Source organism: Camellia sinensis, chromosome 5 (genome assembly GCF_055761805.1).
Source record: "Camellia sinensis isolate YWXY chromosome 5, ASM5576180v1, whole genome shotgun sequence".
In the NCBI taxonomy this organism is placed as follows: domain Eukaryota; kingdom Viridiplantae; phylum Streptophyta; class Magnoliopsida; order Ericales; family Theaceae; genus Camellia; species Camellia sinensis.
Window position 1 is genome coordinate 181,685,472 of NC_138965.1, and position 57,158 is coordinate 181,742,629.

Here is a 57,158-nt window from a genome sequence, read left to right on the forward strand (position 1 = left end):
GTTGGGACTTACCCTGGTCATGGACTTCACTCCGGATTTCACCAACCGGGTGTCTGGCACGTGGTCGCTGCCAACCACGTCGCTCGGTAGAAGGAGTGCTTTTAAAAGGTCAAAGGCGAGCAGATGTTCTTTGTCGCCCTTGACGGAAGCGATTGCTGGGATGTCTTTACCTTGATGTTTGAGTTGGGGCCTCCATGCTGGTGTTAGGTCGATGGTGATGGCAGGTTGCTCGGTGCTGAGCTCGGTCACCAGCTCGGCAGAAGGGTCCACACGTGGTCTTTTGCCAGCACGGCGTGTCTCTCCTCTGGCTTGACCAACTGCCGGAGAAGCCAAGGCAACCACAGCCCCATTGGATTGACTGGCAGCAGTTGGGCGGGTTTGGATGCTCGGGATCTCGGTGGAAGTTACGGTGAGTAGGTTCTTGATGCGGCTTCTCTTTGCCATCTCTTCCGCCTTGGTTAACCGGATTAGGGGCATGTCTGGTAGTGCTGGGTCTGGAGGAGGTGATGGAGCACGGAGAAAGTCTGTGACTTTACTCCGGCGTGGAGCAGAGTACCGATAGGTTGGGTTATAGCCGAGCAGCTCGTTACAATCCCGGTTGTTATAACGGAGCACGGCCCTGATGGCTTCTTCGTTGGGATAGTGGTAGTTGGCTTGTAAGGTTTGGATTGCTGCAAAGGAAAGAAGAGAAATGTTAAAATACAGAATATGGAACAAAGGCAATTGACCGAGCAAGTTGGCACGACTTACATGTGGAATCGAAATTCTTACTGATGAACCAGCCCGGTACGTCGGCCGTTTCATAGTTGCCAGACACCCAGAAAAAGTCGTCATCGTGTAAGTCCTTGTCTGGGGTGCCGGTCACTATCTTTTCTTTGCCCGGTCGAATTTTTAAGTAATAGACGAGGCCGTCGCCCGTGTGCCCAAGTGTGTACTGTCGCAGTATCTCGGCTAAACCTAAGTTGGTCCCTAGCTGGTTATTTAGCTCGTGAATGCCATTGATTATTCGGTAGGTGTTGGTTGATACTTGTATGGGTGCTAGCCCGGTACGGCGCAGGAATTCGGTCAGCAGAGGTTTGACCGGGAAATGGAGGCCTCCTTCAACAATGGAAAGAACGGTGAAGGGGCACTGGTCTAATCTGCCCCAAGGGGTTGTCTCGATCTCGGCGAGCTCTAGGTGAACATTTGCCGGGATGCCGTAGTCTTCCCGGAATACGGCCAAGGCAGTCGGGGTGTCGACAAGGAAGCGGAAGCGCCCCATGTGTAGCCGGCTGGTTTAGCTCGACTAGGTGGTTTGGCATAGACTGGTGTCTTGATGGTTGCTCGGTCTTTGAGAGCCTCAATATTTGGTCAGTGGTCCCCTTAGACTCTGTAGGAAAAGGATGGCAATGGTAAGTGTGAGCGCGGTCGCGCAAAACGAACTTGACTTTAGCTCGGTTATGAAGAGTGCCAACCACCTCGGTCTTGAAGGCAAACCAAGGAGCTCGGCCACTCAGGCGGACCAGATGTTAGCCCGGTCGAGCGTCTAGGCTCCCTGTCTACCTCGGTTTCTGCTAAAGGTTTTGGTAAACTAGTGAATTGCTCGGTCTTATTGTATTTTGGGATCAAAAAGCGACCTGGAGCCCGGTCCGCCCCAGTTCTTCGCGTATTCATATGTTCATCACTGGGATTGAAGAACAACGAAGAGAATAGGGGCGAATATGGGTTTTGGGGGGGGCTATGTCCTAAAACCTACGGATTTGGTGCCCTAAAAGGAGAAATATCAAATGAAATGACAATAAGAAGAGTTGAAGGACTTACCAGTTAAGGGCAGTGGCTCATTCTTCGAACATAAACTTTGAAATGGCAAGGAAGGAATGGCACGAGCTCTAGAACGTCAAAGAGAAAGGAAAGGCAAGAAGAGTGGAATGAAGGAGGCTAGACATGCTTATGAGGTTGAAAAGCCGCCAAAATTTGAATGAGATGGGACAGTTAGCTGCTCGAGGCCAATCAACACGCTACACGTGTCCCCCCATTAATGCAGCGTCAGAGTGAAGAGACAGGAAGGTCAGATGAGGCGTCGACCGAGCAAGTCAAGAGACAGGAAGGTCAGACGAGGCGTCGACCGAGCAAGACAAGGAACCGAGCGCGGAAATTAGCCCAGTTTGCCTCTTGCAAATTGTGAACCGAGGAAGAGTTTATCCCAGTCGGAATAGGTAATCCCGGTCATGTTAGCGCGGACGGAATTAAGGGGCAATTGAGAGGGAGAAGTATGATCTGGATTGGGCCATGGTAATACCGGACATATTGTGGGCCGAACACATTTGGGTAGTGGTATCCTGGGTCCACCCAGAAGCAATTTTTACTCGGTAATGGCAAGGGTGTGTGGAACCGAGCTACTTGACCTTGTTGGCACGGAGGCCAGTCAAGTAAGGGTTCCACGGTTTATGCAGTGCGCGATTGGAAAGAATGTTCATGCCTGAAGCTCGGCATGAATGTTCATGCCTGAAGCTCGGTAGGAAGGCCTTTGGTTGACCGGTATGACCAATCTCAAGCTTGGCTTCGCCGGAATGCAGTCGAGCATGGCTGGAAAGGAGCTCGGTTATTGGAGCACTTGGGAATGAAGTGCAGCATGGTCGTTTACAGCCGAGATGCTGCAGCTTGGCTGCCGAGCTCCCAGTAGAGTGGGTTGGCAGTTGGGTTAGGTGATGTTCAGCAAGATTTGTGCTGACAGATGGGATAGCAGCACCACGTGTCGAGAGATCACTGAGAGTAGGTTTGGGGCGCAGAAGGTATATAAGCATGTCTATGCCCTCCATATCGGGGATGACATTCCAGTGAGGTAAACACTAAACACCACTCCAGTCCTCTCTCTCTCCATCCCTGTGTGTGTGGCTAACTTGATCGTCGGAGCGGTTTTCCGGCCACACACCGCCGAGTAGCTCACCGCCGTTGTGCTCACAGGTCGATCAGACAGACTGGAGCTTGGAAGAAAGGAGTGCGGGCTTGCCTGAATATTTGCTCCCCATACAACAATAAATCACAGAAATATGGAAGATTCACATAGAAATCCCAGTCAATCCAATTCTTTAATGATTGATCAAATTAAAAATAAAATAAAATAATTTAGTTTCGTTAGCATATAATGGAGGTGTTTGGTGTGGATTATAGAGGTGATTATAGTTTATTTTAATTTGAAAATCTATGTCAGACTGTTTGGTGCAGCTTCTGTTTATAGCTTTTTAAGCAGAAATAATTTAAATAAACTGAGAAAAATTGCTTATTTAAAAGCTAAGAAAGAGGTACATTCAGGGGCGGAGTCACTAAGGGTATAGGGGGTCACATGCTTTCCCTGGCATTTCAACTTTTTTTTTTTTGGTTGATACTAACACACAGTACAGCTTCAAACCAAACACTGCTCATTATAAAAAAAAAAAATATAAAGAAAATATTTTAAATGAAAAAATTTATAAAAATATTATTTAAAGTGAAATGTCAATGACATTTTTAAAATTATGAGAACAATAATGGTTATTTTGATTGAAAATAAAGAGACTATGATAAATCATATTATTATTTATGAAAATTTCAATATAATGGTGATATTTATCATTATTGACATACAAACATAATTAATTTCAATGAAGATATGAAATTTATTGGATTGTTAGTTACATTTGACATGTGGAGTTTATCCTCCATCTGTTTCTTTCCATTCATAATTAAAATGACCACTATATAAATTATAATCAAGCAACACATATTCAATTATAAAAAAAAAATTAAAAAAAAATTACAATAAGTCAGAACTAATATCAGAATGAGTCATAACTAATTATTACTTAATATATAGTCAAAACCAAAATAACAACCACAAGAAGTTATAACTAAATTATATCTAGCACTATAATGTGTTATAACTAAAGATCACAAAAATTATAATTGTGACACATGATAGACACTTTTTTGTGGTATGTTTTATAGAATTTCTCTACTAAAATATATCATTTATATTTCAACTTATCTTCTTTTTAAATTTTCCAATCCACCTATAAAATAGTTACTCTCCAATATTTGTATACAATTTAATCTCAAATACTTTAATTTAAAATTCACATTTATTCAAATGAACTCTTAACATTTAAGTTTTGTAATATCTCATTGTTGTTTATTATAACGAAAAAAAAAAATTAATGTTGTCATTAATTTGTGCCCCTCTACACTGAATTCCTAATTACGCCACTCGATACATTTAATTTCTACTTTTTTATTATTAACTTTTAACTTATAATAAGTTGTATCAAACGGCACCAATATCCTTAGAAATTGCTAAGGGTATAATTTAAGTTATTGGATGGCATTGGATTAAGTTTTTAATTGATTTGGATTTACATTGATCAGTATCCTATTTTGGGTTAATTACACCAAGCATTTTTGAAAAGAGAGAGATCTGATTCAGTTACAACTCTCAATCAATCTGTACACATTCAAAAGCTTCATATACGCATATTTCGCTCTTCTCTCCCTCTCCTTTCAAAATCTGCCTGCCTCCCCTTTCTCTTCATTGTTGCATTGTTTGATTCAATTCATTGACAAACCAATCCAAAAAACAAAATGGGTTTTCCAAAACTATTCCATCGAAAGAAGAAACTAGCCTCTGCATCAATGACCCCATCCCTCTTGGGCTCACGATCCAACTCTCTCAACTCTCGCGCCCAGATCGAAGAAGAACTCAAGCAAGTCTTCAAAAAATTCGACGTCAATGGCGACGGAAAGATCTCATCCTCCGAACTCGGCTCCATCCTCGGCAGCCTTGGCCACACCGCCACGGATGAGGAACTCCAGACGATGATCAAGGAGGTCGACGCCGACGGCGATGGATGCATCGATCTCGACGAGTTCATCGAGCTCAACACCAAAGACATCGATTCCGATGAGGTTTTGGAGAATCTCAAAGAGGCTTTTTCTGTGTTTGATATCGATAAGAACGGATCCATCTCTGCCGAGGAATTGATGAATGTGCTTCAGAGCCTCGGCGAGGAATGCTCCATCGGTGAGTGTAGGAAGATGATCAGTGGAGTCGATTGTGATGGCGATGGAACCATCAGTTTTGACGAGTTTAAGGTTATGATGATCAAAGGATCTCGTTTCGATGCCATGGAAGGACAGAGAACAAATAGTGTTAAGATCGATTGATCGGAGAAACAGATATCATCATCATCATCAAGTACATGTTTCATTGATTTTATTCTTCTTCTTCTTCTTCTTCTTCTTATTATTATTATTACTATTGTTTCTCGCTTATTTGAGTTATATATAAATTTTCTTTTCTTTTCTTTTGCTTTTGGTTTTCTTGAGATGGAAAATTGTTGGAATGCAGGGATTTGGAGCAAGTGCAAATACATGAATGGTCTCTGCATTTTCATTCATTTATGGAATTTATTATTCCTTTTAATTTTCAATGTTTTCTTTTCTTTCCATGTGGTTTGGTTTGTCAATTAGTATGGTGTTTTGAAAAGATGATTAAAAATTAATTTTTTATTTTTTTAATTTTTTTTTTTTACTCAAAATAAATTAAAAGTTAATTTTTGACTTCTTTTGATTTATTGCCAAAATAGCCCATGCTTTATTGTCTAATTTGTATTTTATTTTTATTTTGAATAATTAATTGCTTAGAAAGATTGATTGGTCCCTAAGAAAATTTATTACAAAGTCATGAATTATGATTTAGGTAATGTTTGATAGAGGTTTTTAAATATAATTTGGGAATAAGAGTTGAATTTTGAGTTTGTAAGTTTTGAAATTATGATTTGAGTGTGAAAAATTTGTTTGGTGAATGAGTTTTGAAAAGAGTTTTGGATTGAGTAGGAAATTTTTGATTTGACATATGATATTTAATACAAAAACTTACAATTCATAACCAAACATACAACTCAAAATTATATTCAAAACTCATAAAAATATAAAAAATAACAGGTGTCAATTGTTTTAAAAAATGTACAGGTCAATTGGCCGGACATTTGGGAGGACGATCGGCCAGACGTGGTTAGCCCAAATTTTCCAGCCTTCGACAGAGTTTTTAAAAGTAGATGTGAAATTAGTTTTTGAAAAGGACAACCAAACATCACACATAAATTAAGAGGTAAAAATATATTTTCAAAACTCTTCTAAACATAGCCTTAGTTTTTTTTTCCTAATTAAGAAAAAATCGAATCGTGTCAACGATGTATGTGGTTATCAATTTCCTATTTAGGATAGAATATTGGAATGGTTGACAATAGAAAGAATTATAGAACAATACAAAGTTTTATTTTTTTAAGTTGCATGAGGAAGACCACTTGGAAGTCGAACAATCTGGAAAGCTTTTTGAATTGGGAGAATGTTTCTCTTGGTCATGCGAACTTGACTGCCTTGAGTTTCGTTCATGCCTTGTGAGATTTATTATAAGTTTTGTTTTGATAATTTAAATTATATTTTATAAGATAATATTATTTATAAAAGATTTAATTTGATTAATAATTATAAATTTTTTTATGGTGTCTGTGGATAATTTATTTTCAAATATATGTTTGTCATTCATTTTTTTAAAGATAAATGTGATAAAATAAAATAATTGTGATTATTTGATATAATTAATTTTTTTCATATATACTGGTTTAAAAAAATGGGAATTAGTTTTTGTTTGTTTTTTAAATTGATTCTTTTTATTTATTTATTTTGTAGGTAGAGAATCTTTAAAAAAAATGATGAAAATTTTAATTTTTTTAATAATAAGATAAAATAAGTTTATTATTTCTAAGTTAAATAACTTTTTTTTTTTTTTTTGATCAGAAAGTTTAATAACTTAAGTTATGATATTTATAATGGTGATGTTTGATATAAATTATACACCTCTCTATTGTATAGATTTGTTTTAAGAGTTTGTGTCCAACTATAAAAGAACAAGTTCTTCATACAATTTGAGATTTAAAAAAACAATTAGTACTTACTCAAAATATATGTAAAAAAAATCTAAATTATCAATGGATCCTACCCGTCTTATTGATAAATTTATTAAGTGATAAATTTATCAGTCATTTTTTATTTTTTTATTTTTATGAATAAAGTTACAATGATAAATTTATCAGTTTGGTTAATATGACCTATCCTACTTTTGGAACTTATTAATTATAGTCTTATTGATAAATTTATCAAGTGATAAATTTGATAAATTTATCAATCTCTTTTATTTTTATAAATAAATTTATAATGATAAATTTATCAGTCAGGATCTATATATAAATAAATTTAATTAGGGTAAATTACAAATACACCCCTTGAGATTTGTTTAAAATACGAATTGTCCCCTGTGATTTGGAAAATTATAAATACCTCTCTGCCATATTTTTTATTTAACAGAATTAATTGAAAATATAAAATTTCTAACTGTTCACCTATACAATAATAAAATTATCTGAATTATTAATTGAAATAAAATTTTAACATTATTAAAAATTGTTAATTAACTTAATAATTTATTAATAAAAGGACCTATTTGTTATGAAATTAGAAACTTTGGAGGCATAATATAATTCTAAAACCACAGAGAATAATTTATAATTTAAGTAAATCTCATAGGGTGTGCTTGTAATTTATCCATTTAATTAATAGAATTAATTGATAAGTTTTCCTTAAAAAAAAAAAAAAAAAAAAAAAAAAAACCTTCTCAACCAACTAGTCAAACCAGGATGAATTTAACTAAAACACTAGTCTTTTGTCTTTAACCTAAATGACAGCTCGAATTCTTTAATCTCATATTTATGATTTTCTAAACCAATGGAATGACACGTCACCCAAATTATTTCATGAGCTTACCAACCGATCAAACAAATCCACAAAACGAGGCACAAAAACCTAAAATAAAAATCATCGTCCCAAATTCACATCAACTCTCAAACTCATGCCAAACTTGGCATGAGACAAAAAAAGATAAAAAATTAAAAAGTCACTATCCTATTTAAGTCATATCATCTTATTTAAGTCACATCACCTCTCTAACACATCACTTCAAATCCAACCTAAACTCAATTCATATTTCATAAAAAGTCAAAAAATACACTTATTTAGTCTTCCCAAACTAGGCCTCAATTTGAAGAAAATCATACACTTCTTCATCCCACTTTCAAACTCTCTAACACTAAAAGATTCTCATTTTTTATTTTAAAAAAAACTTCAATAGGAATATTCATTTATTATTTGTGTATATGGAAAGAAATGACTAACTTATGAAAAGATGTCACGGGATACAGGTATAAAATTATGGTGTGCATTTATGGAGTGTTTTGAGAAATTAGTAAAAAGTTAACTTTTTAGTTTTTTTAAGGAAAATTGACCAGTAAATCCTATTTTATCATCTTGTAGATCATGTGGTCCTAATTGTTTTCTTTTAAACCGTTTAGTCCTTTGGGTTGTTTGTTTACTATTTTACAATTAAAGTGTTAATTTGAGTTTGTAGACCCGCATGTATTTATGGGAAGGGGTGTGTGAGATTCACGTTCCAAAAAAAGGTAATAGTACTCTTTTTCTTTGACGTGGGTTGTGACGTGAATTTGACACTTTTTTTATTTTATTTTTTCCATGATGTGGATTGTGTCACGTTTCAGTTTTACATCAGTTTGAGCCTTTGTTTTCCAATTGCCATTTGTGACGTTTCGACGTGAACCTCACCGATTCCACCGATTCTCGTTCTCAAGCTCACCTATTCTGGTTCTCAATCTCAGCGATTCACAGTTCTGGTTCTCAATATCAATCTCAGTCTTGGTTCCACAGTTCCGGTTGTGCACTGTGGGGTTCGCTCGGTGAGGTTCACATTGAAACACAAACTGGATTAAGGTTCACATCTGAAGAACGACAATCGAAACACAAACTGGATTAAGGTTCACATCGAAACACAATCCGCCGGAAGTATCCATCTGAAGAAAACACAAACTGGAAAAACCAAAATCCAAGTTGGGGGGTCGGACGTGAACCTTACCATTGATGTTTCGACATGAACCAAAATCAAAGTTCCATTTACTCACATCCTTCATCTCACACTAGACACACAACACAATCTCTCTCCCTCTCTCTTATCATGGACGCTCTCACTCTCTTCTGCACCGCCTCTCTCATCGCCGGCGGCTTCTATTGGTCCTTCTTTCGCCGCCCCAAAGAAATCGAAGTCACCGAGAACGTCCCTGCCTTCGTCGACACTTTCTACAACCTCGTCACCAACATCTACGAATGGGGTTGGGGTACCACGTTCCCAGTGAACCACATTCCAGTGAACCACGTTGGATCTATCGACGGAGCAGAGGAGGAGATTGGAAAGATTGGTGGCGGAGGTAGGAGGAGAAGAGAGGGAATTGGAGGGGGAGGTGGTTAGGGTTCAGGCGAGGATGGCGGCGCTGGTGGTGGTGGAGGCGACGAGGACGACGGTGAACGGAGATGCGAATCACGTGGAATTAGTGATCAGGAGGTTGAGATCGGCCATGGAGGAGCTTGTGGAGTGTGATGATAATCTGAGAGTGAAGACAGCGATGATGGTAATGGGGATTTTGAATGACAGATCCGAATTGCCAACGTGGATGAGGAAATGTATCCCACAAAATCCGTCCACACACACACATCCCATATATACACCTGTAGAGAAAAAACAAAATAGGGTTAAATCCGTCCACATACACATCACATAAATTTAAAACGGGACTTGATTGTTCACAAAACATATCAAACAGGACTTGTCAATCTAAGAGAATGAACATGGGCCCAGATGGAGTAATAAATTGGTAAATAGGACTTTTTGATAATTTCCCCTTTTTTTAATTTATTTTGTCTTTTTGTGAATAAAAAGTATGAGAAATGATATGATTTAAAATGAATAAAAAAACTAAAAATTAACCTTTTATCCTCTTTCTAAAAGACCCCTATATCGAAAAGAAGCTCATCACGTGTTGACATGCTATGTAAGAGCATTTCTAATGGTATGCTATATATATATATATATTTGAACTCTTGTTATTGTTATATTTTGTCTTAAAATTGTAAATTTTCACTCTAATGATAAGACATATGACTTGCTATATATTACCTATAAGTCAACATTGTATTAAATATAGCACAAGTTTTACTTATAACTAAAATTTTTGTCTCTCTCTCTTTCTTTTAGGGATTCACATATAGTATTTTGATTTGACATTTTGTGTGAAAAACTTAAAACTTTTACATTGTATCATTGAAGCAAAATTGTTAAAATTAAATATTTCAACACTATTTATTGCTAAATTATAACAATAACTAATGTTTACCTATCCAACCATTAAAGATGCTCTAACATATGGTGAGAGGGATGCTGAAGTCGTTGTTTGACATTGGCTATTTTAGTTAACTTTTTAGAGTTAGGACTTTTTAGCTTGAGATTAAAAAGTTCGTTTAGTTTGATTTTTTTTTGACCTTTTTAATTTTTATAAAAAAATAAAATAAAATGATTATGATTTAAATGTGACATTTTGTATTATTAATTTTTATTTTATCTTTTATGCTTTTTTAGCTCAACTAAATTAGCTAAACCAAGGCTAAATGGGATCTCCTGTGGATATCTACACTTGTTATTTTATAGGAAACTGATTGTTAGTGAGCTGAATTAAAAGGACACATGTCAAGAGCCATGAGACACATAACAACACTTTGTTGGAGGAACTCCCTCCCTCCCGCAATTTCACAAACCAATTAAACCGTTGAGCTTCACAGCCAAATTTGAGCAAAGGTTGTTTTCCCGCCAAATAGTTTTCAAATGTTAAGGCTATTCCGAACAAGTCATGGACATCTCTTTCAAACCCCCCAAATCAAATTCAAAAATCCTAATTTTCTCATACCCATTTCTCATCTTCTCGGAACCCTACTTCTTGATTCGAAGCAAGGTTTTGTATTGAATGATGCTGAGGAGATTCCTTCGACAAAGCCCTTAGAGCAAAGAGATGAATTTGCAAGAGTGAATGTCCAACAGTTTGATCAGAGCAATTCGATGAAGAAATGTAAGATTCAAATTTCGCATCCATGGCCTGAATGGGTGGAATTGATGGAACAATTGTGTAAAAATGGCTACTTTGAAGGAATTGGGAATCCCTACCTGAAAGGTGAATTGGATGTGAAGGATGCAAATCGAATTCGGACTGCTTGTCTTAATTTTGCTCGCGACAGGTTTGATCTTATGAGGTAATGACTGAATAATTTGATGATGTTCGTTTGCTTTATATGTGGTAGCTGTATGAGATTATACTAATTTTGAGCTGTTGGATTGAACAAGAAAAGTGGATATTGATTTGAATTTTGTTTGGGAGCTTAGTTGTTTGTATATAATTTGGTGTTTTTGATTGTGCATATAACCTGTTTGATGTTGGAACTGAGTGAGAGATTTGACTATATGTGGGGTTAACCGTAGAATTGTTTATATTCAAGTAATGCCAATACTTGTCATATGGTATATTTGGTTTGTGATTGTGAGCAACCATTTCTTGTATTCAGTTCTATTAGAACCTCTCCATTCATGTGTTTTGGCAGTTATGAGTGCCTTTTTGCTGAACTTTAAGTCATCTCATATTGGATTCAAATGTAAAAAAGAAAAAGAACCATCGCTTATTGATCACAGCAAAGGACTGTTAATTTCAGTTTTGGGTTAATGTTCAAGAAATCAGCGAAGGACTCGTAAGATTTCCCTTATACCTTGCATAAATGAAATTTCTCTTCGGAATGAAATATTCCATTCATAGTATGCCTTACTTCCAGGTACTTTTCAAGGAAAGATATCCAGCTAATTGTAGGATCTGGATGTCTAGTGATAGATAGGAAAGTTATCAACTCAGGGAAGCGTCTAAGGGCACATATGGGTATTGATGAAGGAAATGTATGTGCTGAATTTTTAACTCATCTTTATGCATTAAAGATCATCTTGCCAAGAGACTAGGCTTTCATCAAATCGATAACAAAATTGACTTTCAATAGGTTTGCAGCTCCTGCATTTTGAGGGGAAAGTGCGATAGGGCATATGTAATGGCACGTGATGGTGAAGATGGGCGGACTGTGGATGTGATGCGCATCTTATTAACATATGGACTTGATCCCGTTACCCATGTGGTTGAGAACAAGCCGTGTCTAAATAACTTTGTTAAGGAATCAGTGAGAAGGTTGCTGAAGGTAATGGTAGATCATAGCATGAAGGAACTGAATTCTGATCCCCCAACTGCCACCATTACCAAATGGGACCCATCTATGCAAGAAAGTTCAGTTCACCAAGTACAAGGTCATATCAGTGTCTCAATGAAGCAAGGCGATTGGATATGCTCCAAGTAAGTCCGTCATATCAATTTTGTTTGGAATATTATTTTGTTATATATGACAGTTAATCAATGTTATAGATTTTGTTTTATTCTTTACTTTTTAGGTGCAAGTTTAACAATTTTGCCCAAAAGACCAAGTGCTTGCATTGTGATGGACTATTCCCAGAAAGACTCAGAAAACTAGGAGAGGATCAAAATCATCTTGCATTAAAGAAGGGAGACTGGATATGTTACAAGTAAATCATTGTTCAGATCATTAACTTTTTGTTCCTTGCATTTTCTTTTACTCATTATTGCTCAAATCTTTAACAGATGCAAATTCTTGAACTTTTCAAAGAATACAAGATGTTTTCAGTGCAATGACAAACCACCAAAGCGGCAACTCAATCATGGGGAGTGGGAATGTGACTCGTGAGTTCTCTACTTTCAAATTTATTGGGACATCTAAGATCAATGTTATTGAAAATGGTATGTCTTATATTTACTAAATTTAGCATGTTACAATTAGATGTTATTGTGCAGGTGCAACTACATCAATTTCAGAAGAAACATAGTATGCATAAAATGTGATCATAGACGGCCAAGAGTGTCATATTCTGGAGGCACTTATGCTCAACCTCAACATTGGGGTTATCATCATCCACAGCCTTTTGATGGGCATGAGAGGCCAAGGAGAGACAAGAGGAGTTAATATGTGGAAGTTCTTGGATGATGAAAACAATTACTGTGATGACTCAAAACTAGCCTAATTTGGTCCATGATTTACAGATTTTCCCGGTGCAGGCCAGAGAAATTTCTCTTGGAATACCCAAACCCTGAAAATATTATGGATCTATTGATGATGATGAAGAGGTGACCGAATGGTTTGGAGTCAGAGATAAATACAACCTGGATCTATTATGGAAGATAGATTGATTATGAGGGTAAAGTGATTGAGAAATGGTTCAACTTATCCAAGAGCCTCTAAAAGGTTCAACTTATCATTTCTTTTTCTTTTTTTTTGTCCATATCTTTTTGTTCTCAACTTGTCATTTTGTCCCCCACTTGTCATTTTGTCCCTTGTGTCCTGCTTGTTTTTCTTGGTAGCCAAGAAAAGAAATGGTAAATTGAAATCCTATGACGGGATGTGTTTTTCTTTTCTTTGCTTCTCCATACCCATGTCAGCCGCCATACAAAATATAGAGACAATGTAATCGTTACTAATTTCTATTTGTAAAAATCATCCAACAAAGCTGCACAAACATTTACGGCATGCTACTACTTGTAATTTGTCAATATTAGTTTTTGTTAGTAAGACCCTTCAAATTGTTTCAATCATGTTGTTTCTTGTGCACTTGACAAATGAGTATTATCACACATATTTCACATTTATTATACATGAAATTGTTCATCCAGTGTGGGCTGAATGTCCATACTAACCTGTAAAGCTCTATGTATATTATAATCTTTCCTCCCTAGGTTAGGAGAGGAAAAAATAAATAAACTGTTGGAGTTAAGAGAGATAAATTTGGTTTCACTTTTCAAGATTTACTTTTTAGAAAATTATAAGTTTTTTTTGTTTTTCGTATGTTTTTGTTTTCATTGAATTTTTTTAATATCTTAAGCAAATTTTTATTTATTTTTAATCTTTAGTTACGTCTAACTTAATGCGCTCAAAAAATATAATATTTGTAAAAAAAATCTTTAAAAAATTTGCTAAATGTCAAAAATATAAAAATCCAGTACATTTTTGTATTCTTGTGTATTTGTTGATTTTTTAAAATATTTTTTTTACAAATTACTTTTTAGATATTTGTAAGTAAGGTGCATCTAAAAAAAATAAAAAAATTGCTTAAAATTTAAAAAATATTCACTAAAAATAAAAATAATAAAAAATAAAAAATTCAATTTTTAAAAATTGAAACTAAACACAATGATATTTTGAAGAATTTTTATCATTATGACTGGGAAGGGGTAAAAAAAACAAACCAGTATTGCTGTGATTTGTTTCTCAGGTTTTAATTGATGTTGGATTTTGTTTATGGATGTTCAAATTAATATGGAAATTTAATTTAAAGATAATGTATTTTACATGCTAGTGTTTAAATTTAAATTTAACTTTTCGGATAGAGATGAAGTGTTAAAGATATCACAAAAATTTTAAATTAAAATTTTCAACATCACATTTTTGTAGATGCAAATTAAGACATTATTTTATTTTATTTTTGAAAGCACTTATCTAGTTGTTTGTTTGTCTATCTATTTATTTATTTATTTTTATCTTTGAATAAATGAAATATGATCTAATAGAATAGAAACTGAGTGTGACATTTTTCAATCTATTTAAAATGTAAAAATTCAAGAATTTTCGGTTGAGATTTTGAAACTATGAGAACTCCAACTCTGAAAATCTCACTTTTGTATATAATATATACTAGTGGTAATCTGTGTTATGCACTGAAAAAATAGACTATGTCTCCGTTTGGCAAGTTGATTTATGGGTTTTTTTGGTTATTTTAGCCACAAAAGACAAAATAGGCTATTTTAGTCACAACAAACAAAACATCACATCCAATCCATAATCATTGCACTCTTCTCTTACAAAAAAATCAAAAAAGCCAAAAAGTCATTCCCAAACCAAGTTTTTTAGCCCAGGCTAAAATAGCCAAAAAAATCAAAAAGCCAAAAAGCCAACCAACTTCCAAGCCTATATACATTTTGCGTAATAAATAAATTATTCTAATTTTAAATTATTTTTAATAGCAGCAAGTCATGATATTAGGTCATCCTGGTAGATGTTAACCATAATTAATCTACAAAATTTCACAATAAAATTTGATATGTATAAAAAATTGTTAATTATAAAGATTATTAGGGATAATAGTATCACAATCACTTGATAACATAAATAACTTATATCAAACTATAGTATCATGAAGAAAACAAAAAATAAGAAACAAAAACAAAGTATTAAAAAAGAGAAATTTTATAAACTCAAAAAAGTTATCATAAATTTACGTAGACTTTTAAATCAATTGTTTATATTACTATTGTGGAACCAAATTATGAATAAATCTTAATTTTTAATTATAATTTTTAAGTAGTTTTAAAAAAAAATTAATCTAAGTTTGTTACCCTACTCATAAAAAAACACTTCTAAAATAAATCATTAATTGATCCGGTTAAAAAAAACAAAAAACAAAAACAAAGTATTAAAAGAGAGAAATTCTATAAACTCAGAAAAATTATCATAAATTTACTTAGACTTGTAAATTAATGGTTTATATTATTATAGTGGAACCAAATTATGAATAAATATTAATTTTTAATTATAATTTCTAAGTAGTTTTTTTTTTTAAAAAAGAAAAATTTAAGTTTGTTACCCTACTCATTAAAAAAGCTTATCAAATAAATCATTAATTGATCTTGTTAGTAATTATCTATCTTTAATTTCCTCTATCAATGACACATGCATATAAATCCTTCTCCACGATCGTTTTCTCTATAACTTGAATAATACTTGCATAGTTCCTACAACATTTAAAAAGCTTAAATCAAGATAAGAATTTCGTAAGATTATAAAAATTATACAAGAAAATAATTTTAATCCATTTTATTTATTAAAAAAATGATGACAAATTATTTGAATTGTTCTTTAAGAAATATAATATATGATAGCTTTAATCATTATATATCAAAAAAATATATATATATGTTACTCAACAAAAAAATGATCGAATGAAACTAAAGTTATGGACATTGAATTAAATCATATGGAGTCTAAATTGATAATATAATCTAGCAAATCAACAAATAATAACAGAGAGATATCGACAAATATGTAGTACTTTCCTACCATTTTTGTATTATGTTTATTAATTTCATATATCATATTAAAGTTTTACTCGTCTTGATCTTTCAATAAAATAAGTACCGAGAAAACAAATTTGATAAGAAATTGGTTCTAAACTTTATTATTAAAAAAAAAAAAAAAGAGAATTTAGATATGAGATTTAAGAAATATTATAACAAATGACAGTCTTATAAAAAGAAAAAATACATAGCAATGATCTAATACAAATTAGTTTTAACAACTAAGACAAATAACATCAAATTATTAAATTGGATAAATATAGTGACGAAAATTAATTTTGTGAGATTTTTATGCTGCCTCCTCCCATGCAACCTTCATTATTTCATTATTAATATTCTTCTCCTTCAGAGCCAACTATTTATTTTATTTTATTTTATATCTTTATCACTTGGTAGATAATAACGAATAATAAAAATTATGAAGAGAATGTTAAGAATTTAATAGGAGATGAAAGTTATAGATGAGGACATTTCATAAGATAAAAAATTCAAAATAAAAAAAGGATAATATATGATAGAAGGAGAAAATATATAAGTAAATCAAAATAAAGATTTAGATAGATATGTTTTTGATAGATACAGATTAACAAATCATATCTTTACTTAAATTTTATTGTTTTAATTTTTTATAAATAAATTATTTAATCTTTATCTTTATCTATAGACCACGACATTAATTTTTATGAATTATTTATTATTTATTAATAAGTCATGAAATCAATTTTTTTAAATAATTTTTTTAATTTTTATCTTTATCTATAGGTCATGAAATAATTTTTCATAAATTATTTATGAAATTTTATATGTTTATCTATAATGAAATTAATTAAAATACAAAATGAAAGGCAAAAAAATGGGGTAATTTCATTTTTTTAAAATCAATTTTTTAACCTTTATCTTTATCTGTACGTCATGAAATTAATTTTTATAAGTTATTTATCAATTTGTATAAGTTCATTTATGGGAAGAAATTTTAAATTATTTATAAGTTATGAAATTTATTTTTTAAAATTAATTATTTAATTTTTATCTTTATCTGTAGTCCATGAAATTAATTTTCATAAATTATTTGTCAATTTTTATATATTTATCTATATGGAGGAATTTTGAAATTCAAATTTTTATCTATAAACCATGAAATTAATTTTCATTTTAATTAATCAAACAAAAAGAAAATGGAAGAAAATGGAAAACATGAAAGACAATTAAAGAGGCTGCAAATATAAAAGACAATCAAAGAGGGTTGTCACGTAGGAAAGAGAGAACTTTAAAATTATGAGAATTTAAGAATGAATATTTGGAGACTTTTGTCAATACAACTATGAAATTAATTATTTAATTTTTATCTTTATCTGTAGACTATGAAATTAATTTTCATAAATTATTTGTCAATTTTTATATGTTTATCTATATGGAGGAATTTTGAAATTCAAATCTTTATCCATAAATCATGAAATTAATTTTCATTTTAATTAATCAAACAAAAAGAAAATTGAGGAAAATAGAAAACATGAAAGACAATTAAAGAGGGTTGCCACGTAAGAAAGAGAGAACTTTAAAATAATGAGAATTTAGGAATGAATATTTGAAAATTTTTACCAATACAATTATATTTGATTATATATATAGTATAGATAGATAGATAGATACACCTAGATATAGATTGAGTCATACATTTAAAATTTGAAATTAACTTGAATTATGCATATAATCTGTTGTTGGAAAATTGGTTTATATAGGCATATTTCGGGCCAACTTTGAGCCCAAAATTGAGTGGGCCCCGAATGTCTTTTAGGGCGGGTCCGAAAAGGTGAAGTGTTCCTTGCCGCGAGGCAAGTCACACGGTGAAAACGGTTTGTCAAAACTATTTATGAGTGAATGGGAACATGACGTCGTTTTCGGGTTCGTAGAATAGGAAATTTAAGGAAGTAAATATGGGTTTCTTTGGAAAGGTTTGTCCCACATTGAAACTTTAAGAGAGTTTATTTGTATATATAAGCTCTAGCCTACAAAACTTGGGTTGGGCCCCAAGGAGCACCCCAAGTTTGTAGAACAGAGGAGTTATGAACAAAGTGAACCTTGGCCAAACCACTACACGCGCGCCGCCGCCGTCCAGCTGTGCCGGGCACAGGTGTAAGTTGTGGGTCGGGTCGGTTCTTGTATTAATTTTTTGGACAAAATTGATTTGAATTTTTTCAAAAAATTATTGCGAGAAATTAATTCAAAATTTGAATTCTACATTTCTAATCCGAAATTCAAACTAGTTTTCAATCTGTTGGACAGATTCAATTTCATAACAGTTACAGATTCGAATTAGTAACTGTCTTTGTTAGTTATACATTCAAATTTGTTCGAAACTATACAACAGTTACAAACAGATCTGTTTGAATTTCAAACAGAATCTGTCCAGTTTGAATTCCCACCTGTTCACTTCAAATTAGTACCTATTCGGGTCAGATTTTTTGCCTATAAATTAAGACCATTTCCAGCAGTCTTAGGATCCGAAAATCAGTTTGCAAATCCTTTCTCTTGTTGTCCAGATTTTCTTATTTGCATTATTTCTTCATATTAGTTTTAGAGATAAAATAAAGAGAGTATAAGAACAAAAGGTTCTAATTCGCCGTACAAATTTGTGTGGAGTGCTACTACAAGTTTGTGAAGATCATTGTATCCTGGGAGATAGACGCCACTCAACCGTAAGCACCGTAGCGGGGCGAATCTGTCTTAAGGACAGAGTGTCACACACTCGACTTGGTCTTTTAATTTTTATTTGGTTCAACAAAATAAATTCTGTAAGTTTTATTTTATTTTGTTTGGCTTTGTTTCAATTTATTTTATTTACACAGAAGATTGTTCCAACAATCTTAAGACAGATTCGAATTATTCTGTTTACAGAATTTTTCGTTTGTTTCCCTTTCTCTTTCTTCTTCTACAAGAATTATTTCCTGTGGATTTACAAATTTATATTCTGGTTGGAAAAACAAATAGTGGTTATATGCTATTTGACGGATAGTAGTAATATACTGTCTATTTTCTTTGACAACTAGTAATAATATACTGGTGTCATTAACAATTCAGAATATATATTTGTGGAATTTTTTCAGAAATTAATTTTAGTTTTTAGAAATTATTTTCTGAGTTTTCATTAATTAAAATTCTGTTTCAGTATTTTAATTATTGAAGTGTTACAGATATTTAATTTTCTGTGTGGAGTTAATTTGGTTAAATAAAATTTTATTTTATTTCCAAATTAATTGGAAAATAAAAGTTATATTCTTGTTTCTTTTATTTTTACAGAATTTAATTATGTAAATTTGGGTTAATTTTCTGTGTAGTATAAATTCTAATTATAATTTTGTTTTATAAATTAGAATCAATGACTACTGAAACAAATGTTCAAACAAGTACTACTGTGGCGGCTGCAATGACGCCAACTCCCTCTCCTGTTGTGACAGTACCGGTAAATCATGGTGAAAAGCCAGAGAAGTTCTCAGGAACTGATTTTAAAAGATGGCAACAGAAAATGTTATTCTATCTTACAACTCTGAACTTGGCTCGTTTCCTCCGTGAGGATACTCCTATTTTGAAAGAGGATGAAACCAACCGGCAAGTGGTTGCTGCAGTTGATGCCTGGAAACATGCTGATTTCCTTAGCCGGAACTACATCTTGAACGGACTTGACAACACATTATACAATGTCTACAGTTCTATCAAGACAACAAAGGAACTTTGGGAGTCTTTGGAGAAAAAATACAAAACGGAAGATGCCGGCTCAAAGAAATTTGTGGTTGGCAGATTCCTGAATTTTGTAATGGTTGATTCAAAATCTGTGATCAGCCAAGTTCAAGATTTCCAACTCATTCTGCATGACATTTACGCAGAAGGCACGTCTCTCAGTGAATCCTTCCAAGTCGCAGCCTTAATTGAAAAATTACCACAAGGCTGGAAGAAATTCAAGAACTACCTCAAACACAAGCGCAAAGAAATGTCTATGGAAGAATAAACTGTGCATTTGAGGATTGAGGAGGACAACCGCAATTCTAAAAATTAGGCTGATAAGCATCCTATGAAGTCTAAGACAAATGTGGTGGAACATGCTTCAAAAACCAAGAAACGAAAGCCTTCTGGAGAAAGTTCATTTCAAGGCTCTAAAGGGGAGGAAAATAAAAAGTACGAGTTTAATGGCAAATGTTACATCTTTGACAAAGAGGGACATCGGGCCAAAGATTTCAGTAGCAAAGGTAAAAGCAAAAGAAGAACAAGTAAGAAGCCTGCTCAATCCTATATGACCGAAGTGGACAAGATTTCCAATGGTGTAGATGACATCAATCTTTCTGTAGTTGTTCCGAGGCAAATCTTGTTGAAAATCCTAAAGAATGGTGGGTGGATACTGATGCTACTCGCCATATCTGTGTCGACAAAAAGATGTTCACATCCTATTCTACAGTAGACAATGGTGAACAACTTTTTATGGGCAACTCCTCAACTTCCAAAGTTGAAGGACAATGGAAGATTGTTCTCAAGATGACATCTGGAAAGAAACTCACTCTCAACAATGTGCACCGGACATTCGCAAGAATCTTGTTTCTAGATCTTTGTTGAGTAAGAATGGGTTTAGGCTAGTATTTGAGAGTGATAAATTTGTACTTACTAAGAATGAGATGTGTGTAGGAAAATGTTACATGTCTGATGGCTTTTTCAACTTAAATGTAATGACTGTTGTACTCTCAGTTATTAATAATAATACATCTTCTTCTTACTTACTTGAGTCTTCAAATTTATGGCATGGTAGACTAGGACATGTTAATTATAGATCTTTATGTAGATTAATTAATATGGAATGTTTACCTAAATTTGACATTGATTCAAATCATAAATGTGAAATTTGTGTTGAGGCAAAATTATTTAAAACTCATTTTCATTCAATTGAAAGAAATACGAAACCACTTGAATTAATTCATAGTGATATTTGTGATTTTAAATCAATTCAAACCAGAGGTGGGAAAAAATATTTTATCACTTTTATAGATGACTATACTAGATATAGTTATATTTATTTAATTCGAATCAAGGATGAAGCTTTGGAAACTTTCATTCAATATAAGAATGAAGTTGAAAATCAACTTGGTAAGAAAATCAAGAAACTTAGAAGTGATAGATGTGGTGAATATGAATCACCTTTTGGTGAATTTTGTAAAGAATATGGAATAATTCATCAAACCACCGCTCCTTGCTCACCTCAGCAAAATGGAATTGCTGAAAGGAAAAATAGGACTTTAAAAGAAATGATGAAAGCCATGTTAATAAGTTCTGGATTACCTCAGAACTTGTGAGGGGAGGCAATACTTTCTGCTAATTATATTTTCAATAAAATATCCCGAAAGAAAGTGAATCAAACACCTTATGAATTGTGGCATGGTAGAGTACCATCCTATAAATACTTAAAAGTGTGGAGGTATTTGGCTAAAGTGACTATTCTTAGTCCTAAAAAGATTAAGATAGGTCCTAAGACCATTGATTGCATTTTCATTGATTATGCTAAGAATAATAGTGCATATCAGTTTTTGATTCATAAATCAGAGCATTCTGAAATGCATGTAAATACTATTATTGAATTTCGGAATGCATCTTTCTTTGAATATGTATTTCCAAATAAGACTGGACAAGAGACTAGAAACAATAAAAGATCTCATGATACTATTACTAGTCAGGATCAAGAATATGATCAAGAACAAGAGCAAGAGTTAGACCAAAATGAGGAAGATGAACCTAGGCGTAGTAAACGTGCTAGAACCTCAAAATCTTTTGGTCCAGATTTTCTAACATTTTTGTTAGAAAATGAGCCTTTAACTTTTAAAGAGGCTATGTCCAGTCCTAAAGCTTCTCTATGGAAGGAAGCTATCAATAGTGAAGTTGAATCCATCTTGCAAAATCATACTTGGAAATTGGTGGATTTGCCACTAAGTTGTAAACCTCTTGGGTACAAATGGATTTTTAAAAGAAAATTGAAAGCGGATGGATCAATTGACAAATACAAGGCAAGACTTGTGGTCAAATGTTTTAGACAAAAAAAAGATCTTGATTACTTTGACACATACTCACCGGCTTGCATCTCTATACAATCTAGAAATTCATCAAATGGATGTGAAAACCGCTTTCTTAAATGGTGAATTAGATAAAGAAATTTACATGGAATAACCAGAAGGTTTTTTCAGTTCCAAGAAAAGAAAAGAAAGTGTGTAAATTGGTTAAATCATTATATAGTTTAAAACAAGCGCCAAAGCAATAGCATGATAAATTTGACAAGGCAATGATGTCAAATGGATTCAAAATTAATGAGTGTGACAAATGTGTTTATATTAAAAACACCGACAAAGGTTATGTCATTGTATGTCTTTATGTAGATGATATGCTCATCATAGGTAATAATAATGATATGATTAAAACTACCAAGAAAATGTTGAATAAACATTTTGACATGAAGGACATGGGCATTGCTGATGTAATTCTTGGTATGAAAATTACCAAAACACCAGAAGGTTATGCTTTGTCACAATCTCATCATATTGAGAAAATACTTGACAAATTTAGCAAAGATGATGATCATCTTGCCAGAACATCTGTAGATGTTAATTTGTTTCTATCTAAGAATATACAGGAAAGTATTTCTCAATTAGAGTATGCCCAAATTATTGGAAGCTTAGTGTACTTGATGAACTGCACTCGCCCAGATATAGCTTATGCAGTAAGTAAATTAAGTAGATATACGAGTAATCCGGGAGTAGAACACTGGAAAGCAATTATAAGGGTTCTAAGATATCTCCGATTCACTCGTAACATTGGGCTGAATTATACTAGATATCCAGCAGTACTTGAAGGATACTGTGATGCAAATTGGATATCAAATACTAGGGACTTGAAGTCCACCAGTGGGTATGTCTTTACTCTTGGTGGGGCGGCTGTATCTTGGAAATCTTCCAAACAGACTTGTATTGCTAGGTCTACTATGGAATCAGAATTCATTACTTTAGACAAAGCTAGGGAAGAAGCAGAATGGCTTCGCCACTTCCGTGAAGATATTCCAATGTAGCCAAAACCGGTGCCTGCTATATGCATACATTGTGATAGTCAATCAGTAATTGGTATAGCACATAGTCATATGTATAACGGTAAGTCATGACACATTCGTCGTCGACATAACACCGTGAAACAACTACTCTCTAATGGAATTATTTCCATTGAATATGTGAAGTCTAAAGACAACATAGCAGATCCACTAACCAAAGGGTTAGCAAGAGAGCTAGTTGAGAATTCATCGAGGGGAATGCGACTAAAGCCTATTAAATAAGAGTTACCACAACGGCAACCCAACCTAGTTGACTGGAGATCCCAAGATCTAGGTTCAAAGGGACAACTGAGTTGTGTATGACTCAGAAGGATCATTGGGAGTCTAACTCCTACCCATTTCTATAATGAAATAGTGAAGTCTGCAGCGTTTTAGGTTAAGTAATACTTTTAATGATTCTTATATCTAGGTAAACCTAGTGGAGTATGGCAGGATACTTTTCATAAGAATCACCTATATGAGTGTGAACTGGGCCGGTTCTATGAGATTTGTGAAGGGCTACAATTCTCTAGAGCACTTAGGAAAGACCAAGTTGTTCAGGGCCAAAATGAACATAATAGTGAGAACTATTGTCTTTGTTTACACAAACGGCTGAACAGTTCAAGACATCATATTCACTGGTTAGCTAGTAAATCCGATAGTGTCTCATAAGGGAAGGTTCAAAGCCAAAAGCTACCTATCCCTTGCAGAACATTTTCAATTTCTGTACTCTTTGTAATTAGATCATATTGTTGCATTTTCTCTCCGTCAAAATCCATTCATGTAGGGGACTGTTGGAAAATTGGTTTATATAGGCAAATTTTGGGCCAACTTTGAGTCCAAAATTGAGTGGGCCCCGAACGTCTTTTGGGACGAGTTCGAAAAGGTGAAGTATTCCTTGCCTCGTGACAAGTCACACGGTGAAGATGGTTTGTCAAAACCATTTATGAGTGAATGGGAACATGACGTCGTTTTCGGGTTCATGAAATAGGAAATTTAAGGAAGTAAATGTGGGTTTCTTTGGAAAGGGTTGTTCCACATTGAAACTTTAAGAGAGTTTATTTGTGTATATAAGCTCTAGCCTACAACACTTGGGTTGGGCCCCAAGGGGTACCCCAAGTTTGTAGAAGGGAGGAGTTATGGACAAAGTGAACCTTGGCCAAACCACTACACGCGCGCGCGCGCCGCCGCCGCTGTCCGTCCGGCCGAGCCGAGCCGTGCCCGGGTGTGGGTTGTGGGTTGGGTCGGTTCTTGTATTAATTTTTTGGACTCAATCTGTTAGACAGATTCAATTTCATAACAGTTACAGATTCGAATTAGTAACTGTCTCTGTTAGTTATACATTCAAATCTGTCCGAAACTGTACAATAGTTACAAACAGATCTGTTTGAATTTCAAACAGAATCTATCCAGTTTGAATTCCCACATGTTCACTTCAAATTAGCACCTATTCGGGTCAGATTTTTTGCCTATAAATTAAGACCATTTCTAGCAATCTTAGGATTCGAAAATTAGTCTGCAAATCCTTTCTCTTGCTGTCCAGATTTTCCTATTTGCATTATTTCTTCATATTAGTTTTTGAGATAAAATAAAGAGAGTATAAGAACACAAAGTTCTATTTCGCCGTACAAATTTGTGTGGAGTGCTACTACAAGTTTGTGAAGACCATTGTATCTTGGGAGATAGACGCCATTCAACCGTAAGCACCGTAGCGGGGCGAATCTGTCTTAAGGACAGAGTGTCACACACTTGACTTGGTCTTTTAATTTTTATTTGGTTCAACAAAATAAATTCTGTAAGTTTTATTTTATTTTGTTTGACTTTGTTTCAATTTATTTTATTTACACCGAAGATTGTTCCAACATCTGTACCTTGAAAAAAGGTCATTCTAAAATAATCTCCAGAAAAAGGTGTGTATTATATGTAGGTTATAACATTTTTAGTGTTGATTATCATAAATGTCATCATTAAATCATTTTCAATCAAATACCGTATAAGATATAATCAAAGATATTTTACATTATAATCGAAATAATAATCTCATCACAATCAGTCATACATTATAATTAGGGCATATGATACACATCTCAAAATGAAGTGTGCATTATAAAATTTTCCTTAAAAAAATACGCGACTCATATCCATTGGTTAACTATTGATTATGGGTGAGCAGCGGATATACCGATCCGTCAAAACCGACCGCACCGAACCGATCCGCTGCATTTTGGACAGATACGTGATGACGAGCGGACGGTTGTGGATTGATTTTCTCGAATCCGCCAATCTGGCGAATGGATGGCGGATTTGAGATTTCTTTGGTCGCAATCGAACCGCCAAACCACGAGCGCCTCTAGTAATTTATAAGACTTTGTGTTTTTAGTTTATTTAAATATTCTGTTTGTGTTTTCAATTAAAAAAGAGTTTAAGTATTCTGTTGAAAAAAAGTTTTCAACTTGAATATCTTTTTTGAATTGAAAAAAATAAACGTATTATTTATTTATATTTTTTGGTTTTTAAATCTATCTCTAAAAGTAATAAATAGAAAATATGATATATGCTGGTTGGTTTTTGTTTTTAAAAAAAGATATAAATGTAACAATATAGAGGCATACAATCTTTACTACTGCTCTGTTCATGATTTTGGTTGTTTGAATTGTTTTTATATTTTAAGAACCACAGATTGTAATATTTTATGTGGATGAAACATGCTGTAATTGTAATATGTGGATGGGGCATGCAGTAATTGTGATATTCTAAAATTTTAAAATTTCTTCTTTTGGATGAGGCATGCAGTGATTGTAATATTTTTTTACGTCATTGACTGTAATACTTTATTCTTCTTTTTTTGAGGAAGTGCACAAGTTGAATTATGTTGAAAATTTATAAAATTTTAAACCGCTAAACCGATTCGCATCCATCCGCCAAACTGCTAATCCGCTCAATCCACATCCGCTGAATTGGTAGACGGATGCGGCTTGATTTTCTCCAATCCGCCAATTTGACGGACGGATGAACTGAAGGTTCCGTGGCCGCAACCGACCCGCGCCCACTCCTACTATTAATTATTATTATAAAAATAACAATTGGCTCCTATCAATTTTAAAATTTTTTATTCACATTTCTTGTAACCACTTCTGAAAATTTTAAAATAAAAGACGTCCTATTCTATATCTTATCTTTCTTTCTTTTTTTCTTTTTTTTTTTTTATAATTTTTTTACTTTTTCACTTTTTATTTATTTATTTATTATAAAAAAAACTAACAATCAACCCGTGCTACGCAGGGAGAGAATTTTTTTAATTTTAAATACAAACGTTTTTACAAATTAAAATTATTCTATTTTATTATCTTAGGCTGTATGTATATAGTTCTATAAAATAAAAATTATACATTAATTTTGAACTAACTACAAAGTTTATTGTTAAAGGAAAGGACCTCAAATGAACACAATATATATATATATATATATATATATATATATATATATTAACTCCCACCTCACTTTTACTTTTTTTTGTAAGATGTTTATTTTAATTCAATAATACTTGAGACCCCAATGGGAGTGACCCCACCACCCCCACTGTTTTTTGATTGGTTCAAATTTATTTTTTTTATTTTTTTTTTATTTAAATCTTGCTCTCACAGGGGGCCATGTGGAGCTGGGGGTCACCCCCACTGGGGTCCCAGCACGGTTGATTTTAATTTTATCTTCAATTTTCAAATTTAAATTTGATTTAATATCTACTTTTTTTTGGGGGGGTGAATTAATATCTACCTTTTACTATATATATAGCAATGTCCATCTCTATTATGTACTTTTAATAAAAACTCTCTCTCTCTACTCTTCACATTGGCACTCACCAGTAATATATGATGAGTGCCAATATTTTTTTTGATGAGTGCCAATATAACAGCGTTATTTCATTCTTAAGTTAGATTGGTTTCTTTCTTTATGATTTATAATTGTAGGAGTTATATAAATGAAATGAAGGTATAAAGTTGAAGCAATTTGCATATAATTTGTTGACGAACATTTCGACAGTACCTGCAGGCTGCATCTCATTTTGCGTGACTGAGCGAAATTCCACTATCACAAAGATTACATATATGATTTGTCTTCTTATTTATTTGTTTAGGTTCTTAGACATTGAATGTTTTTAAAAGATCATGAAAATGATCTATTTAGAAAGTTTGACTCATATTTTGTGCTATTAGTTTTTTTTTTTTTTTTTTTTTTTTGAGTATGGTTATTCAGACCTAAAAATTACTCACATTTTGGATTCAGTGATGTGTTAAGAAAGTGATTGATTGACAATTAAATATTTTCTAATTATCAACCAACACATCACTGGGTCCGTAAAGTGGGTCTAAAAAATAGACTTGTATATTACTTTCCTAATTTTTTTTTCTTTGGGTTGATGTTTGATTTTTTTTATAAGAAAAATGATATACAATCTCACTTTTTGAACTCATTTTTTAGACTCAATGATGTGAATGCGATATAATTGGTTGATGATTAGAGAATATATAAGAGAGAGTGTTACTTTTAATATTATAACTGATTGCCACATATATCAATAAGCTTGAAATTTGGATCTAATTTTTGGTCTTAAATAATAAGGCTCTTTTTATGCATGTTTAGGTATGTTTGTTTATTAATAGAGGAGAAACAAAAAAAAGATGAGTAGAAAGGAAGCAAATCCGTCATGTCATCTTGGTGAATAATTAAACAATGGAATGAGAAAGGTTTCAAGAATCCAAAGACATTAATCAATAGTTATATACATTGACCTCTTTTACTTCATGGATTCACAATGCCGCACAAATTTTGAAAATCAACATAATATTGTACTCATGAATTTTAATTGGCTCTCCAATTGCATCTTCCATCACATCTTACTAATGACTTCTTTTTTGATTATTTTGTTAAATTATGCTTATTCATAAAATTTCATGTCTCTCCTTATGAGAGACGGAATTTGAGGGAAAAGAAATTAGAAACTCTTCATATTCAAGGCAAATGCATGAAATATTTTTGAAAAGTAAGTTTCGTAATCCGTTTGTTAATTTTTTTGGTTACAATCGTTATTTAGTATGACGTTCAAGCATCTTTAAAATAATAATAATAATAAGAAAAAGATTTCTAGAGTGTCAAGTTAATTTTTGAGCTAACTGAAATGGTTATCTTATTTAAGAAATCGATTATGATAATGTGATGGTGATTGTAGAATATTTAAACATTACTTCCTGTCAATATTTTTTTTTAATAATACATTTCTTTCCCTAAGTCATTGATATACTATTTGGGGGGTTGTTTTTTTATTTCTTTCTAAGTCATCTATAATGATTTAATTTTTTCTCAAGTTAGATATTTATTAACAATAACATGTGGCAATAAATTCAAAGGTTAGCAGTAATATTTAAATAAATTATGAGTAATACTAGAGACAAAGCCACCAAACACAAAATGAGACACATGCAAGATATATGTGTAGTCGTATTGATAAATTATTGATTTTACATTTTAAAAACATAAAAATAATCGATTAGTCAAATTACAAATCTTTTTCTCCTTCTCAATTCACAATTTTTTTAAAATTAAAATCTAATAGAGATTATGATTATGAAAAAATGAACAAACCCACCATATTTTTAATAAATCTTAAAAAAAATTCTAATAAAATTTAAAATCTTTTGTGCATGGCACCGGTTTTGATGCTAGTCTAGTACACTACAATTTAAAGCCTTATAACTTAGAAGTCATTCTATACAATTCTTTTAAGTGTCTCCAAACGTTACCTTAGTGTGTGAAATCCATTGATGCTACATTGTCATCCTATATTTTCTGTTGTTATATTTTAGTAGATCTATATTTTCTTTAACATGTCATAAAAATAATGAACTCTTGTGACCAATTATTATATAAACAGGATCTAAATGGTTGAGCCAATCTCTTTCTCTCTGATATTATATATATATATCTTTAAAAAAAATTCTAATAAAATTTAATCTTCTGTGATACATTCGGTTTTGATATTAGTCTAGTACACTATAATTTAAAACCTTATAACTTAGAAGTCCTTCAATACAATTCTTTGAAGTGTCCAAATGCTACCTTAGTGTGTAGGATCCATCGATACTACGTTGTGATCCTATATTTTCTATTGTTATATTTAGTAGATATATGTTTCCTTTAACATGTCATAAAAATAATAAACTCTTGTGGCCAATTATGTAAAAAGAATCTAAACTGTTAAGCTAATCGCTTCCTATATTTTCTACTGTTATATTTAGTAGATATATGTTTCCTTTGACATGTCATAAAAATAATGAACTCTTGTGACCAATTATGTAAAAGGAATCTAAACTGTTGAGTTAATATCTTTTTCTTCCTATATTTTTTATTGTTATATTTAGTAGATATATGTTTCCTTTAACATTTCATAAAAATAATGAACTCTTGTGACTAATTATGTAAAAGGAATAAGCTAATCGCTTTCTATATTTTCTATTGTTATATTTAGTAGATATATGTTTCCTTTGACATGTCATAACTATAATGAACTTTTGTGACCAATTATGTAAAAGGAATCTAAACTGTTGAGTTAATATCTTTTTCTTCCTATATTTTCTATTGTTATATTTAGTAGATATATGTTTCCTTTAACATTTCATTACTCTTGTGACTAATTATGTAAAAAGAATCTAAATTGTTGAGCTAATCTCTTTCTCTCTGATATCATATATATATATATATATATATATATCTTTCTCTCTCTCTCTCCATATATATATATTATTTATTGCTCACAATGATGATGGAGACGTGAGCCTTTAGGGTGCTAAAAAAAAATAATAATAATAATAATAATAATAATGAGAGAAACTATTGGCATCAACAATCGGCCTCAAGCATCAAAACATCAAGTGCACATATCCTTCTTCTCTAGCTTTTCACATTTCATTTTTTTATATTAAGCCAAACTGTTGATAAATTATTGATTTTACATTTTATAAACATAAAAATAATCAGTTAGTCAAATTACATATCATTTTCTCCTTCTCAAATCACAAATTTTTTTTTTTATAATTAAAATCTAATAGAGATTATGATTATGAAAAAATGAACAAACCCACCATATTTTTTAATAAATCTTTAAAAAACTTTCTAATAAAATTTAAAATCTTTTGTGCATAATACCGGTTCTGATGCTAGTCTAGTACACTATAATTTAAAGCCTTATGACTTAGAAGTCATTTTATACAATTCTTTGACGTGCCTCCAAACAGTACCTTAGTGTGTAAAATTCATTGATGCTACGTTGTGATTCTATATTTTCTGTTGTTATATTTTAGTAAATCTATGTTTCCTTTAACATGTCATAAAAATAATAAACTCTTGTGACCAATTATATAAAAGGAATCTTACCTGTTGAGTCAATCTCTATCTCTCTCATATCATATATATTTTCCTATATATATATATATATTATTTATTGCTCACAATAATGATGGAGACGTGAGCCTTTAGGGTGAAAAAAAAAGAAAAAAATTATGAGAGAAGCCATTGACATCAACAATCGACCTCAAGCACCAAAACATCAAGTGCACATATCCTTCTTCTCTAGCTTTTCACATTTCATTTTGTTTATATTAAACCAAACTATTTGATTTTACTTATGATTTCCTTTTTCCTTTTTTTTTTTAATTTTTTAATTTTTTTTTTTTAACACGTTGCAATTTATCAGTGAAGATTAAGTTGATGATTGTTTATTGTAGGAAGACTGTGTAGAAGTACCTCCATGGCTGACAATTATGTACAATACAGCGTATTTTGATATGTGTAACGCTCATCCGAATACTAAGAAGAACGAGCTGGATCACTTTTGCATTGATTGTCTTTTAGCTTTGTGTTATCACTGTCTTCCTGCTCATTCTTCTCACAAACATGTTAAGGTCTCTTTAACTTGTTCTTGTTCTTTTTTTTTTTTTTGTGTGTGTGTGTGTGTGTGTGTGTGTATAACTTTAGAATTTTAAATTGGGAAACAACTGTAGTGTTTTATGGACTAATGAAGATCTTATGCATCGTATTATGTTGAAGATTCGGAGATACGTATATTGTGAAGTGATCAATCGCAAAGATTTATGCAAGCTATTCAATTGTTCGGGCATACAGGTAGATGATGAGTTTTGCTTCTTCACTTTGTTTATTTTGACCCCAAAAATCAAAAATTATATGCATATATGCATATTGGAAGCACCATTTGGACCATTTTATAATAATAAATTATGGAGTTAAAATTATTGGTTTAGCTAAGCATTGCTAATTTGATTGTTTTGGACCATTTGGACCCTTACATAATAATAAATCATGGCGTTAAAATTATGGGTTTAGCTGGCCATTGCTAATTTGATTTTTGCTAAGTAAAATGGGATTTGTTTAACCTTTCCATGATTGATTGAGGTGTGGTAGTGAATAGATAGTGTTTTGTGAAGATTCAAAGCTTTACATTTAATTGTGTAAAAGTTAACTATAAATACAGTTCAATAGATTTGTTAAAAATATGCATTCTTTATTTACATTTTAAAAATTACAAATATCTCATTGGTAGAATTTTTTTTTTTTTTGAAGTAAAATCACTCAAATATCTTCTAGTACCAATTGAAATTATAATATTACTCTTATTTTCTCTCTTTCTATACCCGTACAATATTCTCTAATCTTTCTCAGCAACACATTAATGATTGTAGACAATAATAACAGTAATATTAATCAAGAGTGAGAGAGGATTGCGAGTAAAGTGGTGTGTCACTTTAATTGAGAGAAAATACGGAATACAGAAGGTGAGATAGGAAAAAGAAAAATAATAACTAAAGTGTTCAACTTTATAAATGTTAATATAGGTATTTTTGATTTTTATTCTTTATACTTATGTCATACACTCTATTAGTTTGACCTAAAGGTTGATTAACGGAGTAAGTCATTTGTTATATGATTAGAAATCTCACTCTATTAGTTTGACTTAAAGATTGATTAACGGAGTAGGCCATTTGTTATATGATTGGAAATCTCAAGGGGTGAGTTATAATTTATCAAACATGAGGGGAGAATTTATATATATTTTATAAATCTCAGGAATGGAAGTATATTAAAGTATAAGACACAATTTCTGTACCTTTTTCTATTTTTACAACATTTTGTCTAAAATTATTTTGCAATTTTGGCCTTGGATGATTTGTAGAAAGCAAATCATTTACGTGAAGTCTTTTTTGTAGATTGACTTTGAACATTTAAAGTTGCAACCGATCTAATATTAATTGCAATATACATTTTATAAAGCGTGAAGAGGGAAATAATATTATTGTCAGATGGTATAGCTTCCTAATTAATTAATTATACTTATTTTACTTGTTCATTTATTTCACCTTGTTCAATGTTTACACAGGCATATCATACAAATAAAACTAAAGTGCTATTCTTGAAGCAAAGGCATCAACAACCACTACAACAACAACAAAGTCAACAACAGAATTCAAAAGATCATAGTTGCATCATCTGTCAAAGGAGTTTGCAAGACAGCACTTCCCTCTATTGCAGCATTGCATGCAAGGTTAGTTTTTGTGTTTTTTGATAACTTAAGGTGTCCGGACCAGTTTGCGCGTACCTCGACTAATCTCTGGGGGACCAATTCTACCATCTACTAGCGAGGAGCAGAACTCTGTATGGACTGGCTCAACATAAGAGTTGATAGCACCTAAGAGGTTTTGAACCTTCTAAGTCCCAAACCTTTACCACTAGGCCAACCCTTGAGGGTTTAGTTTTTGTTCTTTGTCTTTCTTTTTAATTATCAAAAAACAATCAACAACTATTAAGCCTATTTGTTTCAACTTTGCCACAACATTACACACCATCATATTATTCTTGTTAACAGGTTTTCTCTATCAGTAGAGGTGCGTCTGATCATGACAATGAAAAAGATGAAGACTTGGGTAGCAAAAGAAGCGATGAAGAAATTGTAACACAATCATCACCTAAGAGGCAAAAAGTTAGAAAAGGAGTCGCTCAAAGAGCTCCAATGTATTGAATGCACTTATTTATTTTTATTTTTTTTACTTTTTTACTTTTTATTTATTTATTTATTATAAAAAAAGTAACAATCAACCCGTGCTACGCAGGGAGAGAATTTTGTTAATTTTAAATACAAATGTTTTTACAAATTAAAATTATTCTATTTTATTATCTTAGGCTGTATGTATATATTTCTATAAAATAAAAATTATACATTAATTTTGAACTAACTACAAAGTTTATTGTTAAAGGAAAGGACCTCAAATGAACACAATATATATATATATATATATATTAACTCTCACCTCACTTTTACTTTTTTTTTGTAAAATGTTTATTTTAATTCAATAATATTTGAGACCCCATTGGGGATGACCCCACCACCTCCACTGTTTTTTGAATGGTTTAAATTTTTTTTTTTAATTTTTTTTATTTAAGTCTTGCTCTCACAGGGGGTCATGTGGAGTTGGGAGTGCTGGGGTCACCCCCATTGGAGGTCGTAGCACGGTTGATTTTAATTTTATCTTCAATTTTCAAATTTAAATTTGATTTAATATCTACTTTTTTTTTTGGGGGGTGGATTAATATCTACCTTTTACTATATATATAGCAATGTCCATCTCTATTATGTACTTTTAATAAAAACTCTCTCTCTCTACTCTTCACATTGGCACTCACCATTAATATATGATGAGTGCCAATATAACAGCGTTATTTTATTCTTAAGTTGGATTGGTTTCTTTCTTTATGATTTATAATTGTAGGAGTTATATAAATGAAATGAAGGTATAAAGTTGAAGCAATTTGCATATAATTTGTTGACGAACATTTCGACAGTCCCTGCAGGCTGCATCTCATTTTGCGTGACTGAGCAAAATTCCACTATCACAAAGATTACATATATGATTTGTCTTCTTATTTATTTGTTTAGGTTCTTAGACATTGAATGTTTTTAAAAGATCATATTTTGTGTTATTAGTTTTTTTTTTTTTTTTTTTTTTTTTTTTTTTGAGTATGGTTATTCAGACCTAAAAATTACTCACATTTTGGATTCAGTGATGTGTTAAGAAATTGATTGATTGATAATTAAATATTTTTTAATTATCAACGAACACATCACTGGATCTGTAAAGTGGGTCTAAAAAATAGACTTGTATATTACTTTCCTAATTTTTTTTTCTTTGGGTTGATGTTTGATTTTTTTTATAAGAAAAATGATATACAATCTCACTTTCTGAACTCATTTTTTAGACTTAATGATGTGAATGCGATATAATTGATTGATGATTAGAGAATATATAAGAGAGAATGTTACTTTTAATATTATAACTGATTGCCACATATATCAATAAGCTTGAAATTTGGATCTAATTTTTGGTCTTAAATAATAAGGCTTTTTTATGCGTGTTTAGGTATGTTTGTTTATTAATAGAGGAGAAAAAAACAAAAGATGAGTAGAAAGGAAGCAAATCCGTCATGTCATCTTGGTGAATAATTAAACAATGGAATGAGAAAGGATTCAAGAATCCAAAGACATTAATCAATAGTTATATACCTTGACCTCTTTTACTTCATGGATTCACAATGCCGCACAAATTTTGAAAATCAACATAATATTGTAGTCATGAATTTTAATTGGCTCTCCAATTGCATCTTCCATCACATCTAACTAATGACTTCTTTTTTGATTATTTTGTTAAATTATGCTTATTCATAAAATTTCATGTCTCTCCTTATGAGAGACGGAATTTGAGGGAAAAGAAATTAGAAACCCTTCATATTCAAGGCAAATGCAAGAAATATTTTTGAAAAGTAAGTTTCGTAATCCGTTTGTTAATTTTTTTGGTTACAATCGTTATTTATGACGTTCAAGCATCTTTAAAATAATAATAATAATAAGAAAAAGATTTCTAGAGTGTCAAGTTAATTTTTGAGCTAATTGAAATGGTTATCTTATTTAAGAAATCGACGATGATAATGTGATGGTGATTGTAGAATATTTAAACATTACTTCCTGTCAATATTTTTTTTTTAATAATACATTTCTTTCCCTAAGTCATTGATATACTATTTGGGGGGTTGTTTTTTTATTTCTTTCTAAGTCATCTATAATGATTTAATTTTTTCTCAAGTTAGATATTTATTAACAACAACATGTGGCAATAAATTCAAAGGTTAGCTGTAATATTTAAATAAATTATGAGTAATACTAGAGACAAAACCACCAAACACAAAATGAGACACATGCGAGATATATGTGTAGACGTATTGATAAATTATTGATTTTACATTTTAAAAAAGTAAAAATAATCGATTAGTCAAATTACAAATCTTTTTCTCCTTCTCAACTCACAATTTTTTTAAAATTAAAATCTAATAGAGATTATGATTATGAAAAAATGAACAAACCCACCATATTTTTTAATAAATCTTAAAAAAAAATTCTAATAAAATTTAAAATCTTTTGTGCATGGCACCGGTTTTGATGCTAGTCTAGTACACTACAATTTAAAGCCTTATAACTTAGAAGTCATTCTATACAATTCTTTGAAGTGTCTCCAAACATTACCTTAGTGTGTGAAATCCATTGATGCTACATTGTGATCCTATATTTTCTGTTGTTATATTGTAGTAGATCTATATTTCCTTTAACATGTCATAAAAATAATGAACTCTTGGGACCAATTATTATGTAAACAGAATCTAAACGGTTGAGCCAATCTCTTTCTCTCTCATAATATATATATATATATATATATATATCTTTAAAAAAAATCTTTAAAAAAAATTCTAATAAAATGTAATCTTCTGTGATACATTCGGTTTTGATATTAGTCTAGGACAAATAATTTAAAACCTTATAACTTAGAAGTACTTCAATACAATTCTTTGAAGTGTCCAAATGCTACCTTAGTGTGTAGGATCCATCGATACTACGTTGTGATCTTATATTTTCTATTGTTATATTTAGTAGATATATGTTTCCTTTAACATGTCATAAAAATAATAAACTCTTGTGGCCAATTATGTAAAAGGAATCTAAACTGTTAAGCTAATCGCTTCCTATATTTTCTATTGTTATATTTAGTAGATATATGTTTCCTTTGACATGTCATAAAAATAATGAACTCTTGTGACCAATTATGTAAAAGAAATCTAAACTGTTGAGTTAATATCTTTTTCTTCCTATATTTTCTATTGTTATATTTAGTAGATATATGTTTCCTTTAACATTTCATAAAAATAATAAATTCTTGTGACTAATTATGTAAAAGGAATCTAAACTGTTAAGCTAATCGCTTCCTATATTTTCTATTGTTATATTTAGTAGATATATGTTTCCTTTGACATGTCATAAAAATAATGAACTCTTGTGACCAATTATGTAAAAGGAATCTAAACTGTTGAGTTAATTTCTTTTTCTTCCTATATTTTCTATTGTTATATTTAGTAGATATATGTTTTCTTTAACATTTCATAAAAATAATGAACTCTTGTGATTAATTATGTAAAAGGAATCTAAATTGTTGAGCTAATCTCTTTTTCTCTGATATCATATATATATATATATATATCTTTCTCTCTCTTTATATATATATATATATTATTTATTGCTCACAATGATGATGGAGACGTGAGCCTTTAGGGTGCCAAAAAAAAAAAAAAAAAAAAAAAATATTATGAGAGAAACTATTGGCATCAACAATCGGCCTAGAGATCAAAACATCAAGTGCACATATCCTTCTTCTCTAGCTTTTCACATTTCATTTTTTTTGTATTAAGCCAAACTATTGATAAATTATTGATTTTACATTTTATAAACATAAAAATAATCAGTTAGTCAAATTACATATCCTTTACTCCTCAAATCACAATTTTTTTTTTTATAATTAAAATCTAATAGAGATTATGATTATGAAAAAATGAACAAATCCACCATATTTTTTAATAAATCTTTAAAAAACTTTCTAATAAAATTTAAAATCTTTTGTGCACAATACCGGTTCTGATGCTAGTCTAGTACACTATAATTTAAAGCCTTATGACTTAGAAGTCATTTTATACAATTCTTTGACGTGCCTCCAAACACTACCTTAGTGTGTAAAATTCATTGATGTTACATTGTGATTCTATATTTTCTGTTGTTATATTTTAGTAGATCTATGTTTCCTTTAACATGCCATAAAAATAGTAGATCTATGTTTCCTTTAACATGTCATAAAAATAATAAACTCTTGTGACCAATTATATAAAAGGAATCTTACCTGTTGAGTCAATCTCTATCTCTCTCATATCATATATATCTTTCTATATATATATATATATATATATTATTTATTGCTCACAATGATGATGGAGACGTGAGCCTTTAGGGTGAAAAAAAAAGAAAAAAATTATGAGAGAAGCCATTGGCATCAACAATCGACCTCAAGCACCAAAACATCAAGTGCACATATCCTTCTTCTCTAGCTTTTCACATTTCATTTTGTTTATATTAAACCAAACTATTTGATTTTACTTATGATTTCCTTTTTCCTTTTTTTTTTTTAAAATTTTTAATTTTTTTTTTTTTTTTAACACTTTGCAATTTATCAGTGAAGATTAAGTTGATGATTGTTTATTGTAGGAAGACTGTGTAGAAGTACCTCCATGGCTGACGATTATGTACAATACAGTGTATTTTGATATGTGTAACGCTCATCCGAATACTAAGAAGAACGAGCTCGATCACTTTTGCATTGATTGTCTTTTAGCTTTGTGTTATCACTGTCTTCCTGCTCATTCTTCTCACAAACATGTTAAGGTCTCCTTAACTTGTTCTTGCTCTTTTTTTTTTTTTTTTTGTGTGTGTGTGTGTATAAATTTAGAATTTTAAATTGGGAAACAACTATAGTGTTTTATGGACTAATGAAGATCTTATGCATCGTATTATGTTGAAGATTCGGAGATACGTATATTGTGAAGTGATCAATCGCAAAGATTTATGCAAGCTATTCAATTGTTCGGGCATACAGGTAGATGATGAGTTTTGCTTCTTCACTTTGTTTATTTTGACCCCAAAAATAAAAAATTATATGCATATATGCATATTGGAAGCACCATTTGGACCATTTTATAATAATAAATTATGGAGTTAAAATTATTGGTTTAGCTAAGCATTGCTAATTTGATTGTTTTGGACCATTTGGACCCTTACATAATAATAAATCATGGCGTTAAAATTATGGGTTTAGCTGGCCATTGCTAATTTGATTTTTGCTAAGTAAAATGGGATTTGTTTAACCTTTCCATGATTGATTGAGGTGTGGTAGTGAATAGATAGTGTTTTGTGAAGATTCAAAGCTTTACATTTAATTGTGTAAAAGTTAACTATAAATACAGTTTAATAGATTTGTTAAAAATATGCATTCTTTATTTACATTTTAAAAATTACAAATATCTCATTGGTAGAATTTTTTTTTTTTTTTGAAGTAAAATCACTCAAATATCTTCTAGTACCAATTGAAATTATAATATTACTCTTATTTTCTCTCTTTCTATACCCGTACAATATTCTCTAATCTTTCTCAGCAACACATTAATGATTGTAGACAATAATAACAGTAATATTAATCAAGAGTGAGAGAGGATTGCGAGTAAAGTGGTGTGTCACTTTAATTGAGAGAAAATACGGAATACAGAAGGTGAGATAGGAAAAAGAAAAATAATAACTAAAGTGTTCAACTTTATAAATGTTAATATAGGTATTTTTGATTTTTATTCTTTATACTTATGTCATACACTCTATTAGTTTGACTTAAAGGTTGATTAACGGAGTAAGCCATTTGTTATATGATTAGAAATCTCACTCTATTAGTTTGACTTAAAGATTGATTAACGGAGTAGGCCATTTGTGATATGATTGGAAATCTCAAGGGGTGAGCTATAATTTATCAAACATGAGGGGAGAATTTATATATATTTTATAAATCTCAAGAATGGAAGTATATTAAAGTATAAGACACAATTTCTGTACCTTTTTCTATTTTTACAACATTTTGTCTAAAATTATTTTGCAATTTTGGCCTTGGATGATTTGTAGAAAGCAAATCATTTACGTGAAGTCTTTTTTGTAGATTGACTTTGAACATTTAAAGTTGCAACCGATCTAATATTAATTGCAATATACATTTTATAAAGCGTGAAGAGGGAAATAATATTATTGTCAGATGGTATAGCTTCCTAATTAATTAATTATACTTATTTTACTTGTTCGTTTATTTCACCTTGTTCAATGTTTACACAGGCATATCATACAAATAAAACTAAAGTGCTATTCTTGAAGCAAAGGCATCAACAACCACTACAACAACAACAAAGTCAACAACAGAATTCAAAAGATCATAGTTGCATCATCTGTCAAAGGAGTTTGCAAGACAGCACTTCCCTCTATTGCAGCATTGCATGCAAGGTTAGTTTTTGTGTTTTTTGATAACTTAAGGTGTTCGGACCAGCTTACGCGCATCTCAACTAATCTCTGGGAGACCATCCACTAGCGGGGGCCCATTTAAAAACAGAGCTCCGTATGGACTAGCTCAACACAAGAGTTGATAGCACCTAAGAGGTTTTGAACCTGAGACTTAGAGAGGAGCAAACTCCTAAGTCCCAAGCCTTTACCACTAGGCCAACCCTTGAGGGTTTAGTTTTTGTTCTTTGTCTTTTTTTTTTAACTATCAAAAAACAATCAACGACTATTAAGCTTATTTGTTTCAACCTTGCCACAACATTACACACCATCATATTATTCTTGTTAACAGGTTTTCTCTATCAGTAGAGGTGCGCCTGACCATGACAATGAGAAAGATGAAGACTTGGGTAGCAAAAGAAGCGATGAAGAAATTGTAACACAATCATCACCTAAGAGGCAAAAAGTTAGAAAAGGAGTCGCTCAAAGAGCTCCAATGTATTGAATGCACTCATTTATTTTTATTTTTTATTTATTTATATCCAAATACAAGTAAATCTTATAGTTTAGGAGTTATTAATAGATTCAATTAATTTTGATAGCTCATTCATTATCTTGTACTTTCTTTATTTAGAAATTTTTAATCTATATATCATCACACAATGCACTATGGAGAGGTATGGGGCGGCACAAAATTGATGAATGCCCTCTTTTGAAGAGAATTTACAGTAGGAGATTCTAAAATCTTCCAAGGCCCAAATTTTTTCTAGTAGGAGACTTTGAAGAGAATACTTCACATATAAAAAGATGTTATATTTATTTTATTTTATTTTGTTATTAATTATTAATGTTTTGTTATTTAAGACATTTTTCGTACATTTATATTGAGTATTGTTTAAAGTATTTTTTAAATTAATTTTATTTAATAAAAATAGATAAATGGTACAAATTAAAAATAAATTGAAATATATTGAAAAAATTAAAAAATTTCTTGTTACAAGAATTAATTCATAATTTTTTAAAATTTTAATTAATTTATCTTTTATTTAAATATTTTAATTTATAGGTGATAGCAAATGGACAAACTGCTGGCTAGTGGCCATCATCACCCATAAAAAATTAAAAAAATAAAAATAAAAAAATGGACGAATGGCAGTTAATGTGTTGATCGGTAGTGCAGTGAGTGGAGGTGTAAATTTGGCCAGGATCGGCTTATTTGGGCCTTGGCCGGTCATGTCACGTTTCGCGGATTCGTATTAAAATTTAAATTGAGTCAGATTGATTTGTCAGTTAAAAAATTAAGCGCATGCTTTTGAGATATTTGGACCTTCAGTAGGTTGGTGGACCTGGACTTGGGCCTAAGCTCGGCCTTGAACGGGGCTGAACAAATTCTTTTAATTTTTTTTATTAAAATTTTATTATTTTTTTATTAAAAAAGGCATTAAATCTCGAGCGGATCGAATCTTGAATGGGTTAAAGGGCTGATGGGCAGGGCTACGGATAACTTAGGCCCTGACTTTAGAGTCTCAAGCTAAACTCAAACTTAGGCCTAAACTGGCCAGACCCACATCAAACCACGAATGGATTTCCAGCCGCCCACGTACCATTTTTACCCACCTGCCAAGCATGAAAACTTCATGTTGACTCTTTTTCATCTCATAAATAATATTAAAATAATCCTAACCAAGTATTACAAAAGGTAAAAATGGGTAAAAATAGTGCAGTCTTCATCAGCTAGCACTTCTTCCTCTTCAATCTCTCTCTCAAATTCTCTCTCTAGCCATAGAGAAACCCTAGCTCTGCTTCCAAATGCAGCAAGAAATGGGCTCAGAGGGATCAAGGGTTGTTGGTAAGCCTCAAAACATTAACTTTCTTGCAGATTTTAGCTTTAATTTGGGTTCAATTCTGTGCATTTGTGTTTCTCAAAGTTTTATATTGCATTGATTCTGCAACTTGTGTGTGATTTTTATTTTGTTCTTTTTTTTTTCCTTTCATAGATACATGGGTTTTCAAGAATTAGGGTTGCTTAGGTGGGATGTCAAATTGGGTTAATATGTCTTACACTTTTTCTTTTCTTTTCTCTCTCTCTTTTTTTTTTTTTTCCTCTAAAACTCTCTCTCTCTCTCTCTCTCTCTCTCTCTCGGAATTCACGTTTTCAGCCATTCAGATGTTTATTTTATTTGAAGGTTGTGGATTTTTTTTCTTCAAAAGAAAAGATGGTAAACAAAAAAGACACTTCAATTAATATAAACTCAATTTTAGGACGTTAGGAGTTTAATGACGCTTGTGCAATTGCAAGACATGTCATCATATATTTGTGAGTCTATTCAATACTTTTAATTGAGTGGTTTTTTTTATTATTTAATATGTGTAAAGGTCGTGGTTGTGTGTAACAGCTATCAGGAGTATGAGCCAATGTGTAATGGGAATCTAAAAATCTCAGTTGTGTGTTTTTTTTTTTTTCAAAGCACCATAAAATGCCAAGAAAGTCTTTGATAAGCACGGTCTAACCTTATTTATCACAATTTGAATGTTTGTAATGGTTTTTAATGAACATTGTGACACCTAAAACATGTTTTGTAAAACATTATTGAATTTTATGTTGTTTGCGAGGCTTAAAAAAATGGAGAATTTCATGTAATAAGGGATTTCCCCTATATAGAATAATTAGAGATGGCGCCTCCACTTACCACCTCAATCACCTGTCCTTTAGAACTTCTCCTTCGCCCTCTCTCGTGTTTCTTTTTCGACATTTGAAAGAGTTCTCATATAGTCTAACTCATCAAACTAGTGAAACTTCCCCAAGACTTTTGCTTTTGTACCTCCAACTTCCCGAACTCTTCTTTGTTCTACATCCTCAAATCTTCCTTGACCATCTCCAATTTATTTGCTAGCACAAAGCTCAGCATACCTTTACTATATAATTTCATCTCCATCCACTAATTTTCTCCTTAAACCCTTCAGCTTGCAACCACATATCTTGAATCTAAATGGACTCCGTCCTTGCTATCCAACATGATAAGGACATGATCTGATACTGGCTTTGGTAAGTGAAATTGAGTTGTCTTAAAAATGCCTCCTCCTATGCTACTGAAACTAAGAATCTATCAAAACAAGACATTGATGCTAATTCTAATGAGTTACACCAACTGTATATCTACTGACTCAAGCCCACTAAATAAATAAGAGAACTCTGTCGTGGCTCTACTAAGCACCATGCAACCTAACATTTCCTTCGGAAAGTGCACCACATTAAAGTCACCCACCAATACACCAAGGGGCAACCCATCTAAAGCAGATAGCGCTTACAGAACACCTTTCTCAACCTACCCTCCATCGACTCATAAAAATAAGAAGAATACAATTTTAAAGAATAGAAGGAAGGAGAAGGATTAAATGAGGCACCTACATGTTCATGAAAAAATTAGCAATGTGTCCAAATTTAATTTGGAATACAAAACTTGTAAAATTCAGGGCAAAACAGTTCTTATAGTTTTTTATTTCCCAACACCTACCCACCCACCCAACCAACCATCCCATTTCTACCATCTTTAGTTCTGAGCAACATCTATGTGTACCACCATGTTTGCAAACACCACAATATCTTTTGGCATTTTCTGGAAAAAGCTATGTACATAATAAAAAGTGAATTTAGTGTGATGGAAACCTTATATTTCTTTGTTTTATATCCTTACCTTCGGATAGTGGTCTGCATGTATAGGAAAAGCTTGGAAAGAATTGGGTTGGTGAGCAAGGTAAAAATTGGGATAGAAGGAAGAAGGGAAAGGCCAAACTTCCATATTTTTATTTTTATTTTTATTTTTTTTCTCTCTTCATATTATGCTTTCTTGAATTCATAAAATTCAGTGAGGTCATTTTTTTTTTGGTGAAAAGTATGTACATTGCTATCCTACATTTGATGAGGTTTTATTTGCAGGACCAAGAAACATGTGTTTGGATGTGTGTTCGGTCAACATTCTAGTCTTTTAATGCTGTATAGTAGGTATTTGTTTTTTTTGGGTGGCAAACTGCTAGATCTATAGAGGTTTTTTGCCTTAGTATTTACCTAATGGAGCTAATGTACATTTGAAGAGTATAGTGATGTATTCATTAACAACAATAATGTAAATTTTTTCGAAGTTGTTTGGCTTAAAATAATGCTGTGAGCATGCTAATGTAGTCCTTTCTTGGGGATTTCTTTTCCCTTAAGGTTGCAGCTGCCTCAACGAAAAGGGCTCTACTAGTTTTGGAAACATAATATTAATTGAACACAACCAGTCGAAGGTATTTTGATGCCTACAAAAGAGAAATTGGAATTGTAAACAATGTAATTAGCATATAGTTAATGCTGTTTTCTTTTGACAATGGATTTTATATTTAATACTTGTGATTTTGTTTCAAAATTTGGTGTATCATTGAGATTGATTGTATGCAAATGAACATGACTGTGCAAGGCCCCTGAGGTTGTGGGGTCCGCTTCTTACTGGTTGTACAACCAGTCGAAGGTATTCTGATGCCTACTAAAGTGAATTAAAAATTGGAAACCATGTGATTAGCATACAGTCAATGCTCTTATTTTTGTCAATTGATCTTATATTTAATATGAGTGATTTTGGCCATGTTTGGGAATAGTTTTTTTTGGCTAAAATAGCCAATAAAGACCACAAAAAAAGGGGCTAAAATAGCCAATAAGACAATGCCACTTTTTCTCTCACAACCATCTATTCAACTACAAAAAAATTCACAAATCATTCCAAAAACAACTTTTTTCCATCTCATAAAATAACCAAAAAGCCAATTAAAATAGCCAAGTTCCCAAACGAGGCCATGTTTTAAAATTTCATGTATCCTTGAGATTGATCGTATGCAATTGAACCTGTTTGTGGTTTCTTGTCAAGTTACAGATCTATCAATCAGTTTTGTCAATCTTCGTCTGCAAATGCCTACTATTTCTTAGAATTATCACACTAGAATTTCCCAGAATGCTCACTTGTATATCTAGTTTGAGGCATCTACCTGAAAATTGTTAATTTCAGTTCCTAGGAATTTTAGATTACTGGAAGAGCTTGAGAGAGGAGAAAAGGGAATTGGAGATGGAACAGTCAGCTATGGAATGGATGATGGTGATGATGTATATATGCAGTCATGGACTGGGACTATCATTGGCCCTCCCAATGTATGTTTTCTTTTGCAGTTTTTCAATTTATATGCTATAAACTGCATATTTGTAGTTTACAATTTTAACCGCATTGCCTTCAATGCTGATTTGCTTCTGATATGTTTGTGGGGGATTTTTTGTGATGGGTCTCATGCCCATCTTGTGCTTTGGTATTATGGTTACTTGTCCTCGGGCACTTATTTATTTAAAAGTCTAGGACCCTAGGAATAGTAGTTAGTTGGAAATTTAAATCTTACACTTTGTGATGAGTAGTGTGACCTAAGGACGAAGTTTTTAGATCATTTGCTTGAATCGAGATGAACTGGAATGGTTAAAAAGTTCAGTACATGTGTACAACTCATAATTAGGGCCTTGTTGTGAGTCTTGAAATTTGGACCTTTTTGGCTTATATGGCATACCCAACAACATTAGTTTAGTTTTTCTCAAGATAAGTTTCGTTTTAACCTGGATGTACAATGTAAGTTGTCTGTCTACAACCGTGAGTGGGAGAGAGAGTTGGAGAAGAATAGAGAGGAGAGAAGAAAAATGATAAGAAATTCATCATCCAACGTAGAATTTGGAAATTTATTTGCATTAAACAAATAAAATAGATAAAATCTAGAGTAATAAAACTTGAATACTTTTTTTGTGCACTTCACCTATAGATTCATTAGAGAAACAAAGAAGCAGAGTTACTTGAAGAAGTACATATATAAACATCTGTGTGCGTGTGCAGCTAAAAGAGTCTTGAAAATCTGGATCCCAAATTTGTTGGCGGATTTAGTTGCAAATAAAAAATGTCGACCCAGTGATGAGGCTCCCACTGGCAAGATGTATGCTATCTTATATTATCGCCATTTATGGAGAGGTTTTTGTGACTCACCATTAGGGGTGAGCATGGTCCGGATTGGGATAAAACCAGGACCAATCCGTTATCTACGGTTCCTAAAAAATTGGAACCAATCCAATTCGTTTAAATCATGGAACCAATCCGAACCAATCCATTTAAATACGGATTGGATCGGTTTAGAACCACGGATTCACATAATTAAGTAACAAAAATATATTTATAACACTTTAATTTTATAAAAATATAAACATAGCGCTATATTAGTTCCACAATAGCAACATATTTTTTTATAATAGCGACATACTGTTCTAAAATTTAAACAACCATATGAAAATTGGTTTCACTATAAGTGTTTAAACCATTACAACTTAAAACTAAAAACCAACAAACAAGAGTAATAAAAGAAGATATTATACGGTTTTAAGTTTGAGTTTAGATTTTATATAGAATTAAGAGAAGATACTATGGGGGAGGATGTATAATAAAAATATAGACTATTTGTATACGGTTCGGATAGGTTCCAATCCGGAACCGTGGGGTTCAATCCGGAACCAATCCGTAAACTACGGATTTTTAATTCTTCAATCCGGAACTGAATCGCGGATTCAAAAAACCAATTCAAACCTATCGGATTGGACTGGACTGGATCGGATTACGGATTTCACGGATCACTTGCTCAGCCCTACTCACCATACCATCAAGGATGCTAACAGTAAGCCTTACCATAGGGTCAAGTTGCCCTTACATTCAGTTACAAATATCAAAACAAAATCCAAGAGAAACCTTCACATGGCAAAACCTAGTAGACACATGTACTCTTTTGAAAACATATTCAATACATTGCCCAAAGCAAAACCAAAACGAACTTGATAAGATATTAGTGTTGTTGAAACCCGATAAGCTATTTGGTGGTGTTAAAACTTGACCTACTAACCTTTAGATTGTGGGTTCAATTATGAGGGCAGCCACTTGGTGCAAATTATGGTTCAGGTTAGGTTTGTACCCAATGATGCAGCACAAGTAGGGACAGCAGCAAAAGTGGGCTTTTGGGGCTGATTTTAATTGGGTTTTATGGCTGAAATTGCAATAAGAAAATAGGGGTTTTAAGGGTTTATATGGGGTAATAAAGGGTAAGAGTTTAAGCAAGAAAAGATAAGATTTTTGGCACTGTTTAGGAGCTGTCCTAACCTAAGGGCTATGAACAGTGCCCATGAACGGTAAATTTGCAGATTTTACAGAAAAAATAAAGAAGAAAAGGAAGGAATCTAGGAATCGCTATTGCATCACACAAACCAAAAGAGGCTTTAAGATTTTCACTTTCTATTTTTTGATATGAAGAGGGCAAAATTTTTATGCATTTCGAGAATAGTTAATTATAATTTCATTATTGAATTTGTAGATATCATTCTACAAGTTATTAGCATATATTTTTCAGCTACCAGCCATTAATCTCATCATCGAACTATTAGTCACTACTCAACAACCTTTATCAATTCTATTATAGCTACAAGCCACAAGTTAGCCGCTTTCATCAATTTTATTAGAAGTCTTTTTTAACAAAGGAAGAAAAATAATAGCAACTCGTTAAAATATATTGTCAAATCTTGATTGTTATTCATTTGTCTAGAAATAGTTTCAATGCTCATACCACTGCAATTTGTGGCATTGTAATTATGAAGTATGACGTCAAGTACCATACTTCAATGTTTAGTAAATTTGTAATTTTATAGTTTTTTGTTTTTATCATAAATTATATATTTCATAATTTTGTTTAAAACCTTTCAATTTTATAGCATATTGCTAATTTGAATTTTTTTTGACATCTATTTTTGGATATATCCATGTACATATATCTAATTTTTTAATACTTTTTAGACAAATCCCTGTATCTCTCGTTTAGAGGTTGGATAAGTCCAACCGTTAGATACACATGTATCCAACACTCAACACTCATATACGAGTCCATGTAATATAGGTGTTAAATTTCATTTAACTTTGAATATTCAGGTTGATAAAGCACCTATCCACCAACTAGACATTTGCCAATGCCATTCCATGCTCAATTCATTAATCTTTGAACGGTAAGACATTTTTTAGCATAATCCTAAATTTTGAAGAAAAAAAAAATAGAAACGTGCTAAGTTGAATAAAACAATTAGACATTTTTAAACACAAAATAACAATCAATGAAAAAAGAATGAAATAAGAAAATAGCTACACACTTACAAAATATCAATAAAAGATATATATACATATATATAGAGTACATTGTCAGACAATGTGATTTTTTTTGAAGTGACAAATATGCTTATTGATTCTTTTTTTCCAAGTCATTGAGCCCACCTTCTATCCAAGTATAAGGAATTAAAATAAATAATAAAAAACATGTTAACAAAAAAAAAAAAAGAATGTATGAATGTTAACTTGTTTTTTTATTATTTATTTTAATTTCTTTTTACTTGTATAGAAAGTGAGTCCATTGACTTGGATACAAACATCAATAACATTGATGATTTTAAATAAAAATGATTGAAGATGTTATCAAGTTACCCATTCCCAGTGAAAATATACGACATCCCAATGCTTTGAAACTCAGTTTAATGGGAAGATTACATGAATAGAGGAAGAAAAGAGATGTCGTATATTTGTGTAGGGGGTTCTTTTTTCTTCCTTTGGTTTATAGGCAAAATTGTAATTTTGTTCGACTTAGTAAGTTAACCTTAACCAACACAGTGACCATTTTTCTTCAAAATCCCTAATCGACATTATCAACTGGACTAAATTGACACAATCTAAAATTAAGGGTCAAAATCAAGCTAATTGAAATTACAGGGATCAAAATAAAACAATGGGCAAAATACAAGGACTACCAATGTAATTTACCCTTCATTTTTCTTTTCTTTTCTTTTCTTATTTTTGAATTCAAAAGCTTGATTATGGCATTGATGATTGTTTAAATGTCTGGTACAATACCATTTGCTGAAAGAGTAACATTGATGTTTTACTGTTGATTGATGCTATTTGCCAGACGGTGCATGAAGGGCGCATCTACCAGTTGAAATTATTCTGTGGTAAAGAGTATCCAGATAAGCCACCAACTGTGAGGTTCCAAACTCAGATAAACATGACGTGTGTAAATCAGGATACCGGATTGGTAAGTGATGCTATTAATTGAAGACATCATATCCATGACATGCTAAAAAACAGAGCTTATGGATGGCCAAATTATCAGGTCGAACCTAGTCTTTTTCCTATGCTTTCTGACTGGCAAAGGGAGTGCACAATGGAGGATATATTAATGCAATTGAAGAAAGAAATGTTGTCTCCACAGAACCGGAAACTAGCTCAGCCTCCTGATGGTGTGTCATTTCTACTTTTGAGTTGCAATAATTCTTTTTTTGCATTCGTTTGCATTCTCTTCTACATATATACATGTGTGGGTGGGTGCGGGTGTTTAGTTATTTTTCTTATTCTTCAACACCTTTGAGTGGACAGAGGTAGATTTATAGATTATTCTTGCATTCTTTGATATTCAACATTTCTTTTTCTCAAAGAGCATTGATTCTCTATCGAGATTCATGAGCTAACAATTAAAAAGGAGAACAAATCTTGATGCTCTATTTGGTTACTGGAATGAAATGGTCATTCCTTAGGGTCCCTTATGGAATGATCATTCCTTTACAATGGTGAATGATGATTGCATTTATAATGTGTTTTTTCATTAATTTTAAGTCAACCAAACATGGAATGCATATTTTAATGAAATGATCGTTCAATTCCATTCATTCCAGCGAAGCTGAAATTGATTTTGTTAGCCATGCAAAAGTAGGCTATTTTTGCCAAATGGTTAGGGTAAGCCTTACCAATGGTAATGTTAAGCTATATCTTTGCTGATGAAAAAATCTTAAGCTGTATCTTTGTATATATTAGTTTTTCAACTTTTAATATTAAATTTGGCATAACAAATTTCTGATTGCCTTAATGGTGGATCATTCCTCTGGTTCTCTGCATCAAGTGTATAATTGGATGCTCTTATTTATTTATTTATTTTTCCTTTCTTCTTTGGTATGTTCTTTGGGAAGATGGAGTCACTTGTGCAAAATGCTGTGTATTTCAGGCAACGAAGAGGCAAGGATGGATCAAAAGGGACTGGTGCTGAAGTGTTGTATCCTCTAAGTGATGGGAGAATCCAACATTAAATTGTATATAAAAATACACTTTAGACAGTATCTCCGGTTTAGTTTCTTCGTCATATATGCTTCTGTATGAGAGAAGAGGCCTGAATTAATAGATCAATCCTCAAACTCAGGATTGATTGATCTATAATGCTTCAATATCAAATATGAGTATTTGAATAAGTTGGAGTTGGATATTTTTATATCATATCTGAAATTCTGTGAAACTTGTTGCATTGTTACTAGTTACCACTAGTGAAGTGGCTTGTCTCTAGTGTTGATAACCTTGGTCTAAATGAGATATATAAGTACAGAGCTCCCTCATGACCTACTTTAGATTGGTGATTGTATCGTTAGTCCCAAACAGGGAGGTTGGCTTCCGGTTGGGTAGTTACAGTTCCTGCTGCTCTGTGGAAAATGTTAAGGAAGAATGTTCTGCTGCTTCTTTGTAATCTCTCTTTTTTTCTTTCTCTTTTTCATTTTTTTAGGAAACCTTGTAACCTTGTTTTAGTGTCTGGTGTATATATATATATATATATATTTTTTTTTTGATTCAAATGAAAGTAGAACAAGCAACATAACAGAGGCAAAACAAAACCAAAAGAAGGCTAAAACAAGCTTAAGCCCTTTCACAAGAAGCCCCAACAATGTAGCAGATTTGCAATTTCATTTGGGGGTTTATCTAAAACTACCAAGTTCTCTACATGATTCACTTCCATGTTTGCAAGACCATCAGCACACTTGTTCCCTTTCCGGAGAATGTGAGAAACAGCACAATTGCATCTCAGCATAAGAAATTTGATGTCTTCTTGCAAGGCTCTATGCGAATAATTGCTGGGGGTGGTGTTGTATGTGTCTTGTGTGTTGTTCTCTCTCTTAATTTGCATGTGATGTGGCAAGTTTTACCGTACTCCATATTGGCGCTGTTTGGGAAGTGCCTAAAGAGGCTATTATAGCCTAAAAATTTTTTTAAACCAAAAAGTCACTTTTGCAAGCTCTTTCAAAAAAAAATAAAAAAAATAAAAAATAAAAATAGGACTGCACAGCCGGCAGTGTAGGCACAGCCTACACTGTCAGCTAGAGAAATTGTTCCATCAATGAATATTTTACGATTTTACCCTTTGATAGCAATTTAAAAAAATATTTTTTTAGGGACAAATTTGTCATTTTAATTTCAAATATCATTTCAACACATTTTTTAATACAACAACTCAAATAAAATTCATCTCATCTTCCCAAACACAAAAACTAAAATAGCTTACTAAAATAATCAAAAAGCCAAATAGCCTACTAAAATAGCCACTTCACAAACGAGGCCATTATTGTAATATTGTATTGAGGTGGATTGGCTTCCAGACACAGCAAAGAGGCTTGCTTAACGTAACGGTCAAAAAAGGGCTTGGTTGGTTGGGAAGAAAGGGATAGTTTTAGTTCTTAGAGTATGTGTTCCTTATTATTTTAGTTCATTAAGTTTTAATTTTGTCATTTTAATTTTTAAAATTATTAATTTGGTCCTAATTCTAACGTCTATCTACATTAATAATGTTGTCTAATATATTTATATATATATATATATAATCATTCTTCTTAAACTGATATGACCAATAGTTTTATTATTAATTTAAACATGCAACACCAAAACATCACGCTTGCCTAGTACGTATTTTGGGTATAACTTTTCTATTTTTGGCAAATGCCAAATTGCATTATGTTGCTGAAGAAATAGAACTTTCCAATGTAAAATTAGCACAAATACCTGACTACTGCTTATTTTTATTTATTTATTTATTTTTCTTGAGGAATTATGTTTTTATTTTTGGCAAATGCCAAAATGCATTAAGTTGCCGACCAAATAGAACTTTCCAATGTGAAATTAATGTCATCAATATGTAAAATTAATGCCATTAATTGAAAAACAATGGATACCACATTGTTTTAAGGATTTATTTCAGTTTCTATTTTTAAACTATTGTCAAATTATTTACTTTAATTCTTAAACTATTGATGAATCTACTAAGTTTCTAAAATATATAAATTAAAATTTATTTTAGTCCTTGAATTATTGATTAAATTTATTCAGTCCCTAAAATATTTAATTTAAACTTAATTAGTCCATGAAAAGATTACAAAAATAAAATATAAGTTCATAAATATTAAAAATTAGTAAATGACCAACCTAGTTAAAATTTTATTCCGAAAAACATACTTGTTAAACATTTTTTCTTTTTTGAATAGAGATGTCAATTTTCTCCCGCCCCATTTTGTTCCTAAATTTTACCCTTATACGGATTTGCTTTACCTATCCTTTATTTTTTTTCAATCTAATAAGAATTAAACCCTATCTAAAAAAAATTAATAAGAATTAATTCATTAAAATATTACATTTAATATTCAGTTCAGCCATTTATCTTTCATCTTTTACATTTTAAATTTCATTAATGATAAATTAGTATTTGCGGGGATACATTTTTAGAGTACCAACATGTGGCCAATGTGATGTCGACGTGTCAGCCGAGATGCCACGTGTCCTGGACATGATGCTGAGGTGATCTCAGCAAGGCCGAGGTTATCTCCGAAGATATCGGAATTCGAGATAAGCGGATAAGGCACAAGAGTCCTAGAATAAGGAATGACTTTAGCATGGATAAGGATAACACTCTTAGGGAGTCTATCTTTATCTATTGGAGAGTCCAGGATAAGCACTGAGCAGAAGTCTATTGAAGCTAGGCTTCTATGGGGACTAGGATTGAGGTAACTATAAAAGAAAGACACCCCCGATGGGTCTAAGGTACGCAATTTATATTCTGAACAGTAAGTTTAGCACTATTGATTATTTTTGAGAGATATACTGACTTGATCGTCGGAGTGCCCCCGGGTGGACGAACCACTGCCGGAATCTTCTCTTTCTGTTTCAAGTTAGACAGGTGCCATCTATTCTGCTAGTGCTCTCCAGCTGAATACTGAGTTGGCAGTGTGATCGAAAATTGACACACACAATTTGGCGCCGTCTGTGGGAAAGAAAGGAGAATAGATGGCCAGTGACGGACAGAAGGATAAGGTTGGGGACGAAATCCCTGCTGGGAGTGGAAAACACGTTGACCCAAACGTAGAAGAAGATGGTCACAATGAGGAGACTCAGAACCAGAATCACGGTAAGAAAGATGTCGGCCAGGATGGCGACGTACCAAAGAAACCAGATCGAAGCGGATACTACAACGAGGACGACCTCCAGGTATTGAAGGGTAGATGCCTGTGGAGGGACGAAGAGGTGCAAGAGATGACAAATAATTTGGCAGACCTGCAATCGGTCGTCAATTTTATGATGCAAAGTAATGTCATGCAGCCATCATACCCGCTGCAGGACACGCCGATTCCAGCGGCCAATGCTCAGAAGGGAGGGCAAAAGTCAATCCCAATAGCCCCTCAGCACACCAGAAGCGAAAAACACTCTCACCGGCCTTCTAGGGAGGTCGGGCGAGGAGAGTCAAGGAAAGAAGAGTCACGATGGATGCATCGAACTAAAAAAACAGACCCCAAAGAACATCGGCATGTTCAGAGCAGGAGCTGTGCTTCGATACAACTCATGCAGAAAGGTCGAAAAGGGCCCACAACGAAGCTGAGAGTAGTATGCCGAAAAGACTGAAGTCGGGAGATAGCCGAGCTCCTGGGCGGAGCAAGGAAGACCTGAGAGATTACCTCAAGAGGAAACAACATAATGCCGATGCTGAAGTAACTTCACCTGTTAAGCCGAGAACACCATTCTCGGTAGAATTGGACAAATTTGAGGCACCGAAGAGATTCAGTATGCCGAGGTTCCAAATATACGATGGTAAGTCAGACCCCAACTTCCACGTTGGATTATACTTGAACTCAATGGCATTGTATAGCGGGAACGATCCGTTGCTCTGCAAAGTGTTCCCTTCATCCTTCGGAGAGATTGCATCAGATTGGTTTCATAAACTACTGAAGGAAAGCGTGAAGACCTGGGAAGGCCTGGCCGAGATGTTCGCGGCCAGGTTCGTGACAAACAAGCTGCAGCCATTAAGGGTGGATGCATTGATGGCCCTGAAGATCAGTAAGGATGAAGGCCTTAGGGCCTATGCAAAAAGGTACTATGAGGTGTTTAACCGAATACCAGAGTGCAATCAAGAACGGCCTAAAAGACGACTGTCCATTATGAAAATATTTGGCAAAGACATTGCCAAAAAGCATGGAAGAGCTCATGGCTAGAATCGAGAAGTATGCCAGAGCTAAGGAAGATACATCGGGGACTAAGGAGACAAAGCAAGAAAAAGGAAACGGCTCGCCGAAACGAGGCCGAGGTAACAACGGATCCAGCAAGCAAGAGACAGGACTGAGGGCTACACAGGCAGTTACGACTGTGTTCCGAATCCCAATCCATAAAGTCCTGGACAAAATTCGGAACCAACCCTATTTCAGAGCACCAGCAAGGGCACCAGGAGAGTTTATGAGAAGAAACCTTGGCAGACATTGTGCTTATCACAATGAAGATGGACACATGACTCAGGGTTGTAGAGCCCTGAAAACACACTTGGAAGACCTGGTGAGGCAAGGCCATCTGAGAGACCTTGTCGATGAGGCCAGGACAAGGGAAGAACATGCAAGATTGCCTCAGGCGACAGCAGCTCCACCTCCCCCAGCACAACAACCTTAAGCAGGAGGACCTCGGGTAATTAATGTAATTCACTCGAAGGTCAACGAAAACGAGATTCGGGGGAAGACCCAGAAGGTAAAACACCTATAACATGTCTACCAAGTCGGGGAGAAGAGACATCGGGCAGAAAAGTGCCAAGGACCAGTAGTGTCTTTTACTGAAGCCGACCTTGAGATGGTGCAGCATCCACATAATGATGCCTTGGTAGTATCCCTCTAGGTTGGGGAATGCCAAGTGAAGCGCATCTTAATCGACCAAGGCAGCTCTTGTGACATCATGTATGTTAGATATTACAAGGAGCTTGGCCTTCGCCCAGACGATATGGAGCAATCCAATAGCCCAATGGTTGGGTTCAATGGAACGCCGACATGGCCACTAGGAACGATGGGCTTGGAGGTGTAGGCTGGCACCAAGAAGATAAAGACAGAGTTCACCGTAATCGACACACCCTCCCCTTACAATATCATCTTGGGAAGGCTGTGGTTGCATGCGATGGGGGTTGTTCCCTCAACATTGCATTAACTATTGCAGTTCCCAACAGAGCATGGGATTGAGGAGGTCAGAGGAGATCAGCTACAGGCAAAGAATTGTTCCATGGCAGCAATGAAATCCACCTGCAGCATAAGAGAACCAGAGAAGGCAGAGATCCAAGATGAAGACGTGGAGGTCTTAGAGGATGTCGGCAAGGAGCCAGCCGAGAAGAGTGAAGAAGCACTGAAGAAAGTCCTCGTCCAGGAGGGGGATGAAGAATGCTTTTTTCTTCTCTGCTCGGGCTTAGCTGAAGAAGAGGAAAAAAAGTTGGAAGCTTTTTTGAGAGAAAATATTGAGGTGTTTGCTTGGATGCCTTACGAGATGCCTGGTATTGACTCCGAGGTCACTTGCCATAAACTGAATGTTGATAGGTCGGCAAAACCCGTAATCCAACGAGCAAGAAGACCGACGTTGATACATGTCGAAGCAGTGGAAGAGAAAGTAGACAGACTTCTGGAGGCAAGGGCCATTCGAGAGGTAAATTACCCGACATGGCTATCAAACACAGTGGTGGTGAAGAAAAAGAATGGTAAATGGAGGGTCTGCGTGGGCTTTACCAGCTTGAACAAGGCTTGTCCCAAAGACAGTTTTCCTCTACCCAAGATTGACCAGCTGGTAGACGCCACTTCGGGGCATGGAAGGATGAGCTTCCTGGATGCTTACAAGGGATACCATCAGATAGCCATGCATTCCCCAGATGAGGAGAAGACTGCGTTTATCACCCCAAAAGGTCTGTACTGCTACAAAGTGATGCCTTTTAGGTTGAAAAACGTAGGAGCAACTTACCAAAGACTGGTAACCAAGATGTTCAAACACCTGATTGGAAGAACGGTGGAAGTTTACATCGATGATATGGTCGTGAAGACCAAGGAACCTAAAGGTCATCTGGCCGACCTAAAAGCAGTCTTTGACATCCTTAAAACATATCGGCTCCGACTCAATGCAGCGAAATGTGAATTTGGAGTGGGATCTGGTAAGTTTTTAGGATACCTGGTGACTAGAAAGGGCATTGAGGCTAGCCCAGATTAGATTAAGGCTATCCTTGAATTGAAGAGCCCAACGTCGGCAAAACAGGTACAAATGTTGACTGGAAGAGTTGCAGCCCTAAATAGGTTCACAAGCAGAAGCTCAGACAAGTGCAAACCTTTCTTCAACTTAGTGAAGAAAGCCACAGATTTTTTATGGACAGAAGAATGTGAGGTCGCCTTGGCCGACTTGAAGAAGTATTTGATCACAGCTCCAGTTCTTTCAAATCTAGAACCTGGGGAGGAGTTGTTTTTGTACTTAGCAGTCTCAGAACACGCAGTAAGCGCAGTAGCAGTCCGAGAAGAAAAAGGGGAATAAAGGGCTGTTTACTATGTAAGCAAAACCCTGGCCGATGCAGAAACAATGTATCTACCTTTAGAGAAACTGGCACTGGCTTTAGTAATGGCTTCAAAGAAACTGAACCATTACTTCCAGGCCCATAAAATTGTGGTGCTAACTGAACACCCCTTGAAGTCCTTGCTGCAACAAGGAGACCTGACAGGAAGAATAGCCAGATGTGTAGTGGCCTTGGGACAATATGATTTGGAGTACAGACCCAGAACAGCAATCAAAGGCCAAGTTCTGGCCGACTTCGTGGCCGAGTTCACACCAGAATCCATCGTACATAGGGCTCCGTTGAGCCGAGGTGAATGATGTCCAAGCAAGCAAGGAGAAGCCCAGCCAAATGCAATAGAACAAAAGAAAAAGGAAAAACTCAGACTCTGCAGCATTTACATCGGCGACTCCTTTCGACTAAAGCGGGGGCATGAGTAGTACTGGTATGTCCAGATGGAGAGATATTAGAACAGTCTATTCGATTGGGGTTCAAGGCCTCAAACAATGAAGCAGAATATAAAGCATTGATTGCAGGACTAAAGCTGGCGGTAGCAGCAGAAGCAGATGAAGGGATATTCTTCTGTGACTCCCAGCTCATAGTCAAC

The 57,158-nt window shown here is 33.1% G+C and overlaps 4 protein-coding genes across 9 annotated transcripts; all 4 read left to right on the forward strand.

The window, feature by feature from the left end:
• Nucleotides 1–4,392: 4,392 nt before the first annotated feature.
• Nucleotides 4,393–5,315, forward strand: LOC114272938 (putative calcium-binding protein CML25). The gene has a single exon (XM_028214650.2). It carries the CDS (start codon nucleotides 4,594–4,596, stop codon nucleotides 5,173–5,175), a length of 582 nt encoding a protein of 193 aa, XP_028070451.1. The 5' UTR covers nucleotides 4,393–4,593; the 3' UTR covers nucleotides 5,176–5,315.
• A 5,200-nt stretch (nucleotides 5,316–10,515) lies between these two features.
• LOC114272849 (zinc finger protein VAR3, chloroplastic) lies at nucleotides 10,516–13,646 on the forward strand. Of its 5 annotated transcripts, XM_028214549.2 has the most exons (7): nucleotides 10,675–11,211; nucleotides 11,557–11,700; nucleotides 11,782–11,899; nucleotides 11,998–12,341; nucleotides 12,437–12,568; nucleotides 12,645–12,743; nucleotides 12,855–13,646. In XM_028214549.2, exons 2-7 carry the CDS (start codon nucleotides 11,675–11,677, stop codon nucleotides 13,021–13,023), a joined length of 888 nt encoding a protein of 295 aa, XP_028070350.1. In that variant the 5' UTR covers nucleotides 10,675–11,211; nucleotides 11,557–11,674; the 3' UTR covers nucleotides 13,024–13,646. The 5 variants fall into 5 exon arrangements, with proteins under 5 accessions (XP_082726740.1, XP_028070349.1, XP_082726741.1 ...); XM_082870614.1 differs by lacking the exon at nucleotides 11,557–11,700 and having other exon boundaries at nucleotides 10,516–11,211; nucleotides 12,841–13,646; XM_028214548.2 differs by lacking the exon at nucleotides 11,557–11,700 and having other exon boundaries at nucleotides 10,516–11,211.
• A 24,280-nt stretch (nucleotides 13,647–37,926) lies between these two features.
• On the forward strand, nucleotides 37,927–40,307 carry LOC114272940 (protein RGF1 INDUCIBLE TRANSCRIPTION FACTOR 1). The gene is made up of 4 exons (XM_082870617.1): nucleotides 37,927–38,161; nucleotides 38,298–38,372; nucleotides 39,644–39,808; nucleotides 40,155–40,307. Exons 1-4 carry the CDS (start codon nucleotides 38,021–38,023, stop codon nucleotides 40,305–40,307), a joined length of 534 nt encoding a protein of 177 aa, XP_082726743.1. The 5' UTR covers nucleotides 37,927–38,020.
• Nucleotides 40,308–41,421: 1,114 nt separating this feature from the next.
• LOC114269899 (ubiquitin-conjugating enzyme E2 variant 1A) lies at nucleotides 41,422–50,168 on the forward strand. Of its 2 annotated transcripts, none has more exons than XM_028211270.2 (5): nucleotides 41,422–41,651; nucleotides 44,839–44,978; nucleotides 48,839–48,964; nucleotides 49,043–49,169; nucleotides 49,893–50,168. In XM_028211270.2, exons 1-5 carry the CDS (start codon nucleotides 41,612–41,614, stop codon nucleotides 49,967–49,969), a joined length of 510 nt encoding a protein of 169 aa, XP_028067071.1. In that variant the 5' UTR covers nucleotides 41,422–41,611; the 3' UTR covers nucleotides 49,970–50,168. The 2 variants fall into 2 exon arrangements, with proteins under 2 accessions (XP_028067071.1, XP_028067072.1); XM_028211271.2 differs by having other exon boundaries at nucleotides 49,928–50,168.
• The last annotated feature ends 6,990 nt before the right edge of the window (nucleotides 50,169–57,158 follow it).

What these genes read in the sequence shown, in the direction of transcription:
- LOC114272938 (XM_028214650.2), top strand. Translation starts at nt 4,594, where the DNA reads ATGGGTTTTCCAAAACTATTCCATCGAAAGAAGAAACTAGCCTCTGCA.
- LOC114272849 (XM_028214548.2), top strand. Translation starts at nt 10,790, where the DNA reads ATGTTAAGGCTATTCCGAACAAGTCATGGACATCTCTTTCAAACCCCC. An exon ending in GGCGATTGGATATGCTCCAA is followed by an intron (nt 12,342 to 12,436) that starts GTAAGTCCGTCA and finishes TTTACTTTTTAG; the next exon opens with GTGCAAGTTTAACAATTTTG. An exon ending in GGGGAGTGGGAATGTGACTC is followed by an intron (nt 12,744 to 12,854) that starts GTGAGTTCTCTA and finishes GTTATTGTGCAG; the next exon opens with GTGCAACTACATCAATTTCA.
- LOC114272940 (XM_082870617.1), top strand. Translation starts at nt 38,021, where the DNA reads ATGTACAATACAGTGTATTTTGATATGTGTAACGCTCATCCGAATACT. An exon ending in CTTCTCACAAACATGTTAAG is followed by an intron (nt 38,162 to 38,297) that starts GTCTCCTTAACT and finishes ATTATGTTGAAG; the next exon opens with ATTCGGAGATACGTATATTG. An exon ending in TCAATTGTTCGGGCATACAG is followed by an intron (nt 38,373 to 39,643) that starts GTAGATGATGAG and finishes ATGTTTACACAG; the next exon opens with GCATATCATACAAATAAAAC.
- LOC114269899 (XM_028211270.2), top strand. Translation starts at nt 41,612, where the DNA reads ATGCAGCAAGAAATGGGCTCAGAGGGATCAAGGGTTGTTG. An exon ending in CTATCATTGGCCCTCCCAAT is followed by an intron (nt 44,979 to 48,838) that starts GTATGTTTTCTT and finishes GCTATTTGCCAG; the next exon opens with ACGGTGCATGAAGGGCGCAT. An exon ending in TAAATCAGGATACCGGATTG is followed by an intron (nt 48,965 to 49,042) that starts GTAAGTGATGCT and finishes CCAAATTATCAG; the next exon opens with GTCGAACCTAGTCTTTTTCC.